The following is a 72,089-nucleotide window of genomic DNA, read 5'->3' as shown; positions in this document are numbered from 1 at the left end:
CTGTTCTGGGACACACATGCCTGGTTTGCAGCCGCTCTCTGCAGCTGAGGGTCACCCTTTAGTAGTTGACAGCTTGATGCTGTCCACTGAGACTTCCCAACAGCAGGGCCAAAGCTGCTTCTTTGACAAGTCCCGGGTGTCCTAGAAGTATTACCTTTTTCAAGAAAATTATCGGCCTCATGTCTGCTACCTAACTTGTCAATGTTCCCTTCTGTTCCTCCTTGAATGTTTATTAATCTGACATTTTCTGTGTGTATGACTTTCACAGTTTAAGACACAATTGGCGCCATGGGTAATGGAAATATCTTCATCTTGTGTTAGGACCTAATGATGAATTTTCTCTTTAATTACTTTTTTTAAATCAATGGACTTTATTTTTAGAGCTCTCTTAGATTTTTGTAAAAGAAAGCAGAAATTTCTCTGGGTTCCCGTATATTCCCTCCCTCCCCCCGCCGCCTAGATTTCCCCTATGTTAACATCTTGCATTGGTGGTGGACATTTTATAAATGATATAAGTCATTATGGATACATTATTATTAACTCTAGTTCCTAGCTGATGTTAGAGTTTTCTCCTTGTATTCCACAATTCTATGGGTTTGCCAAATGCAATGTATGTATCCACCATCCCAGTAACATACAGAATGGTTTCACTACTGTACAAATCCAATTTTTCAATCTATTCATTCCTATTTCCCTATTTAGGAACTCCTGACAACGACTGATTTTTTTTTATTTCCTCTAAAGATTGACCTTTTCCAGAGTGCCAGGCTGTTGTTTTGAGTTATACAGTAACTTTAACTTACTTCTTAAAGATTGGCGTTTTTCACTTGGCAACATGCATTTATGATCACTCCATGTCTGTTTGTGACCTGATAGCTCATTTATTTTTAGTCACTGAATCATATCCCATTGCAGGATTTACCACAGTTTGTTTATCCATTCAAAGTTGAAGGGTGTTTTCTTTCTGTCCATTTTACCAGTTATAAACAAAGCTGCTACAAACAATTATGTGCAGGTTCCTGGGTGAATACATCGTTTCAACTCATTTGGAGGAACACGTAATGTGATTGCTGCATCGTATGGCAAGAGTGTGCATAGCTGTGTCAAAATGTGCCAGGCTGTCTACCAAGCGGCCGGCACCATTTGGCATCCCCACCAACAATGAATGACAGTCACTCAGTGGATAGTTTAGCTCTATTACTAGTTTAGTTTGTGTGTTTAACTGGGTCACTCCTCTGAGGCAGGTTATAACTCAAACATCCTACAAATCTGTTATAAAATTCTTAAGGTCAAATTTAGTTTCTTACTTGCAGTTCTCAATCAATCTAATCCACACACCTCTTTATTTTCTCAGACTGGACAGTGGCTTTGTGATACCGCAAACTTTTATTCAGGGAATTCCCACAGACTCTAAGCACCTGCAGAGATCAGCACAGTAACCTAAACCTCTCCCCGTCCCGACTTCTAGACCAATCCAGTCCTTGTTTTATGAATGACCTCCTGACCTTAATAAAAGGTGATCATGTAATTTGTAATTATGCTTTATTCATTGCAATTTATAGTATTTCACCTGTTATAATTCTCAGCCGAGAAATTATCTTACCATCGAGAATTAAATACCTGGGCATCATTTTGAAGACTTATCACAGCCCTGGGGGAATACTTGGCCCCTTTGCTGGTCTCTTGTCTTGGAGCCAGGGACACAGAGACCCCAAAGTTCCATCCCATTCCTTCTGATGCCTTTGGCTGAGGAACAAGGTCAGGGCGTCTTCCATTAGAAGTCACCCAGGTGTTCACTTCACCTGTGTCCCTCAGTCCAGGACCAATGAGTGTGGCGGGGGAAGTTCCCTCCTGATGGGGAGACTAACACCTCAGGCCACAGAGGACAGTGTCTCAACATGGTGACAGTCCCTGTGGGGTGTCTGTGCCAAATGCATAAACCCTTCTGTGATGGTCCATGAGCCCCACTTCCCAGTGGTCCCCTGGGCAGTGTACTGCGCGATGACAGGCTCCTCCAGCCATGAGGAGCGTGGCCAGCAGGGGGCAATTTGTCACTTCCTTTGTAGATCCCCAGAGATATTCATAATTGTTAGGAATATTCGAGAGATCACATCTACTGTTTAACCAATGTCCCCAGCATGTCTAAGTGAGCAAAATTCTGTGATAGTCAACCTAATATCATCACAAGGTCTAGCGATGATTGCAACCACACAAACTGTCCTAACAACAAGAGATGTGTCTCCTCACTATGCAAAGGTTCAGCTGGTCCAAGATCCCATAAACCCACATTTGGGAGTGGTGATTCTCATTTGGCAGCATCTGCAACTCAATGCCATGTGGTGTGCCCCCCCCCATGAGATGTCACAGGTGGTGACAGAAAGTACAGGGGAGGTTGTGTCTTGTATCCCCATGGACTGTGAGCACCGTGTGAGCAGCACTGAGGCTGTTGTCCCAGAATAAATGCAACAATCAGCCCCGTGTGCTGCCTGGAGCCAGACATGGTCAGGGGGCTGAGCTGCTGACGCCGCAGAGACTCGTCCTGGGATCCTGAGCATCAACTCATCCCAGCACAGCGGGTGTTCAGGGCATTTCCTGGTGGCCCTGATAACGGGACCACATTTACACTCATGTCACTGGTGTTTCCTGCTGAGGGAGACTCTGCTCTGCCTCCTGAGACACTGACCCTGAGGACGGCAGGGTCAGCAGAGGTTAATCTCTGACTTTTGGAGGGACAGAGAAGGTTGTAACCTGCAGATTCGAAAACAGTATACACACAGAGAGAGGAGGGGTGTGTGTGTGTGTGTGTGTGTGTGTGTGTGTGTGTGCGACAGAGACACAGAGAGAGATAACTATTTCCCTATTCCCCATGAACAAGTGGCTCCTGTCCCTCTCATATCCTCTCTGTCCCTTGAGGGTGGTTCTCTATGTAAACTCATCCCAGGGGCTGGTTCTCTGTAAGACCCTTCGGGACCCTGGAGCTAAAGAAGGTCCATGTCTGGAAAGCCACCTCTCTTGGACCAGGATGAAATTTAGGCAGGAAGGAGGAATTTGGTGCAGATTAGCTCTGAAAACAATTTCATTTAATCAGAAATCCAGGTCCTGGGGAGTGAGAGCAATCTGTCCGTTTGCATTCTGCAGGCACACGACCCTCAGCTGTGGGGTCTGCAAGTCTGAGGAGGTACAGGGCAGGGGTGAGAAGACAGCCCCTGCCTTCTGCTCCCAACACCCCAGCCATGTCCAGATGTCCTTGCCATCCCCAGAAGTCTTGGCGGGTGACAAGCAGAGATTTGTTTACTTTTATTTTTGAGAAGGGATGAGACATGGACCTTCAGGGACCTGAGCAAAATGTTTCTGTGACTGAGTTATTATCCTTAAGATTCATGGGAACATGATTCTGGGACAGAAGGAAAATAAAGGATTATCCTGAGAGGTGGAGCCGATCCTGTGACTCACCTTGTGGGACTCACCTTGTGTAGGGCCTCAGTTATTCCTGTGGGAGGCACGTAAATGAATGAATGAATGAATAAATAAATAAATATGTGAGAAAAAGAATAAAAAATCAATAGCTTCTATACTCAAATATCCAAAAAGCTGAGAAAACATCATTTTTAGCAAAAAGCAAGAACTTCATTGTCATATTACAATAGATTACTGAGGTTGTGGGGAGCAGAACCCACCACGAATGGGGATGAGCTTGGGGAAGAGATTATAACGGTGTTTGGAGCTGGTCTAATGTCTGGTCAGCATCCTCCTTATAGATGGAATCCTGGGAATGGAAGCTACAGCCCAAACCTGTCGTTTTCTCTGAAAACCGAATGTGGAGATGGAGTGAAGACCTGAGGATCCAGAGAGAGATCCGGAAGGTGAGGGACGCCACCGCGGAGAAGAGAAGAGGGACGGTGTGAGGGCTTGTCAGTGGGAGTCTGCAGGATCCGGATCCAGTCAGATGTGTAGGCTGGTCCAGCGGGAGAGGAACTGCATCTATGACCAGGGTTTGTGTCAATATATTTGCTGTGGGTGGAAACACAGGGCTTATTTATGGAAAGATCACCAGACTGATTGTGGAGGAACATGGTTGTGAAGGGCTGCATTTTTTTTTAAATTGAAGTTTATTGGGGTGACAATTGTTAGTAAAGTTACATAGATTTCAGGTGTGAAATTCTGTAATACATCATCTATAAATCCCATTGTGTGTTCACCACCCAGAGTCAGTTCTCCTTCCATCACCATATCTTTGATCCCCTTTACCCTCATCTCCCACCCCCCACCCCCCTTACCCTCTGGTAACCACTAAACTATTGTCTGTGTCTATGAGTTTTTGTTTCTCATTTGTTTGTCTTGTTCTTTCGTAGTTTTTGGTGTATGTTTTTTAAAAATAATGTTTAATAGGTTGCTTGTTAGTCTTGGTGTTGTTTTTTTTTTCCTTTTCCCCTCCCCCCAACTCGGAATCAAGCCATTGTTCTCAATCTAGTTGTTGAGAGCGCAGCTCACTGGCCCACGTGACAATCAAACCGGTGACCTCAGTGTCAGGAGCACAGCGCTCCAACAACCTGAGCCACCGGTGGCCCCCACGGGGCTGCATTGTCAGTTGCAGGAAACAGTGTTTACTCCTGTCAGTCTCCTCCGGACCCAGTGGAATCTGCACTTGTGCTCTGTGTCCTCATCCTTCAGTGACATCCTGGTTGCCCTGTGCTGACCCATGTCACACGTAGGGTTTCCAGGCTGGAATTCCCGCCCATTCGCAGGAATTTGTTTCCCATTCCCGAATCCCGAGATACAAACTGTTTTCTGTTCTCCATGATGAATCGTTTCCACAAAGTGACGGCCAATACTACCAACCACCTGGATTCAAGGAACCGATTTTCCCGGTTTCCCGACCAACTTTTGTCGGGATTCAGGAACAGAAAAGCGAAAAAACTTCCCGAGTACGGGCGGCAATTTCCCCTGCCCCTGAGACCCCAGCGATAAACAGAAAAATGTCTAAGAGATACATGTGAGCAGTACGTTTATTTCCCATTGGCGGTATTACTGGGCTCACGGAGCTGATTTTCCTGATTTCCTGACCAACTTTTCTCAGGATTCGGGAATGGGAAAGTAAAAACAATCACGAGAATCGGCGGGAAATCTCATCTGGAAACCGAACACAGGCATATCCTGTGTGTTTCCTTTCCCCTGCTCAAGGAAAGAACTTTCTGCAGAAGAGTCTCGCCTACAGGTATCTCCACGGAAGCTTCTCATTGAATAGAGACTGAGATCAGATCTGTGGGCCCCGGGGTTTTTGTCTCACTTCCTCATCATCTGAGTCACTGTGAGTGACCACTGCCATGAGCTGCCATAAAGCTGCTCCCACTGCCATGAGCTGTAGCACAGTAATAGTCAGCCTCGTCCTCAGGCTGCAGCCCAGCGATGAGCAGAAGCCCTGCATTGGCCGACGTGTCTTTGGATCCAGAAAAGCGGCTGGGGACCCCGGAGCCCTGGTGTTTACTGGAATCTGAGTAGTAGGACAGGAGATACCGGGGAGGGCTCCCTGGCTTCTGCTGGTACCAGTATATCCAGTAGCCCCCAACACTGAAGCCACTGCTCAGGGTGCAGGTGAGTCTGGCTGATGATTCCGGAGATGCAGAGAGGGAGGGCGGCTGAGTCAGCACAGGCTGGGAGAGGGAACCTGCAAACACAGACACAAATGGGTGATGGGGCAGCGACCAGGGTAAGGGTTCTCAGGGACTGAGATAGAGAAACAGGCACAGGCCAGAGGCCTGTCCCTACCTGTGCAGTGACAGAGGAGCACGAGGAGGACAGGAGTCCAGGACATAGTGCACACAGCCCCTGAGCCCACAGTGGGGCTGGGCTGCCCCAGGCCTCCTTTTCTTCTCCACCCTCTGCCAGAGGAGGGGCTGTCCATGCAAATGTGTGTCCATCCAGTGCCTGCCCAGCCCCTCCCTGAGCCCTGGTGCTGGAGCTCAGCTCACACCCCAGACTGAGGAGGATGGAGGTCAGACTCATTCTTGAGAGAGTCCTGGAAGGCAGACAAAGGTCCCTGCTCAGGGGACTCGGCCAGGCATGAGAGGACACAGCTGCTGAGTCCCCATCAGGGAGCACAGGGCTCAGGCCACCAGCCTGTCTCCTTTGAGTGAATGGTCCTCACTGAGCAGCTGTGTGGTGACCACAGGGCAGTCCCACAGCGCCCCCTGCTGGTCACAGGGCACACACCTCCCCATGGCCAAAGCCCTGAGAGCCCAGCTTCTTTGTGCAGCTCACCAGGTCGCTGTCTCTATTCACACATCCATGGTCTGCTTCTCAAATACTGCGATCCTGGTACAGTGCTCATGATTACGTTGTGTCTGTCACTCCTAAGTGGAGTCTCCATCATTGGGAGGGTGCACAAATGTGTGTAAATCCCAAATTAATGTATTTTCACCAACAGAGAATTTATTGCATAAAGTAAATGTAGAGTGAACTTCATGTCAAACTCCCACAGGAGAGTAAAGCTCAGCTGGTTTGTGGGTGCAAAGGGGCTCTACGGGTAAATGGTATAAAAGGGAATTTCCCAGAAAATGAGCTTAGGGCCATGTCCAAAAGGTAGCAATTTAAGAAACATTCAACAAACCATGGAATGCTTTTGTCATTCTGTCAGGGATCAGATATGTTGTGGTTTATGAAAAAGTAATAGCAAGCAACCTAGTATTTACTGTGGAATATTATAACATTTATTTTTTGAAGTGAGCTGTACTTTTCTATTTTTTGGATTGTTTTCCACATATTTGTGTTATGTCTTTGTTATCAGGATTCATTCTAGTTGCCCTAAAATTTTTGTTCTATGAACAGAATTTATTTCCCCTCTGTATTTCCTACCCTCTGTTTTATTTCAGCATGAAGTTAAGTGTGACATTTCAGTGTTGGTTTGTTTTTCAGATGTCTCGGAAGGGGAATGATGAAATCATCATTTCCTCACTGTACCCAACATCCATACTTGTTTTAATTATACAAATGGCCTCTAAATGTCTAGACACACAGAGCCTTGAAATAAATAGCCTGTGACCAGGTACACGTGCTTCCCTCAGACACTGTCTCATCAAGGAATTCAAAGGGATCTTTCTGATTTAGATCAGGCAGCTCACCCCCTGGTTACAAACCCTCCAGAGACTCCTGCCTCCGACTTGAAACCCTGAACCCTGTCCCTTCCGTGGCCTCCGACCAGCTCCTCCTCCGTCTGTTGGCAGGAGATGGGCTTCACTTCAAGATCACGGTGCAAAGAACATTTTGCCAGCTTCAACCATCTGTTTAAATAGGACAGACACATCATCACACATAGGGATGGAAATTGTATTTCACATTTGTTGTTGTGAAATTTTTGAAATTAAAAATTCTAGAGAATAGACTAATGAACTCTTTGTACACTTCGTCAAGTTTCGACCCTCGTCAGTATGATCTGCTTTGTTTAATCTCTCACTCCTCTTTACAGGTAATCCTTCTTCCTCGCTGAATGATTTGAAAATACACCCAAGCATCATGTCACCCCATTGGGATACTCTTTATTATTTATATAAATTTTAATGTTTCAAAACCCGGTGCCTTAAAGCAGTGGATTCCAACAACTGTCATATCAACTGATTTATGTTTTAATTATCCCCAGTAGACTAATTTAATGGTTGTGTTGATTGAAAAAGGGAAGAAAGTGCAGCACATCCTATGTTTTGCAGCTGTGAGGCTCATGCCATGCATATTTGATAGGAATTAAGCCCGTATTATTACAGACATTCTCAATCATTTACGGCCTCTTACATCCACTTCTCCCCTTGCAGGAGCTTCTCTTCTGTAGACACAGAGTTCACTGACCCATCGTTTTTTCCTTCAAGAAATTTCTCATCATGGCCTTTTATGGGATTTTGGGATGACGAGGTGGATATTAGAATTTCATGGATCCTGTGATACTCTGTATTTAACATTGGTTGACAAATGATTATCTTACAGGCCCTTCGTTACATGAGAGACTAGTGGACATGCATTCAACTAACCCACACTAGGCAGTTTATTAGCTCACGGAAGTTATCTTCTGACTTCACAATGTCCTCTGCCGTCTACCTGTCCCTGTTGTTCTTCACTCAGTTCCTGACGACTCATCACAACCTTTTCCACCTTGTCTAATGACCTCATGGAATCTGAGTTCAGCAGGCTGCTCACCTCCCCCAGCTTGTGACCAGCACCTTACATATATGGCTGATTGAGACAGCAAGGATTCTTGAGATTATAATGCTAAGTGAAATAAGTCAGACAGAAAATGTAGAGAACCATATGATTTCACTGATATGTGGTGTATAAACTAAAAACAGCAGAAGAACAAGACAAGCAAACGAGAAACAAAAACTCATAGACACAGACAATAGTTTAGTGGTTACCAGAGGGGAATGGGTGGGAGATGAGGGTAAGGGGGATCAAGTATATGATGATGGAAGGAGAACTGACTCTGGGTGGTGAACACACAATGTGATTTATAGAGGATGTAACCCAGAATCGTACACCTGAAATGTATGTACTTTACTAACACTTGTCACCCCAATAAACTTTAATTTAAAAAAGACAAAAAGAATTCAAGTTTATGGCATTCTCCTGCTTTTTAGACAGTGACGTCAAATTTCTTAACTTTTCCTCTAGAACAAACTCAGAACATCAATCTCAAAATGTCCAGAAATCTTTATGTTCATCTCAGATCTGCTCTTTTCCTGGATTACACACTTAGGTGATCACACATTTTTATTCAGCAAATGTGTGTTGAGTTTGCTGTCAGTGCCAGCCTGTCTTCTAGACTTTATAGATACATTGGTAACAAGACGCAAATAAATAAATATCCCTGTTCTGATGGGAAACACACAGTGAACAGAGTCAGGAACCATAATGAAATGGCTGGCACCACCGCCCGGCCAGTTATTCACCCTCAAAATCTGGAGCCCGTTCCCGACTGCCGAAAGACACATGCCCCTCGGAGGACGAGCACTGATGTTTTCAGTATCTCCTCATACACCACACTGCCCTGTATCTCTCCGGTGGCTCAGTGTATCTTCTCATCTATACTCACCAGGGCCCTGCAGAGACCCCCCAGGCTGGTCTTGTTTGTCATTTGTCCTCACTTTATTTCATTCTTTGCATCATTGTTAGCGTGGTATTTAAAATACATTTACCTGATAAATCACTTATCTGATTAGAAATTGCCCATGCTTTCCTTACCCATCTTGATTACATGAAAATGTTTAGTAAGTCATTCAAAGTATCGCTGGTCCTGTCATCATTTGATCCTCTGTCTCCTGTTCACCTCTCCCACCTGTAAAAAATCACAAATGGATCCTGGCAGCAGAAATGATATTTAACACTGGACCACATTGTTCCTTCCTCATTAAACCCTGCTCATTCTCCCAGCCCCAATTCCTAGCACTCTTTTTACAATCCCTTATCCAATTGCAAGACCCACACAAAGTCTCAGCTTAGACCTGTTGGAGGACAACACTCAGCCATTGGGCCAGGGATGTTAGTCCTGGAAGAAGAATTCATGGCAGGACCCACTACATCCACCATGGTCCGCCTCTTGCTCTGTTTAGAGCCACAGCTTCTGACCTAAGTCCCAGGAGCAGATCATCCAGGAATCTGTTGGGCCTGCTTTCCTGAGTGGTGGTGGGGATTTCCAAAGGTCTTCCGTCGGATGAACCACAGGCTGTGGTGCTGGAGCTGGTCTCAACTTAAAAGCATGTAAATGGTCCTGTTCTTCCACCTCCCACACTGGATGCCCCTCCCCTTTGCAAAGCACCTGGTCCAGGTACTACCTGTTGGGGTGTATCAGAACCTCAGTCTGATGTGTATAAGCTCAACCCCATTTCCTTCTCAGGTTGTGGGCTGCGTTGCTGTAGCTGACACTTACTTTCAAACTGAGCAGAGGAGACCTACCAATGGGTGTCTCATTACACAGTGGAGCTGAGCTTGGAATTAATTTGGACTCTTGCTGTGCCCTCTGGTATAAGTGTCCCCCATCCAGGGCCACAGCCTGCAAACCCACAGACACCAGCACTATAGGGAATAGACACAAAAATTCCCCAAGTAGATCCCCCACAGTGATGGAAAGACTGGCCACTCTTACTTGTACCTCATAGTCCTGGGACCCAGACAATGTTTCAGTTCAGGACAGAGAACCACGTGATAGTCATGAGTGAGGTGTTTATGCTCCGCAGATACGGCTCTCCAGCCTTGCAGGTTATCATGTGGGGTTGCTGCTTCTGCTGCACATGCAGGTGTCCTGGACTTTATACCCTCAGCCCTGTCATGGGGTGTGCACTGCCCCGATGTCTACTTCCTAGGGCTGCTGTTAACAAAGTACCACAGACTGGGTGGCTTACAACGAGGAAAGCTATTCTCTCTCGGTGTGGAGTTAGAAGTCTGAGAACAAGATCCCAGCAGGACTGTGCTCCCATGAAGGCTCTAGGGAAGTTCTTCCCTTGTCTCTTCCAGCTTCTGGTGGCTCCCGGCAATCCTTGGCATTCCTTGGCTTGTGCTTCAGTCTCCGTGTCTGTCATCACATGTTACTCCTGCAGGAAACACGGCACAGTCGTCAGAGTCTGTGTAGGGAACATGCAGGAGGGCGGAGGGGTCAGAGCTGTCCTGCTTTTGTGACTCCGATGCTTCCCTCACACACAGGGAGGGTCACTATCCACTAAACTCATTACGATGGGGGGAAGCCGCCTCATTCCCCAGGGTACAAATAATTGACACAAATTATTACATTAATTATTGTGATTTATAAATTAACCCTGTTCTTTTTGGATATTTTTCCCATTTTATTTTTTTATGCTTTTTGTTTTCATAAATGGTGTGTTACAAATCAAACATTTTATAGCATAGAACAATTGATTTGCCCACATGCTCCGGTGCTGTGGAAAACAAGCCCCCTGAGTCACACAGCCTGGTCGAAGCCCAGTGAACAAAGAAGAGAGACATTAGGAACCGAGGGTGCACCGAGCCTGGGTGTTTTTGTCTCACTTCCCCACCTGCGTCTGTCACTGTGGAAATGGTTGCTGTGCCACAGAGCACAGTAGTACTCAGCCTCGTCCTCGGGCTGGGCCCCCGAGAGGGTCAGGGCAGCTTTGCCACTGATGATGGAGCCTGAGAACCGGGCGGGGGTCCAGGAGAGTTTATTGTTTGTATCATAAATCAGTGTCCTGGGGACTTGGCCAGACTTCTGCTGTACCCAGTGTGCATAGTGACCATTAGTGACTGCTCCCGTGCTGGAGCCACAGGTGAGAGTGACCGTCCCTTCTGGGGACACAGCCAGTGAGGGCTCCTGAGTCACCACAGCCTGAAAACTGGATCCTGAAATGAAAACAGACACGTGTCAGGAATGAAGAATAAAGGCAGAGGGATCCCTCCACAGGCTGGTCTCTGAAATGTCCATGAACCTGGGCAGTGAGTGAGGAGGGCGAGGAGGAGGAGAGGAGTCCAGGTCATGGTGAAGACTTTCCAGTGTCCCCTGGCCTCACGCTGGTGCTGGTCTCTGGGGTGTCCCCTTTATCTCCTCAGCTCCCTGAGTAAAGGGTGTGTTTGGGGGGCATTATGCAAATACGAGCACAGAGCACCATCCAATTCTGCGTCCTCAGCCCAGTTTGTAGCTTGACTCTCAGGAGGAGGCTGTGGTGCTTGTGAGCTCTGAGTCTGTCCCTTGAGAGGAAGCACCTGCTGTCACCTCTAACTCAGGCCGTGAGCATGGGAACACTCAGTTAGAACCATTGAGTTGCTTTCATGCCCTGCAGCTGTGAGAAGATCCACAGCGACCCCTGGTGACACCTATAAAAATGCTCATGGTAGGAATTAATCAGAGCAAATGGGTAGCCCTTTTTTATTAAAGAAATATATTTGGTTTAATCTTTCTTTACATTTTCCACTGTTTCCTACAGTGAAATCTTACACATTGTCTTTCTTTATTTGCAGCATATTCATTGTAATATTTCTTTAGTTGTTTTGAATACCTAGACGGACCCTGAATCTCATTTTAGTGTCACCTGTTCTTGATTTCCTCCAGAAAAGTTTTATTTGTTATTTTCATCTGTTATACTTTTCAGTTCTTTAATTTACATTTGTTGTGTTTTTATGACGTTTTTATATTTTGAGTTTTTTCTACTTTTCCATTTGTATCAACCGTGTCCATACTTATTTGTCAAAGGGACTTTATAATTGCTGGTTTAAAAGTTTGTCACACATTTTAGCACGTAAATCATCTGTGCCAGTGTTTTCTCTCACTCAAGTATTTATTTTCCTGTGATTTTATAGTGACAAGTGTTACTTTTGTACTGGATCTTGGACATTTTATTTTATTTTGTTTTCTCTCAAAAAAACCCCTTTATATTGTGAGGACATTTCAGAAAGTATGTTAGGATATTCTGGGTCCCATTTACTTCCTTTAACCAGGTGACCCTCCCATTGAGATGCAGGCAGGAGGTGTCTGTTCAGCTCCCACTGGCCCCAGAGTGGTGGAGCACTGAGTCCCACTGCTCCATGCTATCACCCTCCTAGGGCACGGAGGGCAGTGCTTGTTACCTGCTGGTCCCCATCCAGTGGGAGCATGAAACAAGCCCCTGCTGGGCCCTGCTGACCTCAGAGAGGGAAGCTCAGGCTGAGTGGAGCTAAGGGCTGTGTCAGAGGGAGTGCTCAGCTCCTTACTGGGCCCTTTGATCTGACTATCACCACGGAGAGGATGGGGCAACTACAGTGATAACTCCCCTACCTCCCACCCATTATTCAGTGCTGTTAATGCCAGGTGGGAGTCACGGCTCAGCTCTCACTGGTCCCCACAGTCACCAGCAGGGGGAGGAGGAGTACAGACTCCCTCTGCCTTATACCACGTCATTCAGTCTCACTGCTGAGCTTGGGGTAAAAAACTCATCTCCCAGGTGGGGTCTGAATCATGGACGGAGTAACGGGAGTGCTAACCAGCCCAGAGTAGCCCTGATGGCTCAGGCTTGTTGAATGTGTGATGGGATGGAAGCTCAGCTTCCCATTGAACCAGGGACACTCCCCCAGGGGGGCCATTGATGCTGCCTCCTTCTGCTGGGAGGGATGGAGAGCAGGTCCCTGCTCAGCAAGGCTGAAACCTCTGGATGAGGGTGCAGTCGGGATTCTGTTCACATGTGAGGGTTGTGGGTGGGTGTTGTCGAAAGAGATTGTCTCTGATTCGACACCTGATTCCCAGATTCTTTGGCTAAGGGGACCTGGTTTTCTTGAAGTCTTCGTTTCTTCCTCTCTCTCTCTCGCTCTCTCTCTCCCTCTCTCTCTCTTTCTCCATCCATCCTCATTTATCTCTCTATCTGTACCTGAGGTATTTCAGGGTTCGATGTTCCTACACCGTCAACCCTGTCTGTAGGGAGGTAACAAGGACCCAAGGAAACGACTACCGTGTTGTCCCTGCAGCCCTGAGTATGTAGGCAGTCTGCCTTTTCTTTTTACCTATAACTATACTTTTTGTTGAATTATGTCCAGGATTCCTTACTGATAAGACAGCAAATCTGGGAAGAATGGGACACTTCATATTGAGCCAAATCGTAAATCCTCCTGGTACGTGTTCTTAATGGTTTAGTCCAGTAATGGGACTGATGAGAGATTGTGCTTATCTGATTCTGGAGGGATGATTTATACGACCAGCTAGCAGGTAAATGTCTGGTACAGATGAATGTTTTCTAAATACTTCTTTCTTTAGAGAACATGCAAATGAAAACACAGCACATGGCTTTGGTTTGAGTTTGAAACTTGCGTCAGCTGCTGTGGTGCCTCATATAGCTCAAAAGTGAGGGCCCTTATCCTCAGGGAAGGGAATGGATAATAGTTTTATTCCCGTGTGTGTGTTAAAAGTTTTAATTTTGTAATAATTTTACATTTACATAAAACTTAAAAAGTTAGTGCAGAAACCTTTTCACCCACATTCTTCTATCATTAAAACCTTGCAAAACCCCAGTCGTAGAACTTGTTCTTGGTATAATAACATTAACTAAACTGCAGGCTTTATTCAGATTTCATAAACATTCTCCACAATATCTGTTTTTTTTTCTCTGTTCCCGGAGCTATTACATGAATCTAACTAAACAATAAATATTAGAGAAAATAAGTATGCACACAAACACATAAATATCCTTAATAGCATATATAGTATATATGTGTATATCTATCTATCTATCTATCTATCTATCTATCTATCTATCTATCTATATAAAATGCTTTTTTCCTTTAAATTTACTTTGTACTGCTTCAACATAAAAAATTTTTTAATCAGACTTTTTATAGAAAAGAAAAATCAAACCAGAACCCATACTCAACTTCTCCCCCTCCCAGCCCAGTGCTGGCCACCTCAGGGGACACTCATACAGTGACAAAAACGTCAGCTCTGCACCTCCTGTCCTGGTGCACAGGAACTCAGCTCAGGGGGTGGTACGAGGGTTTCTGGAAGTGAATTCTAAATAAGATGACCTTTAGTAGCACAAATGCTCCTGTGAACCAGAGAATACATCTTTAGCGAACCGATGCTTGTGGAAAATCCTCTCAACTTCTGCTTGTAGTTTGCAATCAAGGGACAATTTTCAGTGATGGTTTAAGTTTTCAACCTGTTACTGAATGTTCTTGGATTTTGAATGGTAATTTGGGAGAGATTGTGTCCTAGAATGTTAACCTGATAAATTTTTAAACAGCAATTCTCAGGAATAATTTCATAGTAATAGAAGTAGAGGTACTTCTCACTCTTCAATGTTGTAGAAATCTTCTGCAGAGTTTGTTAAAACACAGAATCTTGCACACCAACACATGTTTTTGATTCAGCAGGTCTCGTTTAGGGAGTTGCGTTTCCAGCAAGGTCCCAGTAACGCTCTAATTTCAATAGTAAATGAAATATCCATGCGCTCTAAAGGGTCAAATCAATGAATAAGAGTATATCTGGTATAAAATGGTCTTTGAATAAGATGCATCTTACAGGTGGCAGCGGGGTCTCTGAGTCTCACTGTTGCTTGTCCTATTTGGAGCTGAGCCCCCCCCCCCCATTACAGGCAGAGAGGGAGAGAGGAAGCCCGTCTCTCAGGAGTCACACAGGAGAGACGGACACGCCCGGGGAGAGACTGGAGGAGGCACATGGTGATGAACCACTGGACGGACGGGGCCACGGAGGCCCCTCCCCGTGGTGTGTTGACTGTTTCCACCCTCACTATTTCCTTCTGCCTCTAAGGCTGAGCCATTCTGTGCGTATGAGGATGTCTGGGTTGCCCTTCCCCATGGGTTTGCATCACTGGGTGAATGTCACTACCTGGATCCATCAAACAGTGACCGTCAGCCTCGTCCTCATGCTGGGCCCCGTGATGGTGAGGGCAGCTTTTCTCCTAGAGCGGGATCCAGAGAAGTGGTTACGGACAGAAGCGTGGCTGTTTCTGTTCTAGATGAGCATGCGGGTAGCCCGGCCTGGGGTTTGGTCCCAATCAGGGTGGTTACTGGTAGAGATTGACCTGAGGCTACGGCCACAGGTGAGTGTAACTGTCCTTCCTAGAGACACTGACAGTGATGGCTCCTGGGTCACCACTCTCTGAGAAGGCACACCTAAATCAGACAGGAGAAACACAAGCATCGTTATGGGAGACAAGGGTCACCCTGATACTGAGTTTAGGAGCCTCTACAAGGATGCAGGGTTCCTTCATCTGAGCTGAGCCATAAGCGAGGAGCCAGAGCGGCAGCACCGCCCAGACCCATGGTGAGGATGTGACCTCCATAGGCTCCTGGCTTGAAGTTGGTGTCCTTGGGCCTTTTCATGCCTTCCAGACCCGCGAGGAGGAAAAGGTGCTTCATGCAGATTAGCTTCCTACTCTTCGCGCCCCAGGAGCTTAGCCGTAACTCTTCCGTACAGAAGTGAGTCCCCTGGAAAGGCACAAAGCCCATGTCTGGGGATGGCACACATATGCTATCCTCCGCCCAAATCCTACCTGGGGGTCAAGAGGAGTTTTTCTTGATAAAACGTGGAATCTTTTTCCTCTTGTAGTGAGTCATTTGTACAACTATCAGCTATGATCATTTGGCTTCTCATTTTCAAACCTGACACTGTTCCTGGCAGGTTGTGCTCCACTGATTTGCTCAAACGAGAAAACGAGTTTATGTGACATGCCCTAAGTTTATATATTTTTTAAACAAAGACTTAAACACTGTGGAAGCCGTCCAGCGGCATCTGACTCAAGACCCTGGAAGCAGGGTTAGAAGGTGGCAGAAATTACAGATGACCGACCGCCTGTGCCCAGAGGGTAGGTGCGAAAGGCAGTGCAAGTGCCCCCTCCCTCCATACCTGATTGCTGTCCCCGAAAATAAACTCTCTGTCCAACGAGTGAGGAGGTGAAGAGAGGAATCTGGGCCACGGTGGAGAAGCCCCAGAGCTCTGCTTGCTGAGGCCTAATTGTTGGCCTTGAAACAATCCCATCCCAGGTGTCTCCTAGACAATTCCAAGCTGCACTGTAGTTCAAAATTCTCAATGAAAGTTATTTTTGTTGTGTGATTGTCCATCTAGCTTTGCCTGTAAATGAGGCCTGGGCAATGACTCCATGAGGGGAGGAAGATGAGATATGTGGCAAGTGTGTGTGTGTCAGAGCTGAGTGCTCACGTGCAGGAAAATCATTCATCAGTGAGAACCCTGCCTGCCCAAGTTTGCAAAAGCCAGTGGGGTATTTTCTGAGTTGGCTTAGCCCAGAACCCTGAGCTCCAGAACCATAAGTCAGCGCCCCGTGCTGGTCCCCAAACCCATGTCCTCCAGCCCATTTCACAGCACACAGTGCTCCTGGTGGCCTTCTGATTTTTGCAGGTGGATCCTTCTGATGTCACTACTCGGGCAGTACAATGAGAAAGGCCCTTCTGTTGTGATGCGGTTCTGTCATTAGTTTTCCTAGGTCACTACTGACCTCCAGACAGCTATATGAAAGGTACGTTATCATGTATTTTGGGATTACCTCGTAGTTGAGTTTGCTTCTGCCTTGCCCCTGAGTTCATTACCAACACATGAGCTGCTAGAACCAAGATCCAGGCTACAGGTCCCCAGAGAACTCTGTTAGTTCACACCCGGGAAGAATTCTTCTTGGGTTACCCTTACAGGTTGATGCATTTGCTTGTTGTTGTAAGTATCTCCTGTTAGTTTCCCTTAGAACAGATGATACATGTATCACTGTGAGAATATAACGTTTTCAAAGAAAACTTATCTACATTCTTTATTACTTCGGTGGATTCTCAACTTCCCTCACATATTAATTATCCTGTCAATACTTTTTTTTTTTCTAATCTGATATATTTATAGTATTTTTACTCCAGTTTTGGGCTTTTTCTCATGTGAGTAATAACACAAAAAGAACATCAATATGCGTGGGACTTTCATCCTGTTTTAGAGGTTCTTCTTCCATTGTTGACATAAGTAACCCTCAGGGTCTGCTCCCCACTCTGCACTGGGCCTGATCAAGTTCATTTGTTAAGGACTCCATGGATGTACTGGGCTTGGGTTCATAAGGTCGAGGTATGAAGTACTGATCGCTACCAAATATCATCCCAAACAAAAACTAGACAGGTTTGAAAGGTGTAAGAAGACATGGGGTTAAAGTGTAGAAAGTGAGCAGGTTACAGGTCTGAGAGCCGCGTCCTCCATGGGGAGGGGTCCCCCAGCCCCGGGGACGAGGAGCTCCTCAGAGGGCCATCTCCAGAGAAAGAGAGGAATCTGCCTTTCTTAACACTTCATGGCGGAAGGAATGAGCAGCGAAGCCTGGGCCAGGAGCAGAGCCGTGCAGGACTGGTTCCGGGCCACCTGGGACTCCCAGGTCACAGGAATTCTGCTTTCCTTGCCTTGCACCCAGAAACTTTGAGAGATGTTTGAAACTGGGTATGTGGTGGTTCTGTTTACAGTAGGACATCAGTAAGAAAAGGAAGTGTTTTTGTTGACCCGAAAAGTGTAGTCCAAGGTGAGAATATGAGACGGCCTAGCTTCAATAGCACAAGTGACATAAAAGGTCAAGGCTGAGATGGGATGGGTCACAAGAAGGGACCTTGGAGTGACCGGTCAGACACGGGCGTGAGGGCAGATTTTGCCACATTTCCCCATGGACAGAAACATTTCATAATTCGAAGGCTGTGTTCAGGTGTATAAAAATCGTAATAAGCCTGACCTCAGCCTGGTGTCAATAGATGTTCAAAAAGTTTGGGTACTAAACCTGGATCCAGAGAATCAGGCTCAGAAACCTAGAAGCTCCATCAATGCTGCACTAGATCACAAATGGAGATGCTTTGCCTGGGAACCATTGGGGCCATTACCATGGTAACTACCAATGCATCTGCTGCTCCCTGACAGGAGAAGGTGACCTCAGATCTGGGTCCATTAAAAGCTTAACAGGGGATGAGATACATGCACATATTGTGGAGTTCCTGCTCTTGACCTCATATAGCCCACCCCCTACCCTAGATTGTTGGAACGGTCCAATGGGGTCTCAGAGGAGAGGAGGACACAGTCAGTGCCTGTGGGCTCAGGAAACCCACTCAGGAGTCTGCATGGTCCTGAGTGGTGTCAGCTGGAAGAGCGTCTCATCCCTGAACCCACTTGCCCCACCTTCCTTGGAGCAGGCTCAGTATTTTCCCAGCAACTGTAGAGCGTCCCCCACACTCTTGTGTCCCAAAAAGTGGTTTCATGGCCTCAAGCCTCAAATTTTCCTTTTGACAATCTCTCCTTTCCTGACTTCACAACTGAAGGCTCAGGTACAAGTGAGGGTCCCAGGTCAGCTCTGTGCCTGGAATTCCTCCTGGGCCTGTGTCCCCACCCATCAGCTCACATCTCAGTGCCTCGTCCCTGGGACACAGCGCTCCTTGGCCAGCCCTGAGCTCAGGACCCTGGGAGGGACAGAAGGTCTGTGCTCTGACCCCTGGGAGAGCAGAGTCCGTGCTGTGGAGGATGGTCCACCTGCAGGTCCTTAGCTCTGAACAACAACGACAACAACACACAAACAAACAAACAAACAAACAAACAAAAAACCCCAGAGGAGGTTGTTTTACCTTTCGAAGAGAGACAGAAAAGAAAGCCAGCACAGCAGGCTGTGCTTTTTCAAACTCAGATAAGCAGGCATATATTTTGTACTATCATAAGATTTTGTACCTTCCCCCATCTCCGGGATCCTTAGAAATGTTGATTTGGAAAATGGGAAGCAAAAATTTTAATCTAGAAACTACATCCAAGTACAATTAGTGTATATTTAACTATTTTAAATTGGGGAAGATTCATAGTCCAGGGCCCTGAGCAGGCTGAGTTTTTGTCCCACTTCCCCCTTCATGTGTGTCACTGTGAGGAGCACTATTGTGCCACATCACACAGTAATAGTCAGCCTCGTCCTCAGGCTGGGCCCCCGTGATGGTGAGGGCGGCTTTGTTCCCTGAGATGGATCCAGAGAAGCGACTGGGAACCCCAGAGGGGCGGCTGTTTATGTTATAGATAAGCGTGCGTGGAGCCCGGCCTGGAGTCTGCTGGTACCAGCCGGGGTAGTTACCACTAGAGACTGACCCAGAGCTAAGGCCACAGGTGAGTGTGACTGTCCCTCCTGGAGACACTGACAGTGAGGGCTCCTGGGTCACCACAGTCTGAGAATCCACACCTAGAACAGACAGAAGAGACACAAGTGTTGTTATGGGAGACAAGGGTCTCCCTGAGACTCTGAATTTATGTGCCCCCAAGATGCAGAGTCCCTTCTCATCACCTGAGCCATAAGCGAGGAGCCCAAGCAGAAGCACCGTCCAGGCCATGGTGGGGACACTCACAGGACGTGTGCTCCTCAGACTCCTGGGCTGGAAGGTGGAGTCCTGGGGCCTTTTCATGCCTGCCAGACCCATAAAGAGGTGAAAGTACTTCATGCAAATCAGCTTCCTCTCTCTTCCTGACCGCATGTCACCCTGATGTCCCCTGTGGGAGCCTTGAAAGAGGCAGATGCTGGGACCTCACACAGACCAATGGCTGAATGGTGACTGAGACACTGAGGGAGGGAGGTTGATGCCTGTCACCAAGTCAGCTCTCCCTTGTCTCTGCTGACCTCAGTTCTAAGTTTCTTCTCGGGAATGGCTGAGAGTTGAATGATGAGATGCGTGTTTTCTCCCCATCCTGGCCCCCAGCAATCTAGTTAATCCCAAACTTACCCCAAGCCCATGAACTGTTTCTTCCTTCCCAGTGAAATCCCTTCCTGTCTCATTTGTGGAAACATAGTGGGCACTCCTCCCTCCAACAGTAAACCCAGTGGGAAATCACAGAGTCATAAATGGGTGTTTGAAGGGACAAGGGTCTCCCACTGACTCAGTGCTGGAAACTGTCTCCAGTAGCACCAGTCAGGGGACCAAGGCTGGGGGTGCCCACACATGGAGCTGCACTGCCAGTCTTGGTGTGCCATCTGTGCTTTTTGTTTTTTATGAAACCGTCTACAATCTGGAGTAGCTTCACTTCACCTGCTTTGTTTAACAATAAATGTCATGGTATCACTGTTAAATTGCGAGATTCTTCACAGTATCATTTTTAAAAAATAAGGACATGTGTAATTCATAATCAGAAATAAAAAAGTATACTTTGTCCGAACAAGTTGGTGCAAATCTCATGGAGGATTTAAAACTCCCTTTTCCCCAAATAGTCCTGTCCAGGGCAGAAGGAAAGGGAAGAGCAGAAGACGTGATTATAGCGGGATAGTGGGAAGAGAAAACTTCTTCGTTAATTTTTGAAGTTGACTCACATAATTGCATACTCACAGTGAAATAAAATATGATTTTATATTCATTGTGGAATTACTGATACCTTGCTGTTTCATGAAATGTGCTTATTTATTGTTTTTCTCTCTCATTAGCTGTGTTTGAGAGCTCCAGGTCATCACAAACATTCAGACCAAATTACTTTGTGCCTATCAACCAAAGGATTCTTTGATACATTGGAGGACAAGATGTAATTTTATGTGCATCACATTAGAAGATCAGGGAGCTCTATATCATAAGAGAAACATAATGGACTAGAAAAAAATAATTGAAATAACTCAAAAAGACAAGCTATATCAGCTTGCATAAGTCACTATAAATACAGAAATAAATTACCAATAAGACACTGCTTAGAAATAACAATTAAAATTATGACAGTTTAAAAGCTACTGCGTTTGTTACGTATTCTATCATGAACAAAGAAGAAATCATAGTAATCAGCCAGCATTCCTCACCTCTGCAAGGAGCCCTGAGCTAACAAGCGCACACTATTACTACCGATGTCGGAGCTGCTTCCTGTGCAGGAGATGGTGACACTCTGTCCCGGGGCCCCAGACACGGAGGGCGGCTGAGTCAGCACAGACTGGGCCCAGGATCCTGGAAGAGGGAGAGACACAGAGATGCTGATTCTGGGTCTGGAGACAAGAGGAGGAGGCAGGGCCCCATGTGTCTTCCCAGGGTCCCTTCCCCTGTCCCCGTATCCAGTCACCTGTGCAGTGAGCGATGAGGGTGAGGAGGAGACGGGACCAGGCCATGGTGGAGATGATCACCGAGTCCTGCCTTCTGTGGCCCCACAGCTGGAGCAGAGCTTCCCCCAGATGTCTCCCTTCCCCTCTTCATACTCTGAGAGACGGAGGGTTGTCTCATGCAGATGAGACCCCCAGTTTTCTGATCCCTCACTGGGCCCTGGGTCAGGGCCCTCTGCCTGAGATTGTCAGGAGTGGGCCTGAGTGAGGCCCATGAAGTGGAGAGGCCACAGCTGCGAGGCCTGAACAGAGGGCCTCAGGGAGTGGTAGGTGGCTGGTCCCAGCTCTGATCACAAGAGAACTTCAAGAACAGGCCCTCAGCGCCCCCTGGTGCCCACACACAGACTCACCATTGTGTGACATGGTGACTACAGCCCATCAGAGACAACTCCTGCCTCCCACACCCTGTCCTCCTACCTTAGGGCCACGACATGTGATCCCTCATGTGTTCTCCCCACCACCTCAGGGCGCCGTTATGCACTGATCAGACTCCTCAGGGTGAGTCTGTCCACGGCTCCCTTGGCTGTTCAGTGATCAGGACTGAGGTGGTGTCTCTTATATAAACTCTCTGATCAGCATGAAGTCCAGAGCAGGGACAGTCCCCATGGAGATATTTCTGCTTCTGTGCAAACACAGCCTTTTCCTTGTATGTGAGTCGTCCTTTGTTAGGGGTCGTTTTCCTGGTATCTTGTGACTTCCTTCTTGCTGTTCTCCTGTCATGAGGGTTGTCTAGTAAGACAGTGAGGCTGAACTTGGGTTTATGTGGATGTCACTTGTGTCTTTGGTAGAAGTGTTACCTGTCTAGCCATGATGACATCCAGACACACAAGGTCTAAAATTAGTGGGAATAGAATCCTAAATCCTCCATCTTGCTCACTGGGTGGGATGCTAATAGAGATTGCTCCCACTTGCACCGCATTATACCAATGCCCATGTAACTGTTCAATTCTGGTCATATCGCTACCTACTAGTTATGATTTAGGGCACATAGCACAGTCTTAAATATGGCTTTCCCTTCCTACAAGGTATCGCTTTGTGTTGGCATCTCTGCTGCCCTTGGGACCGACCGGATCTTTATACCCTCGTGGCTCACAGTAAATATGACTGTTCTGGGACACACATGCCAGGTTTGCAGCCGCTCTCTACAGCTGAGGGTCACCCTTTAGTAGCTGACAGCTTGATGCTGTCCACTGAGACTTCCCAACAGCAGGGCCAAAGCTGCTTCTTTGACAAGTCCCGGGTGTCCTAGAAGTATTTACCTTTTTCAAGAAAATTATCGGCTTCATGTCTGCTACCTAACTTGTCAATGTTCCCTTCTGTTCCTCCTTGAATGTTTATTAATCTGACATTTTCTGTGTGTATGACTTTCACAGTTTAAGACACAATTGGCGCCATGGGTAATGGAAATATCTTCATCTTGTGTTAGGACCTAATGAAGAATTTTCTCTTTAATTACTTTTTTTAAATCAATGGACTTTATTTTTAGAGCTCTCTTAGATTTTTGTAAAAAGAAAGCAGAAATTTCTCTGGGTTCCCGTATATTCCCTCCCTCCCCCCGCCGCCTAGATTTCCCCTATGTTAACATCTTGCATTGGTGGTGGACATTTTATAAATGATATAAGTCATAATGGATACATTATTATTAACTCTAGTTCCTAGCTGATGTTAGAGTTTTCTCCTTGTATTCCACAATTCTATGGGTTTGCCAAATGCAATGTATGTATCCACCATCCCAGTAACATACAGAATGGTTTCACTACTGTAGAAATCCAATTTTTCAATCTATTCATTCCTATTTCCCTATTTAGGAACTCCTGACAACCACTGATTTTTTTTTATTTCCTCTAAAGATTGACCTTTTCCAGAGTGCCAGGCTGTTGTTTTGAGTTATACAGTAACTTTAACTTACTTCTTAAAGATTGGCGTTTTTCACTTGGCAACATGCATTTATGATCACTCCATGTCTGTTTGTGACCTGATAGCTCATTTATTTTTAGTCACTGAATCATATCCCATTGCAGGATTTACCACAGTTTGTTTATCCATTCAAAGTTGAAGGGTGTTTTCTTTCTGTCCATTTTACCAGTTATAAACAAAGCTGCTACAAACAATTATGTGCAGGTTCCTGGGTGAATACATCGTTTCAACTCATTTGGAGGAACACGTAATGTGATTGCTGCATCGTATGGCAAGAGTGTGCATAGCTGTGTCAAAATGTGCCAGGCTGTCTACCAAGCGGCCGGCACCATTTGGCATCCCCACCAACAATGAACGACAGTCACTCAGTGGATAGTTTAGCTCTATTACTGGTTTAGTTTGTGTGTTTAACTGGGTCACTCCTCTGAGGCAGGTTATAACTCAAACATCCTACAAATCTGTTATAAAATTCTTAAGGTCAAATTTAGTTTCTTACTTGCAGTTCTCAATCAATCTAATCCACACACCTCTTTATTTTCTCAGACTGGACAGTGGCTTTCTGATACCGCAAACTTTTATTCAGGGAATTCCCACAGACTCTAAGCACCTGCAGAGATCAGCACAGTAACCTAAACCTCTCCCCGTCCCGACTTCTAGACCAATCCAGTCCTTGTTTTATGAATGACCTCCTGACCTTAATAAAAGGTGATCATGTAATTTGTAATTATGCTTTATTCATTGCAATTTATAGTATTTCACCTGTTATAATTCTCAGCCGAGAAATTATCTTACCATCGAGAATTAAATACCTGGGCATCATTTTGAAGACTTATCACAGCCCTGGGTGAATACTTGGCCCCTTTGCTGGTCTCTTGTCTTCGGAGCCAGGGTCACAGAGACCCCAAAGTTCCATCCCATTCCTTCTGATGCCTTTGGCTGAGGAACAAGGTCAGGGCGTCTTCCATTAGAAGTCACCCAGGTGTTCACTTCGCCTGTGTCCCTCAGTCCAGGACCAATGAGTGTGGCGGGGGAAGTTCCCTCCTGTTGGGGAGACTAACACCTCAGGCCACAGAGGACAGTGTCTCAACATGGTGACAGTCCCTGTGGGGTGTCTGTGCCAAATGCATAAACCCTCTGTGATGGTCCATGAGCCCCACTTCCCAGTGGTCCCCTGGGCAGTGTACTGCGCGATGACAGGCTCCTCCAGCCATGAGGAGCGTGGCCAGCAGGGGGCAATTTGTCACTTCCTTTGTAGATCCCCAGAGATATTCATAATTGTTAGGAACATCCGGGAGATCACATCTGCTGTTTAACCAATGTCCCCAGCATGTCTAAGTGAGCAAAATTCTGTGATAGTCAACCTAATATCATCACAAGGTCAAGTGATGATTGCAACCAAACAAACCGTCCCAACAACAAGAGATGCGTCTCCTCATATGCAAAGGCTCAGCTGGTCCAAGATCCCATAAACCCACATTTGGGAGTGGTGATTCTCATTTGGCAGCATCTGCAACTCAATGCCATGTGGTGTGCCCCCCCATGAGATGTCACAGGTGGTGACAGAAAGTATAGGGGAGGTTGTGTCTCGTATCCCCATGGACTGTGAGCACCATGTGAGCAGCACTGAGGCTGTTGTCCCAGAATAAATGCAACAATCAACTTCATGTTCTGCCAGGAGGGAGACATGGTCAGGGGGCTGAGCTGCTGACGCAGCAGAGACTTGTCCTGGGATCCTGAGCATCAACTCATCCAGCACAGCGGGTGTTCAGGGCATTTCCTGGTGGCCCTGATAACGGGACCACATTTACACTCATGTCACTGGTGTTTCCTGCTGAGGGAGACTCTGTCTCCTGAGACGCTGACCCTGAGGACGGCAGGGTCAGCAGAGGTTAATCTCTGTTTTGGAGGGACAGAGAAGGCTGTAAACTGCAGATTCGAAAACAATATACACACAGAGAGAGGAGGTGTGTGTGTGTGTGTGTGTGTGTGTGTGTGTGTGTGTGTGTGTGTGTGTGTGTTTGTGTGTGTGTGAGACAGAGACACAGAGAGAGATAACTATTCCCTTATTCCCCATGAACAAGTGGCTCCTGTTCCTCTCATATCCTCTCTGTCCCTTGAGGGTGGTTCTCTATGTAAACTCATCCCAGGGGCTGGTTCTCTGTAAGACTCTTCGGGACCCTGGAGCCAAAGAAGGTCCATGTCTGGAAAGCCACCTCCCTTGGACCAGGATGAAATTTAGGCAGGAAGGAGGAATTTGGTGCAGATTAGCTCTGAAAACAATTTCATTTAATCAGAAATCCAGGTCCTGGGGAGTGAGAGCAATCTGTCCGTTTGCATCCTGCAGGCACACGACCCTCAGCTGTGGGGTCTGCAAGTCTGAGGAGGTACAGGGCAGGGGTGAGAAGACAGCCCCTGCCTTCTGCTCCCAACACCCCAGCCATGTCCAGATGTCTCTGCCATCCCCAGATGTCTTGGCGTGTGACAAGCAGAGATTCCTTTACTTTTATTTTTGAGAAGGGATGAGACATGGACCTTCAGGGACCTGAGCAAAATGTTTCTGTGACTGAGTTATTATCCTTAAGATTCATGGGAACATGATTCTGGGACAGAAGGAAAATAAAGGATTATCCTGAGAGGTGGAGCCGATCCTGTGACTCACCTTGTGGGACTCACCTTGTGTAGGGCCTCAGTTATTCCTGTGGGAGGCACGTAAATGAATGAATGAATGAATGAATAAATAAATATGTGAGAGAAAGAATAAAAAATCAATAGCTTCTATACTCAAATATCCAAAAAGCTGAGAAAACATCATTTTAAGCGAAAAGCAAGAACTTCATTGTCACGTTACAATAGATTACTGAGGGTGTGGGTAGCAGAACCCACCACGAATGGGGATGAGCTTGGGGATGAGATTATAACGGTGTTTGGCGCTGGTCTAATGTCTGGTCAGCATCCTCCTTATAGATGGAATCCTGGGAATGGAGACTACAGCCAAAACCTGTCGTTTTCTCTGAAAACCTAATGTGGAGATGGAGTGAAGACCTGAGGATCCAGAGAGAGATCCAGAAGGTGAGGGACGCCGCCGCAGAGGAGAGAAGAGGGACGGTGTGAGGGCTTGTCAGTGGGAGTCTGCAGGATCCGGGTCCAGTCAGATGTGTAGGCTGGTCCAGCGGGAGAGGAACTGCATCTATGACCAGGGTTTGTGTCAATATATTTGCTGTGGGTGGAAACACAGGGCTTATTTATGGAAAGATCACCAGACTGATTGTGGAGGAACATGGTTGTGAAGGGCTGCATTTTTTTTTAAATTGAAGTTTATTGGGGTGACAATTGTTAGTAAAGTTACATAGATTTCAGGTGTGAAATTCTGTAATACATCATCTATAAATCCCATTGTGTGTTCACCACCCAGAGTCAGTTCTCCTTCCATCACCATATCTTTGATCCCCTTTACCCTCATCTCCCACCCCCCACCCCCCTTACCCTCTGGTAACCACTAAACTATTGTCTGTGTCTATGAGTTTTTGTTTCTCATTTGTTTGTCTTGTTCTTTCGTAGTTTTTGGTGTATGTTTTTTAAAAATAATGTTTAATAGGTTGCTTGTTAGTCTTGGTGTGTTTTTTTTTCCTTTTCCCCTCTCCCCAACTCGGAATCAAGCCATTGTTCTCAATCTAGTTGTGGAGAGCGCAGCTCACTGGCCCACGTGACAATCAAACCGGTGACCTCAGTGTCAGGAGCACAACGCTCCAACAACCTGAGCCACCCGGTGGCCCCCACGGGGCTGCATTGTCAGTTGCAGGAAACAGTGTTTACTCCTGTCAATTTCCTCCGGACTCAGTGGAATCTGCACTTGTGCTCTGTGTCCTCATCCTTCAGTGACATCCTGGGTGCCCTGTGCTGACCCATGTCACACGTAGGGTTTCCAGGCTGGAATTCCCGCCCATTCGCAGGAATTTGTTTCCCATTCCCGAATCCCGAGATACAAACTGTTTTCTGGTCTCCATGATGAATCGTTTCCACAAAGTGACGGCCAATACTACCAACCTACTGGATTCAAGGAACCGATTTTCCCGGTTTCCTGACCAACTTTTGTCGGGATTCAGGAACAGAAAAGCGAAAAAATTTCCCGAGAACGGGCGGCAATTTCCCCTGGCCCTGAAACCCCAGCAATAAACAGGAAAATGTCTAAGAGATACAGTGTGAGTAGTACGTTTATTTACCATTGGCGGTATTACTGGGCTCACGGAGCTGATTTTCCTGATTTCCTGACCAATTTTTCTCAGGATTCAGGAACGGGAAAGTAAAAAAAATTCATGAGAATCGGCGGGAAATCTCATCTGGAAACTGTAGACAGGCATATCCTGTGTGTTTCCTTTCCCCTGTTCAAGGAAAGAACTTTCTGCAGAAGAGTCTGGCCTACAGGTATCTCCATAGAAGCTTCTCATTGAATAGAGACTCAGAGGTCAGGTTTGTGACCCAGGGGTTTTTGTCTCACTTCCTTGTCATCTGAGTCACTGTGAGTAAGTGTAGCTGCTCCCACTGCCATGAGCTGTAGCACAGTAATAGTCAGCCTCGTCCTCAGGCTGCAGCCCAGAGATGAGCAGAAGCCCTGCATTGGCCGACGCGTCTTTGGATCCAGAGAAGCGGCTGGGGACTCAGGAGCCCTGGTGTTTATCTGAGTCTGATTTAAACCGCAGCAAATACCAGGGAGGGCTCCCTGGCTTCTGCTGGTACCAGACTATCCAGTAGCCCCCAACATTGAAGCCACTGCTCAGGGTGCAGGTGAGTCTGGCTGATGCTCCCAGAGATGCAGAGAAGGAGGGCGGCTGAGTCAGCACAGGCTGGGAGAGGGAACCTGCAAACACAGACATAATGGGGGATGGGGCAGGGACCAGGGTAAAGGTTCTCAGGTGCTGAGACAGAGAGACAGGCACAGGCCAGAGGGCTGCCCTAGTGCCCCAGGCTTGTCCCCACCTGCGCAGTGAGAGAGGAGCACGAGGAGGACAGGAGTCCAGGCCATGGTGCACACAGCCCCTGAGCCCACAGTGGGGCTGGGCTGCCCCAGGCCTCCTTTTCTTCTCCACCCTCTGCCAGAGGAGGGGCTGTCCATGCAAATGTGTGTCCATCCAGTGCCTGCCCAGCCCCTCCCTGCGCCCTGGTGCTGGAGCTCAGCTCACACCCCAGACTGAGGAGAATGGAGGTTGGCTTCACCCCTGGGAGAGCCCTGGGAGGAAGCACCTGCGGAGACCACACAAAGGTCCCTGCTCAGGGGTCTCTGCCAGGCCTGAGAGGACACAGCTGCTGAGTCCCCATCAGGGAGCACAGGGCCCGGCCCCCAGGCCCAGGCTCCTTTGAGTGAATGGTCCTCACTGATCCACTTGGTAGGGTCTACATGGCAGTCCCACAGCGCCCCCTGCTGTCACAGCATACACATGTCCCCATAGCCCAGAATTCTGAGAGCCCAGTTGGTTTGCGCAGCTGACAAGGTGCCTGTCTCTATTCACACACGCGTGGTCTGGTTCCCAGATGCTGTGATTCTGATATACTGTGCTGATATTATAGTTTCTTACTCCCAGCAGTAAGGTCCATGGGACAGGCAAACCTGTACATATATAACTACTTAAAGTGTAAAAGCAATTAGAGTCCATTATAGTAACTGCAAAATGACTCCGGTGAGCATCAGGTCAAGTGTCACAGCTGATGAGACAGTTTATCCAATTTCAAGGGCTTGGAGAGGCTGTTCAGGGAAATGACATAGAAAGGAATTTTCCAGGAATGCACCCAGTGGCATATTCAAAGGCCAACAATTCTGCAAACCTTTCAAATTCATGTGTTGCATGTATAGTTTTCATAGAGATTAGATTTAATTTAGTATTGGTAATAAAAATAATGGCTTTGGTAGGTTTCACATTTACCTGTGGAGAGTGTACATGCTTCTTTATTCTGGGAATTTACTTGACATTCTTATGTTTGTATTACAGTTTTCTGGATATCTGTTTCACATGTTTCTTGTCAGGATTTTTGTCTTTGGTGTCATAAAATTAGTTTACTTTTTTTTTTTAATTTATTGCGGTGACAATTGTTAGTAGACTCTGGATGGTGAACACAAAATTAGTTTACATGTTAAGCAAAAAATTTTCTACCTGCATGTTCTTACTCAGTAGCAAGCTAAATGTGAGAGTGTGATGTGTTTGCAGACATGGAGAAGGTCTGAGAAGTTGAAAGCAGAAAACATCACGTCCTCATTGTGCCGCCTATCAACTCTGCTTTAACTGTGCAGCCGGTCCAATGGTCCCTACACTTCCAGACTCACAGAACTTTTAGTAAATATCTATGACCAGGGTGAGGTGCTTCCCTTAGAAGCTCCCTCCTCCTGGAACTCAGAGGGGGACCTTTCTCATTCAGCTCAGGCTGGTGACTTCCTGCTGAAAACCCTTTGTTCCTCTCTCTGCTGTTTGCACAAACTCCCGCTTCCTCAGCTCCCCTCAGGGGCTTTCATGGCCCAGCCCTGCCTCCTCCACACCCACTTCACAGCCCTTCCCCTTGCTCTGGGTGCTCCATCCTTACTCCTCTGTCCTTGAAGAACTGGAGCTTGGTCCTTTCCATAGCCTCCACATCAATTCTTCTACTGTTTCTTGGGAGGAGACCAAGAACCACAGCTTGGACCACAGCTTGAGGTTATGATGGAAGCATATATTTTGGCAAGTTTGACTATCTGTTAAAACAGGACAGACGCATGTCCTCACAGATGGGGTTGAGATTTTTCTATACACATGTTTTAGTGTGGAAATTGGTGAAGTTACACAAGTCTATGGAGAATAAACTGATGACCCTGCCCCTGTCATACAACTTCCACCCTCATCGGTATGAAATGCCTTGTTTAATCTCTCACTCCTCTTCGTAGCTCATCCTTCTCCCTCATCGAAAGATATTAAACAAATTCAAACGTCATGTCACTTCATTGGGATACTCTTTAGTATTTACATAAAGTGTTATGTTCCAAATTCTTGTACATTAAAGCCGTTAATTCCAACTACTGTCACATACATTGATTTGTGTTTTAATTCCCCCAGTGTCTGCTAATTTGAACGTTGTATTGATTTAAAAAGTGAAGGAAGTGCAACAGGTCCTAGTTTTTTGCAACTGTCAGGTTCATGGCCTGACATATTTGATTGTGAAGGGGTTCAGAAGTCTCCCCCGAGTGTGCCATTTTTGTTTGAAGATTATTTTGAGCTAAAGACAATTGAGGCTCTGAGGACTCAGGAAGAGCTTTTGACCTTCCCCTTAGTGCCTAAAAACGTTAGATAGAGGGTCTGTTTCGGAAAGAACACTAACACCAGACATAACTACGCAGAATAAGGTCTAGGTGTAGAAAGCTGTGGGAGCTCAGCAAGGCCTGTTTGTTCAGTGTCCTCTCTATAACCCAGTGAGTGTCTCTGCATGGCATAAGAAACACTTATTTACCAAAAATTTGCTCTTCCCATCTCCCAGTCTATTGCCTTCTTTGAACTTTGAGGTTCCATACCCCTACCCCCTTCTCTTTAGCTCAGAATAGCATATAAGCCTCAGTTGTCTGACTGCCTCTGGGTCACATGTTCTTATGGAGCCCCTGCACATATACAGAGGGTACCAAAAAAGTACACATTTTACAAAAGGAAAAAAAAAAACCTAAAATTGTAATACTCAATATATACCCATAACAAAAGATGAATACAAGTCATGTTTGCCTTCTGCAATTACAAGAGGTGTTCAAAGTGGTTACCATCAGCGTCCAGACACTTCTGATTACAGCAAACTACTTCTTGAGCAATGTTGACCAAAGTGTCCACTTGTATACATTTTTCTTAGCACCCCGTTATAATTAAATTTCTGTTCTGCTGTTAACCTATGTTAATTTAATTATTAGACTAGCCACATGAACCTATAATGATACAGGCAAACCATGTTCCTCCATGACAACTGGAATTAAGTCCAGCCTGCCATATACTCTCTCAGGCAATCATTTCTGGCTTTTTTCATCTACTCCTTGTGCCAGAGCAGCTCTTCTGTGGACACAGAGTTTATCCGTTATATTTCCTTTAAGAAATTTTCTGTCATGGTCTTTAAGAATGGGATTGGGGGATATGGAGGTCAATATTGTAATTTCATGGATCACGTGGTCCTCTGTATTTAACATTGGCTCAATGGATTGTCTTACAGCCTCTTAGTTATGTGAGACATTGATGGACATTCACCCAACCAACTCATACAACAACACACAGTAGAAGGGCTACAAGGAAGGAAGGAATTAGGATTCAGAAGGAGAAATGTATAGCCAGAGCCAATTCCTTAGAAATCGAGAAAGATATCCTTTGGTTTGTCAGGTCAAGGAGCTGCCTTACTGGTTTATCTTAATGTACAGAGATCACTGGGGCTGGGAGGGAAGGCAAGGAGAAGCCATGTGCCAAAGGATGATGGGGGAAGAGCAGATGCAAAAGTTGACAGAGGGAGAACAGAGTCCAGTTTAGGAAAGACAGATGGGAAGAGTAAGAGCGACAATGATGAAGGTCTACCTGTTTTTCTCTGGACAGTTCTCAAAATGGAATTATGTGAGTTTATAGATTTTATCAAAGAAGAATATAAATACAGAACATACAGGTTTATTACCTTGTGGAAGTTAATCAGTGTATCTCCAACCCACCCCAAAATATTAATTCAAAGGTCATTTCTGACAGGACTCTAAACACTGTTTTTGATATGCTCTTTGACCAAACTTTATGAGTTTACAGGTCTCCTCATTGATATGTGAGTTGATTAAAATATTTCACCGTTGCTCATTTACTCATATATTTGCATGAGAGTCAGATATCTCCCTTTATGAATCAGACTAAATCTGACCCCAACTCTCAGGATACAGAAGAGGTCATGGCGGTAATAAACCACCTGTGACCAGGACCCAGTGAGGTGGGGATGGTCAGCCATGACCTCGAGGTGGCCTGAGAGGGAGCACTGCTTGGGGATGGGAGAAGAACCAACTGGCACGGAGCGTGCAGTCAGAGGCTCACGTGGTCAGAGGCTCTGGGACTGTCCTCCCTGTGTTGGGTGGAGAAGAAGCGCCCAGGTCATGGTGGGCAGTGGCTCTAATGAGATTTCTTGAGACCCTTCACTTCTCTGACTCTGCCAGGGAAGAGGAGTCCGTGAGGAGGATATTTTGCTGCTTTCTACCTCTCCTGAGACTGTAGAACTTCAAGTCGATGCCCACTGATGGGAATGGGTGTGATTTCACTTGCAATCGATCTTCTAGAAGACATTAAAAAGGTCAGGGGGCCAGAAGTGAAGTTTTATGAGCTAGTAGCCTCACAGCCTGTGTCCCCTGCCCCAACAGTACAACACCCAACATGAACTAACAACGAGGGCGGAGGGCAGAGTGACACACATGCTGGGGGTAATTTAAGCAAAATTTTTGTGTTTTTCCTGTCCTATCTGTACCTCAAATCCCCCAGTCATGCTGTTGGCATATGATGGACCCAATTTCCAACTCCAGGGACAGGGCCTGCGTTGTCTAACCCAAATCAAACAATCCGCTCCCTGTTTGCTATGGTGGTGTCAGGGAGACGGTGTGCGTGATCTGGTCCAATCCTCACGAGGCCAGTGTTCCTGATCAAAGGGTCAAAGAGGATGAGTCTCTAATTCTGGAAGGTTTGTTGTGTGGATGTGATGCTTGGGACTGTGGAGGCATTTTGTTACTCAGAGGGAAATCTGCTTGGACACTACATTTTGGCATGTTTGTCTTTTGTTTTTCCCCAGTGTCAGCTTCCTGAGCACGGGGAAACTTCCTGTGTTTTCCACAAAGCATCCTTAATCCCTAGACCCACATCAGGCACATAGTAGGAGTTCAGTAAATGGTGTGGACACACATCATCTGGACAGTCTACTATCTCAAGCCAGACAGCAGGACCCTGTGTTCTGTCCTGACTCTTGATATGCACTGAACTGTGTCCCACAAAAAACTGTGCCCCACCTCAACCCCCAATGTGACTGTCTCTGGAGATAAGACCTGGTGGGTGGTAATTAAGGTACCCGAGGTCATGAGGGTAGTGCCCTAATAAGTAGGGTCGGTGTCTTTATAAGACGAGGAAGAGAAATCAGGGTGAGCGCACACAGAGAACAGGCCATGTGGGGACTCAGGGAGAATGCAGCCGTCTGTAAGCCAAGGAGAGAGGCCTCAGGAGAGCCAACCTGCCAACACCTTGATCTTGGAATTACTGAATCCAGACCAGTAAGAACATACGTTTTTGTTGGTTAATACACCCAGTTTATGTATTATCTTACAGCAAACCTGGCATTAGCACAGCCCTCAGGGACTCTGTTCCCATGGCAGTCTGCCTCTGCATAGAGCATTTGTGCTCAATTTGAGAAAATTAGGCAATGTATCATCACCACGGACAGGCTTTGGAGGACAGATTTAAAGAAGAGGAAGACATGTTCTCTAGACAAAATTTACTGAGGTGGGTCTCAGACCCCAGTTTTGGCCAAACAAAACAGGAAGTAGCTGCCTTGTCAGAAGCCTGGGTCTGCTCAGGGAAGCCCCATTTCAGGAAAGACAGCAAGTGTTTGTCTCACTTCCCCACAGGCCTGAAGCACTGTGCAAGCATTCAAGCTGCTGTCCCACGCTGAGCAGTAATAATCAGCCTCATCCTCAGGCTTGAGCTCAGAGATGCTCAAGGAGGACACGCTGCCTGACCTGGAGCTCGAGAATCTCTCGGACACCCCTGAGGGCCGGTTGTTATTCCTGTAGGTCAGGAGTTTGGGAGCTTGGCCTGGGAGTTGCTGCAGCCAAGCTGCTCCCTGATTGCCAACATTGTTGCTGTTTCCGGTGCAGGTGAGGGTCGCTGTCTGTCGCAGGGACTTGGTCACTGAGGATGGCTGAGTCAGCCCTGCCTGGGCCACAGACACTGTGAGGGTGACAGAGAGGAGTGAGAGCAGGATCGCGGTCACTGTGGAAGAGAGTGGGGCCTGGAGCAGAGCTGGTGGGGAGCCCCCACCCCCAGGTAAGGGCGGCCTCACCTGTGTAGGGAGTGAGGAGGGTGAGGAGGAGAGGAGCCCAGGTCATGGTGGGGATGCAGACTCTGATCCTGAAGCTGGGGTGTGGGTTCTGAGCTGCCCTGAGTCTCTTTATGTCACCCAAGTACACGTGGGGCCGGATGTGGTTCATTCAAACGAGCCCTTGTCATCTGTGTGCCACCTGCCCCGCGTCCTCACAGAGCAGAAGGGGGTGAGTGAACCCAGGGTCAGACGCCTGGCTCGTGATGACTCTGGGACCTGGCAGGGCAGCATAGCGCGGTGCCCGCACTCATGGCTGAAATCCCTGGGGTCCCTGACTGGTGTTCCAGCTCGGAGGGGCCTTCTCAGGATTGTGTCACACTGTCCCACACCGTCCTCAGACCACCACCCCACCTGGCCTCTCTGGCACAGCTGGCACCCAAGTTAGAGACACTGACATATCCTGATCCTGTTTTCTGAAGCTGCTCATGACGTCTGAGAGGATCCAGGGCACCTGAATTCTGGACAATGGGGTGTTGGCTAAAGGATGCTCCTCTCGCTACAAAGGGACCACGGAGAGCTCGTCTTTCAGCTGTGCAGCACAAAACTGACAGAATTTTACTAGAGCATCCATTACAACTCCAAAAATGGAGAGTGTTTTCTGTTCAGTATTTCATGAACCTAGTGGCCCAAAACTTCATACACATTTTTCTTAACGGTCTCATCACCAGTCCTGAAGATGCATGTGAGGCCTGAAGCTGCTGTGTCCACTCAGCTGCAATTTCTCAGTCCTTCTTGTTTCTGACATGGTTGCAGTCTGCTGTCCTCTGTCCCCACTTGTCTTTCTGGAGAGATCCTGTGCCCTGGACAAGGAGCTCCTGCCTGTGTGGACATCCAGGCACAACGTGTGTCATGGGGAATGGCTCAGTCTACAGAGTGGATGGGATCAGAGGAGGGGACTTTCTCGGATCCACAGACCCATAGAAAGGCCTCAGACCCACACGTGCTGGTGACCCTAGTGGCAGCAATTACAGGGGAGTCAGGGGCTAGTCAGGGTCCCAGGAGGCAGTTTTAATCTCACTTCCTCATGGGCGCCCAGCACTGTATGTATGTTGATCTCTCTGTCATCTATGTGACAGGTATAATTACCTCAACCTCAGGTTGGAGCCTAGAGATGGTCATGGGGCCACATTTCCTGACTTAGATACAGAGAATCATCTGGAAAGACAGAGAGCCTTGTCCTTCCAAGAGTCAATGTTTGGGGACAGTAACTAAGAGTGGGGACCCACGCACATTATAGGATCCAATGTTGCTACTGTACCGAGAGCAGGACATGTGACCGGCTCCAGACACACCCACACCAAGGATGACCAGGTCAGCAATGATGGGGCCCAAGACCCTGAAATGAAGGACATGGTCACAGAGATGGAGTCAGGGTCCCTGCCCACAACCAGGGTCAGGATCAAGGAGAAAGAAAAGCCCATGTGTCCTCCTAGAGACTCTCCCCTCACCCAAGATCCAAATCACCTATGCAGGGAGGGAGGTTGAGGAGAAGGAGAAGGGAATGAACGTGGAGGAGACTCCCCAGAGCTCTCTCCCTGTCTACCTGCTGAGAGACGTACCCAAACCTCTCTTGTCACTTCCCTCACTCTGATGGGAGCAGGAGCCCTTCAGCCAAATTATTCCCCACCCCTGAATGTCCCTGTCTGTCTATGAACCAGGATTCAATCCCCACTGCCTTGGAGTTTGTGTTTGGAGGGTGTGGAGCTGGTGAATGTCTGATGTGGGCTCATCTGGGGCCCTGGGAGGAGGGAGCAGTGAGCACAGGGTGAGAACCCGTCTTCTCACCACAACTGTCCTGGATGGTTCTGGATCTGGAGCCCTGGGACCTAAGGGGAGGGGTCTCCATGAAGAGGGCAGGGGTGTCAGGATGGAGCTGAGACCTTGGTTGGGGGAGAAACTGAAGGGGAGGGGACAGAAATGTAGCCAGCTATGTAGCCAGGTGCTGAGGTCACATCTGCAGTCTCACCACAAGGGGCTGAGACACGTGCCCACAGCGCCCCCTGCTGGCTATGCTGCACTTAGCTCCATGTGTGAAAGTCAATGTCAGCATCCTGCCTGAGGGAGGAACAGACCCTACCTAAGCATTAGTCTTTCCACTGCCCCCTCTTCACAAAGGGAAGAGTCCCTCATTCAGGGCCCCCTTACTCACCTGCACTCTCCTTACTCACCCCTCAGGTCCACAGCATGGCCTCCTCAGAGGGTGGCCTCACTGATGCTCCTTCAGGTGTTCACACAGTGGAGGTGGGAACCCTGAGAACTAGCCCCTGAGGACAATGTGTCCTGCTTTCAGCTCAGCGAAGCACAAAGGCCCTGAGACCAGCTATACCTCATAGGGACGGGGCAGGACCTTCACCGCACTCTAACCCCCCTTCCAGTGAGGCACGTTCAAGCACTGGACCCACCTCCGTTATCCCTCTTCCGTCAACCTCTGGGGAGGAATGCAGTGGGTCCATCAAGAAGAAACCCAGGAGGGAGGCATTGAGAAGAGGCTGTCCTTCATCATCAAAAAGACAGGTCAGCTGCTCGGGAACCCGTCTTCTCACCACAACTGTCCCGGATGGTTCTGGATCTGGAGCCCTGGGACCTAAGGGGAGGGGTCTCCATGAAGAGGGCAGGGGTGTCAGGATGGAGCTGAGACCTTGGTTGGGGGAGAAACTGAAGGGGAGGGGACAGAAATCAGTCTTTCAGGAGACAACAAAAGTAAGATCTGAGAGACTGAACCGTTGCTGAGTGACAACCGAAGAGAGGTTTCCAGACCATCCTCCGGCCCTTTGTGGTACCTTTACACAGATGATGACAAAGGATCACACATTACAGTGATAAATCTCTTTGATGGGCTGTTTCAAAGATGGGCCATGTTTGCGGTCTGGGAGACTTGCCAGAAACCTGTAGAGCCGCACATAGCACTTCAAGAAAAACATTCAACAAAGTGTCTGCTCCTTCCCTCTCTCTCCATATCTATTTATTTATCTGCATTCGATCTATTCATTTCAGATGTGAGAAGAAATTTAGAGTGAATCAGCTATGATGGACATTTGTACTGTAACTCTTAATAACTCGTAAACCACGTACTGTGTTAAACTTTCAGCTCTCTCATTCTTGTTCTCAATTTTTCACTCTTCCATGAATTTTGTATAAGGCCACTTCTATTTTTAATGGTGTTTTTCATGAACAGATCACAAGGAAGTGTGTGACTGGGTGTTCATTTAATAATGAGAAGGCACATTTAAACTTCATTTTGGTTATCTGAAATAACCCACATAGAAAAGTTATATATAGAGAGATGTATTTATATTAATATATAAAAAATGCCCTGAACCATTTGTTGTGGAGAAGTCTGTTGTTTAATCTCCAAATATTTGGACATTTCCAGCCATCTTTCTACAGTTGGTTTCTAGAACAATAGTGGCCTCAGCACATTCTCTTATTTTAAATGTATTCAGGTGTGTTTTATCGTCCAGAATGTGGTCTGTCTTGATGAGTGTTCCATGTGAATTTGAGAAGAATGTGTATCCGACTGTCGTTCTACGAAGTCTTCTATGAATGCCTGTTGGATCTGAAATGAGCGGCCAACTGAGCGGGGCTCCTCCTGCCTGCACCACTCAGCCAATAGACTGGCACAGGAGTTGGGCTATAGAATAAGTGTTTATTACCAGGGCACAGGTGGTCTGAGAAGGTAGTGGGTTAACACCTCCAAAAACGGCCTTAACATTCTCAGACTGGTTGGGGAATTTAAGAAAACCCTGGACTTCCTCCAGAGGCTATGTGAGGGCTCCAGGGATCTGCGTGGAAACTTCCCTCTGGCAATGTGATTCTCTGATGGAGTCAGCAACCCAGGAACAGTGATGGGAGTAGCCTGGAAAGAATGCTGCACCATAGAGATTGTGATCAACAAGCCTAAGGTGACTAATCACACATTTCAGGGTAATTTTCTACAACGTGGACTGGGTGGGACAGGGGACCTTCAGAGCTCAAGCTGCAGGGGGATAACCTATTGTTAAACTATAGTTCAAGGAAAGGTGAGGCCAGAGATGTTTTGAGGGGTCCGAACCGAGCCCTTCTTCAGATACAGTTGACCGATGGTGCATGTGTTCAGAATCTCTCCCACCCCAGAACTTGCTGCTGTTGTTTGCTTGTTAGTGACTTTTCTAAACAAAAACTCTAACCTTTGAATTCTTTGTCATGTCTGGATATTGGAGCCCCTGCTCATTTCCCTGCGTGGTTATCTTTGACTAGACAGCGATTTCATGAGCAGCCTAGGATCAGTAGGTCTCTCAGGCTCTGCCGAAAGTCTCTGAGGGCATGTTGGGCTGTGCTGTCAACACTCAGTCAGCGCCTTCCAGAACCTTCTCATTCTGTTCCTGCACAACATCAAGTTCAGCCAGAAGTCAGGCCTCAGGGCCCTCTGGGGTCTTTCCTGGGCATCTGACAGCCCCAAATATGCACACAACCCTGCATTTGGACATGACCACATAGCCTTCTAAATACTCAGGGATGTGACAGTTTCAAAGTCCTGTGAGTATCTCATTCGCCTTTAAGATTTGTTTTTTTGTTTGTTTGTTTGTTTTGTTTTGTTTTCCTCTATTTATTGCTCCAGTCCCATCTATCACTTCAGGCAACTGTGAAAAATACAATTGTTCATTACTGTTTTGACGAATGTGCCCAGGGAAAAAGTATTTTTGTCTTGACAAGCTCCAAGTCAGGTCAAAAGAGGTGTCCAAGCAAATGAGGTCTTCCATAGATTGTGTAGCCACATCAAATAATAATTATCTAGAAATAGCACGTTGGGGTAACTCAAGGCTGGTCTCATTCCCTCATGTGGCTGTGAGGTGCTGATGTTCAGTGTGAATATTGGCTCTTAGTTTTCATGGTCCCCATGGAATGCAGAGCAGGGGATGGCACTGAGGAAAGGGGACAATACACTGAGCTGACCATCCTTACTGAGATTCACCTTCTTTTCCTGAATCCAGGGCCCCTGAACTGTGTCAGGGCTTTGTTTCCCAGTCTTCCTCCAAAGGTTTTGGGTATTTTGTTTGACCCAACTCTTACACCTTTTGTCTGAGGGAATATAAGTATTTGCCCTTAAATATTACCCAGAGAGCAGCCTGAGCACCGGGAGAGATCTGGGGATATGAAGAAAGGTAAATCCTTCAGCTGGTCCTCCAAGGCACCACCAGACAGACAGGACAGCATGGCACACGCACACACAATCCTTAGAGAATCAGGTCCTTTCTGCTCCCGACAGTAGCAGTTACCTGTTCCAGAGTGTGGTCTGTTTTCTTCAAGGTGCCACTAAGCTGCAGATAGGGGATGGGCCCTAGTGATGACACCTTCTGACATTCAATTATTTTTCTCTTGATTAATTTTTTTGTGTTTGCTGTGAGCTTTTGATTAGCTTCAAGAGCTCAGAAATATTTGAATCTGACCATTCTGAGTTCATTGCTTTGTGGTGGGAGGACCCTTATTTTCTCCCACTTTCCAATTTTCTCTGGCATCACTTTGCTCTTTAAATCTCACCTGGTGTAAATCACACCTACTGGGAAGGACCTTCCCTACTGTCCATGCTGTCGTCCTCCTGGGGGGTACTTTGGTGTTTCCTGACTCAGTGTGGCTCTGTCTCCTTGGCAGTAGGTCGATCCAGTGCCCTGTGCCCGCTTGCCTCTTCTCTTAGTCAGTGTTTCTCAGTCTGCTGGTGCTCGTCACAGAGCCTGATGGGGTGGAAGGAGCATGAGGTACTTGGGCTGGATTTGTCATGATTGTCACAGTTCAGCACGATCCACCTTGAAAATACAGCCAAGGTGTGGCGGTGCTGTAAATTAGTTTTCCCTTTTGTGTGTGTGTGATCTTAATATGGTCACAATATTGGAAGACACACATCTTTGGAAATGGTCACTTCTCTTCCTATAGCTATTTCTTGTATAAAGATGAAAAGAATCCATGTGAGTAGGTTTTACTTTATGAGGAAGATCTTACATTTTTAGGCTTATATTGTGTGGATTATCTGAAATTATTCATTGACAAGATCTTTAATTACACGTTAATACAGGAATCCCCCAATTTTCATAAGACCTACATTAAGCCACTGGCTTTTATAAAAGACCTGCCTCACTCCCTGTTTTTGCTCCCCGAAAAATGCAAAAGTCACTTTTGATTTTAAGAAAAAAGGAGAAAGCAATAATAATGTTCAGCATGTGTTTTGCAGGTCCTATGACACAGGCAGTGTCACCCCGAGCAGAGAGAGTGGCCCTGCCAAACTCTGACCCTGGGAACCACACTCAGCATCTCAGCATCAATCCAGCCTAACTTTGATCTGTGCCTGTGACCATCTGTACTTTAGCTCCATCGATTCTGAGCATCTGTTAGCAAGGTGTGCTCAGAGGTAATTGCTTCTTTGCTTTACATCATCAGCTTAGGTTAGGTGACCTAGGAACGCTCGAGATTCAGAGAGTGGGGACACCTATAAATGTAGATGAGGAGAGGACTTCTTAAAAAAAGAGGATTTCTAAAAACAACTTTAAGAGGGTTTCTTAAAACTGAAATTGTGTTCATGCTCTTTATAGTAATACACCCACTACAGAATGCATTTGACTTTATTGGTCCATGAAATGTTGGTTGGCGCAGAAATGGCAGGAATGTGTGGTGATGGTGCTTCAAGTCAATAATGAAAGTTTAGTTTTTTCTCAATGTGTCTACTTTGTTTCCTTAACCTTGACATTCTGACTATTGATTTTAATGGAAGTAAATCGTTTCGCCTTATAGATCCTGCATTCAAGACAGAGACTGATAATGTGTGGACCTGACAGTCAGTGTTTGAAGCAAATCATTAGCTCTGAAAAGCAGCAGCCAGACCTCAGGTGTGGATTATGCGTTCACACGGAGTGTGCTGTAATGCTCTGTCACAATGGCTCTGTGCTGATATGAATCCTGTCCCTGGTGCGAACTGCCACTCTCTGTGCTGAGACTAAAAGCACCCTAGAGATTTGTGACTGAAATGGGAAACAGACTTTTCACTAGCAGAGGTAAGTTCACGTGGGCCCACCAAATACTGTCCTTCAAATGGGCTAGCTAATATTTCTCAAAATACGTTCTCATCATGTTCATTTTCTTCTTAGCATTTGTCATGTAGATTGTAGATCTGTCATTTCCTGTCACATTCGGCTCTCCTCATGCCCCACATAAATATCCATTGGGAAAATATGGAATGCACATTCAGTGCCATTTTTACTTGTCTAAACTCATTAAAATTATTAATTTCAGAAATCTGAAGTAAATCCAGAATTGTGGAGATGTGTAGGGAGGCCTTTCACATAATGAAGGGAACCTAGCGTTGCTTTTTTTGTTTTTTATTAAAATTTATTGGGGGTGACAATTGTTAGTAACGTTACATAGGTTTCAGGTCTTGAAATAAGTGAAATAAGTCAGAAATAAAAAGTAGAGAACCATATGATTCCATCGATATATGTATGTAAAACTGAAAAAACTGAAGAACAAGACAAAAAAGTGAAGAAACAAAAACTCATAGATGTGGACATATTTTAGTGTAGAAACGGCTAGAATTGCTTTGAATGTGTCTTCTCTTTTTCATCCTGATATATTTAGTGCACTCAGCATATTTCTGAGGGCATGTTGCTTTCGCTCATATAGCAAACTTTCATAATCCTATCATTTAAATGTGTGTCTAAGTGTCAGTTTGTGAAGTGAAACATAACTTGTATACCTTCCGAACTGTCAAAAAATTTCATTTTACAGAGACATCCTTTTTATGTTATCACACAACCCATTCACATTGCCAGAGGAGAGAACGGTGAAAATGTAGTGCCTTTTTTTTTTTTTCCGCTTAACTACCATATGAATGGCCAGTCTTAAAACATTCAATGATAGATGGATAAATAGGCTAATGAATTGATGGGGACAAATAGAATCTCAAGTACATTGACAGTTACATATAGAGAAAAATAGGTAGTGTACACAGGTGAGTAAAGAAATAAAAATGAATAGAGAACTATCTACTTTTTCATATAGAGTTGTAGCTTTAACAAAGATAGGGTCTCAATTAATGATGTTTTAATGTAATTCACGAATGATTCAGTTCTGACCTTCATCTAGAGCTCTTTTCACGACTAGGCACCTGTCTCATTTTTGAGGCAATTATATTTATAAGGAAGAAATAATGTGACATGCTATTGATTCACCAGTTTGAGAACACAAGACTTTGGAATAGATAATTCTCCCTCTCCAGAAAGCTAGTGTTCATCTTATTTGCACACCTAGCTGTTGACCATGAGTTAGGCAACAGGGTCTTACTGGAGAACAACCCTACAACTTATCTGAGGAGTGGCCTCTGAGTTTGGACTCAGGCAGGCCACAACAGCATTTGGACACCTTTATCTGATTCCTTAAAACTGGGTTGAGATTCAGTAAGGTGCCGGTTTATGAGCAAAGCAGATGTATGTCATAGAACAATGGACTGGGAATTTGGCATCCTGGTTGCAGTGCATGTCTGAGGTTTTCTAAGTTGTGAGATTAAAGTCCATACATACATATCACCAATAACTAACTTTCCTTAGTGTTTACAACACATACTCTACTGACACTGTATACTTTGATGCTTACAAAAGGACGTATGTCTTGTTTTGATTACCATCTGCATTTCCTGGGAGTAGAAATAGAGGCACAGAGAAGAATATGCCCAAGCTCTTGAGTAGAACACCCAAGATAGTCCGAGTAGAACACCCAAGATAGTCCCCAGGCATGAGGTCACAAAGCCAATGCTCTGGACAATTGACTCCCCCTTATCTATCAGCCATGGCCTCCTTAGTCACCATGCAAGGGGTTTCCAGCATCCACATATATGCCTGGGATTCCTTGAGTCTAAAGAGATCCTAAACACTGTCCACATTAGAGGGCAGCCTCAGTGGTCATATAGCCGAGGAATGTATCTGTGAACAACATCACACATTTTGTCATAGATGTTGGTAAGAAAAGCACATAGGAAGCTCAAGTGCTTTTGGTTGATTCACAAATCCTAAGGTATTGGTGACCGTCACTTGGGACAAATGAACAAATTCAGTCAGTTCTCTGTCACTCTTTAGCATGTATCCCCAATCTGATAAAGATGGGGTAGATTCTTCATGTCCTATCACTCTGTGGGTATCTGGTTTAAACATAGACAGCCACCCCCAAAATTAATACCAATGCATGGCAGGAAAAGGAAGACTAAGGAAAATTACCTAATGATTTTTACTGGTTCTTTATAAAGGTATGAATATTTTCTAGAAGTGATGAATTTTATAGCAAAGGATTATAAATTAGCACAGTGAAATGATATGCATGATATCGAATCTATTTCTCTAGTAAAAGTTTGCATGTACTAAGAGTTCACCTAAGGACTGAAGAGGGCAAATAGATCCCAAATATTGTGGTGACATCTGTGGATGAAATAGGTCATATTTCTGTCAGAATTCACATAGTGTGTCTGTTATGATTGTCTACTTAGCATTGCTATTTTTCCTAGGTTGCTCTTGTAAGATCTCTGGCGAAAGGGGGGAAATACTTGGATACCCAATACAATATTGAGAGATTGTGACAGGTCTATGATTATAAAACAATGAAGGCTTTGGTTGAGACCTGAATGACCTAATTACTGAAGAATGTTTGGGGTGCTGTGAAGGGTATTAGTATTTCTGACAATAGGGAAGTAATTCTGCCCTGAATAATCCTGGGACACTTTCAAAGCAGGACTCTTCTCTCTAAGTCACATGGGGGACTCTGAGACATGCACATGGGGTCTCCCAGCAAAGGGTGTGGTTTGCCTCTGCAGGATTGCAGTCTCTCTGGGAGCAGGCTGGGCTTCACAGAAGGATGTGGGCTTTCTGACAGAGAAAATCCAGCAGATCTCCACATAGCAAATCCTAAATCAGAGACCCCCCAGCAAGTTGAGCAGGACAAGCATATGGAAATAAACTCAGCGTCACTCGTGATCAGGAAAATGCACATGGAACTACATGTCACTCCTACCCCCACCAGAACCGTCACATTTTCAGGGTGGTCAGTACCCAGGGCTGGCAAGGACGTGGAGGAATGGGACACACACGCGCTGCTGTGGGAATGGACATCGCTTCGGACACTTTGCTCATCAGCTCTCCACTGCGCGTCACAGCTCTCTGTACCTAAGTCCCCGCAATCCCACTCCTGCCACTTAGGTCCAAGGCACACGAATGGAATGAGACAGGATGCTGATGTCCTCCTGGAAGCTGTACAGAGTCCCTCCTGGCATCATCTTCCTGTGTAACCAGCATGGGAAACGCACCAGTGCGTGTAAATGTAGAGGGAGTGAACTTACTGTCACACACTCACAGTGAGATAACCTGACACCACAATGCAACTCACAATTTTATGTTCACAGGTCACACAGGGAACAGTCACGTGATATTCAGTATTAGTACCCACTGAGACACAAGACTTTACTCTGGATATTTGCATGTATGTGACATGGAGAACAGAGAAATCTTCAACGTGGTGGTCACGGTCAGAACAGTGGGGCCTTATTGGGGCTCTGGACTGAGTGGTAGGAATGGAGAGACTGCCAGGCTGCTGCAGACAGTGTGGGAATTGATGGGGATGTTGGCAACGCTTGTGTTTATGTTTATAAGGAGCCCCCAAACTGTGCACTTTAAAAAGAATCAAGTTACCGTTACAAAGAATAATCAAAACACAAGAAATGCCAAAATAATACATTATTTCACAAAAGAAATGTTGGGCTGAGTCGCCCTCCTCTCATTTCTATTACACGTTTAAAACGGAAATGAGACCACTTGTGCATAAAGGTCCAGACAACAGACAGAAAGTGAGCACACCCTGAATTGCCCGTCACATCAGGAGAGTCTCGATACCAGCCAAGCAACGGTTATTTAAAACAGTGATAACATGGGCCAAACTCTACTGAGCCTAGATGCACAATCCGAAACCAAACACCAGCGATCAGGATCCAGGCCCTGTTAGGAGAGGATGTGGGGTTTCATGGCGGGGTTTCCATAGCGTTCACGCAGAGAGGACCACTGGCTGGGTGAGTGTTGCCTGGGAGAATGGAGAGAACAGATGTCCCCATCTGGCTAGTGGGACGGACGTTTGTGGAGAGGGGTGGAGGCCTTGTGGGGGGTCCTCGGGGGGGGGACCTGGGGTAGGAGTCATAGGTTGTAGCTATTGAGAGGTCCTTCCAAGAGGAGATGGGACTCTGTCCCCTGACCCTCTGGAGTTCACAGAAGGATGTGCATCCGTAGAATAGAAATTAAACTTTGATGTGGGTGGGATTAGCGGGGAGGTGCACACATTCAGGTGGCATTCAGCCGCTGCCCACTCACTGCCAGGCCTCCCTCCAGGCAGAGCAGGGAACCGCTCAGATCACTATTCAGGGAGACAGGAGAGGTGGCAGCTTTAATCCATTTAACTCCCAAAGCATCAGCCCGGACGGTTGCTCCCTCAGTTGTTTTATCTACTTGCTTATTCTGTCAGTTACACGACAGCAGGTTGTGTCAGTTACAGGGGAATTGGTTCTTGCATGACCATCATGTGACGGTAGGTTTTGAATGTTTTGGCTCTGAATCACCTGAAAAATGAGACCTGTGGTCACTTAGTGTTGTCGCCTCATTTTCATAAATACCAGCAGGCAGGTGAGTTTGCAGAGATACGGGGTAAGAGAAGTCATCCTGTTCCCTCCCCAAGGGCCTTCACAGAGGCTTCTGTGGTAGGAGATGCTTTTGTCTAAGGCATCTCCTTTAGGGCATCAACGGTGTCCTCCTATAACCTTGGGGGACGAGAAACTGAGGAAGAGAGTGCGGGGACATGCTCTATAGGTCACAGTAGTTCAGAGGTAACTGTCCGCAGAGGGAAAAAAAAATATTTTCTTTTTTTTAATGAAAGCTTATCATTTTGTTTTATTTTATATTTATTTATTTATTTATTTATTTGTCTACTTTTAAGGAGGGCGCAGCTCACAGTTACCCATGTGGGGATCAAACCGGCAACCTTGGTGTTATTAGCACCACACTCTAACCCCCTGAGCTAACTAGTCACCCCCCCAAAAAAATAAAACATGAAGACATCTTCTATCACAGATTAATCTCAAATGTATATTATGACCCTGGGAAGTCACTAAACCTGCCCAAAGGTCAATGCCTTCAACATAATGCTGGGCTACAGGCCAGCTCTGCCCACCCCACGGGGCTGAGGTGGGATCACAGGAGGTGGTACCAGGTCTCCCCATGCGCTGCATGTAGAGCATCACACTCCTGTGAGGGAGGAAGGGAAGCGTCCGTCCTCCGCAGGCCTGGAGCATCCCGGCACGTCTCAGTGTTCACCCATCACCAAGTCCCCAGCTCGTTCTTCCAGCTATTAAGTGATTAAACACTTATAGATCACAGATAACGGACTACTCCTCCATGCTATTTACTGTATTTCATCATTTTAGCCTCATAACAAAACATAATAAATTGGCTTTATTAAAATTTGAATGCAGTGTAGAGCATTGAGGACAAGGGCCAACATGACTTTTCCACTTTCTTGTGGTTTCTATGTGGGATTTGAACCCAGGTAGTCAGACCCCAGCACCCATGGGCTCACTCACTGTGCTCTGCTGCCTTTATAGAGTCCCATCTAAATTAAGGTATTTATCACATCATCAATCTGATAGGAGTTTTAGGTGCACACGCAACTCTGAGGTCTTCCTGAAGCCCAACTTTGACTCAGAGGGCACTTTTAAGAAACCAGTCAGTAATGAGATCAAAATATTGAACTGAGAATAAATGATTCCTAGTTTTCTCCTGGTCTGTTACCTCAAGATGCAAATAGTTCTCTCTGTTGTGAATGCATTTCTCACGATCTTTCTTGATGCGTTTTCATACAGTAACACCATTAGGCCATGAGAAGAAGCATCGCTGGAGGGGAGCCTCCGGCAGGAAAAACAGGGTCCATCCAGCAGATGATCCCGTTGAAGGTAACGTGGACATTCTCTCATTCGTTTGATTCAAGTTTAATAACTGAAGCTTAGTCAGTGTCCCGCACGTAAGAGAAAAGGATGAAGCCCACTGGTCTCCTCCCTTCCTGCTGTTCTTCTTTGCCTTCTTTTATCCTCCCAGTAGGATGCCTCATCCATACCTGTGAACCCTCCACCCTCATACACTCTAGCCCTTTGTCCACATCAAGCAAAGCTTCCTGAAGAATCCAGGATCACAACCAGCAATGTACTGACGGTTGTTGTGTGTCTTCCTAGTTCCATCTGAGACTCCGGTGGAGGAAGCTACTCAAGTCATAAGACCTGCTGGTCAGGTAAGACCCCCTTTATTTACGTTATAGAGAAATGTGGCTTTTATGGTTTCTTTCTTTACAATCAAGTGCAGATATGAGAATCTGACATTGTACAATATGCATGACATACACAGTGCCCTTGAGGCTGTGGGTTAGTGTTGTTTGGAAGTCTTTCATCAGTTGGTACCTGATAGAAGAGGACATTTTGAAATGACAGCATCTGTGGTGTAAAGTACAGCAGAGGGTATATGCTCGATAATGTTGTAAAACTACATATGGTGTCAGTTGGGGACTAGACTTACCTGGGCAATCATTTCATAAAGTATATTAATATCTAATCATTGTGTTGTACACCTGAAACTAATATTATATTGTATGTCAACTGTAGTTGAAGTTTTTAAACACACTGTTTTTAAGTATAAGGTTTGGCTAATGGGCAAGGAGTTTGGGGGATGTAACCCAGGACGTTCAGTTCTGTGTTAGGATTTCCATTGGTTATTTCATTGACTTGAGCAGAGTGTAACCTCATGAGCTTCATTTTAACCAATCCTCTTCTCACACGAGGAAGCTGAGGCTCAGAAATGATAAGATTTGGATAATGGCACAAATACATGCATACACTGTGTCAGTTTGGAATGATGAGAAGTTCTGGGGATGAATGGCGGTGACGCTCACACAACCTTTGAATGTGCCTAGTGCCCCTGAGCTGTACACTCTCAAGTGGTTACAGTGAAACCCCACACCCATCATCAGCAACTCCTGTTTGGGGCATAGAATTTCAGGTGTGCAAGCTGAAACGTGCCGGAGCTCTGCTTCCACAACATGAACGTACTTTGTAACACTGCGGTACAACTGAAAACAGTAATGATAGCAAATTCCATACGTGTGTTTTGTTGTTTTTTTCCATAGCTTTTCAAAATCTGTTTATTATTATTATTAGTTTCAGGTGTACAAAACAATGTAATAGTTAGACATTTCTACCCTTCACAAAGTGATAACCCTCCTCCCTAATCTAGTACTCCTCTGACATCGCACACAGCCATCACATTTCCACTGTCTATTCCTAATGCTGCGCTCCACTTCCTGTGAATATATATATACACATACATATGTATATATAATTATATATATATAAAATTTTATATATTTATAATTTTATTGTATATATTATATATTTATAATTATATATATATAAAATAATAGTTGACAGCCATTATTATTCCGCTTCGGGTTCACGTGTACACTATCAATGAAATGGTCTCCCTAATAACACACAGTTAAAATGGTGAATTTTATGTTATGCATATCCTACCATAATTTGTAAAAATATTTTTGTGCTGCAATCCAGGCTGGAAGTAGACGAGTGGTTGGTTGTCTGTGGTTGGGAGAATGAGGGGGTAATGGGCAGGGACCGCCAGTGGGTGCTGGGTTGACTTTGGGGTGATGGGAAGTTCTCTACTGGATTGTGGTGATGGTTGAGCAACTCTGTGAATGTGCTAAAAACCATTAAATCATACACTTTAAATGGGTAAATTTTAACATACGTAAGTTATATATGAAGAGAGTTGTTCGGTTTTCTTTTTCCCCCAACAAACAAATGAAAAGAAATTACAGCACCCATTATAAACTGGGTGGTGGGGTTTTCACTCAGGACCAGGTTCCATCCTTGGATTAAGAAATTGGTAATTGACAACCCAATGTACCCGAGAGGCACATACTCCTGGAAAACCTCCTGTCTTTTGACAGATGTCCTTTGCCCTCGCTTTTGGGGTCATTGACCTTCGCTCAGCTCCTATTCCCCATCTGTTATCTTAAACTCATCAAGAGAAAAACAAACCTGTGTAAAATTTCACAGCTTGATCTGACCCTCATAATTTTTGTTGTCTAAAATTACAGATTCCACCAAGCACTAGGGATAGTGATATATATTTTGGAACGACTGCTTTGCTGGATTAAAGAAAAAGAAAATGTGTTGACTTTGGATTGTAGAGCCACCCTTATTCTGGGTCCTGACACGCGCATGGGAGTGTGGTGACAGAAAACGTTCTGCCACATGTAGTCCTATGGCAGTGAGTCTTAAGAAAGGCCTATGAATCTAGAGGAAAGAGCAGGGTGATTTCCTGAGAGCCATCACGACCTCACTGGTATTGGGAGGAGAGGGTGGGCGCCTCTCTCCCTAACTTTCTTCCTGATGTACATGTTTCTACAGAGTGGATTTTGGAGCGCGTTAGTGTTAGTGATGATGAAATCTGAGTTGGCAGGTGGAAAATTCCAGGTATGACCAATGGGAGGGGGTTTCTAGGAGCCACAATAATACGCCTGCTACTTTGGAGATGAAGGGAGTGGGTATGGAACCAGAGAGAACAACAAAATCTGTGGGGATGTTTGATTTTCATTTCCTATTTTAATGACTTAATAGAAACATGTATTGTAGCTCTGGGCTTTGAGTGTCTTATGTTCGTTATCATCTTTTCCTGTTTTGGTATTTTAATATTATCTTTCCCAAAGGAAATGACTTTCCTGCACCTGTCACAATAACTTTCAAAGACTTTGGTTTGATTCACGAGTTCTGGGCCTGGGCTTCATCTTCCCCAGTTCATTCATTTTCAGGGAGCCAACACTTCCTCTTCTTAGCAGCACCCCCGCCTTGGCCCCGGCCCTTTGGGGGCTGGCAATGCCCAGCCACCATCCAGGTGGGAACAGGTCTCTGCACCCAGACTCGGTTCAGAGGCTTTGGAGTCCCGGTCCCTGGGTGTACCCGCAGCAAGGACAGTTGAAGAGTGGCGACCTCTAAATTGGCCACACCCCCCACTGGGCAGGCCCGGTCTCTGCTGCCTGTCTCCGTTGGGCTGGGTGGTTGTCCAGGGTCCAGCCACCCCTGGAGGGACACTTGGCCCAGACCCTTAGCGCCTCCCGGGATCTCTGGGTCTTTGCCCCACGACTAATCCGGTGGTCGCGATATCCCCACCCCTGTCTGGGGCCCATCGCCCCACTTTGCCGGTCCAGCTGTTGTCCCCACCAGCCAAACCGGGGTTGGGGCCATGGGTACCCCCATGGGGTTTGGGACCCAATATCCTCCAAAATGAGTCCTGCTGGTGGGCATCTGAGTTTTTGTAAGTTTTGGGCATCACACGTGATGCTGCCTTGAGCATATCCAGCTCCGTTTCTTGGTTCACATGGTCCTTGGTCTTGTTGACTAGTTTGCTAATAGTGTGCTTCTTTTTCATTTTCATTCATGAGGCCTAACTTTTTTCCAAAATCTTTGACCCAATTCATGCTTCTTTTCCAGCATTTCTGCAAATCTTTGTCAACTTTTGAAATTATCTGTCTTTTAAATTCAGCCATCTGATTAGTATTTTTGAGGGCAAATCATTACTTCGAAACTTAAAAAGAACTTCCATTTGGTTTCGTTGTGCTTCATTTTCATTATCAAATTCAGTAAACTGTCAGGTACTGTGAACACATGATACACTTGTGCTACCTTTTTTCTTTGATAGCTGAATACTTTTTACACTTAAAGCTTTAATAGATATCATCCTTTTTCAATTTTAATCTTCCTGCAATGCTTCATTTAGAACATTCTTGAAGAGAGGATGCTAAGCTTTTGAATTATACCTATAATATAAAACAGAGTTCACTGAGGTTTACAAAAGTACATAAGTCATGTTCCCTGGATCCCAAAAACCTCTAGTTTTTTAAACCAGTATTTTAACCAATTCTTTTTTCCTGACAGACTTGTTAAGTAACAAAATGGATAAACTAGTATTTTCTGTCAATTCCCTCAGCATTCTTGGATAAAGGCTCCTTTCATACTAATGCAAGCAACCTGGAATAAATACATGATTGAAGACTGGTTTCCTTATGAGAGCAATCATTATGTATTAATAGAAATAGTGTGACATTTATTTCTAATTGATATATTATGTATATTGCACAGATAGGTAATAAACTGCTTACATGCAATGACCTTTGTAATGGGATGTTTGATCACAAAAATAAAATGTTGCAGTTTATTAAGACAAACATTTGATTTATGGGCATTTTATTAACTGATATGCATGACCCATGGCGTGGGTTCATGTAAGGCCACCAAGGTTGATTTTGTTTGAGAACACGAAGAATGGCCTTGAGAAGGAGTAGAAACTACAATAGAGATGCTAATTTTAAAATTATTTAAATCATTTCGTTTTCCTCACAGGTCATTTCTGATCCTCACCTGAGAGAGAATTCTGAAAATTGTGGAGAGAATTCTGAAAAAAGGCCAAACTTCCTTTACATGGGATTCGTTTGTGCCTGCAGCTGGGAGGGCTATGGTTGCGTTACTGTGGACCGTCTTCTGATTAAGGGGGAATGAACAGGTAAATGGAAATGGGAAAATATCGTCCCTGCTAAGTGAGAAACAGGAATGTCTATCTCACTAGCGTAGAAAGTGCATCTTTTTCCCCCATTACAACAACAAATCCATCTCAGTTTTCGTTACGGTCAGCGATAATTTTGATTCAATTTAAAGTGTGCAAATATATAGTGCACCCTCATATGACTTGTATATTTTCATAAAATATTACGTTTGCACCTCGCACAGTGCTGAGGAATACAGAGTTTGGAGTCAGACTATCAAGATCCAATTCCATCTCTGCCACTTAATAGAGTCATAGCCATAAGCTTATTACTAGACTCACAATAAAATGAGAACAATACGGGTATCTACCTTATGGGTCCATGGTAAGGATTAAATCAGATAATAGAAGTGAAGTGCTTTGAAGAAGGTCTAGCACACTAGTAAGTATTCAAAGTATGTTAATCGCTGCTGTGATATGTGCATATCACCATGAGAATTGTGGGCCACGTGGATTTAATCCTTAATTGCTCCTAGGCGGTTGCCTGTTGTGATGATTTCCTATGAGGAATATGTGTGGTGAGTTTATTATCTCTGTTCCTTTTGCATGTTACTTACTATTAGTAAAGAGGTAATTAGGATTCAGACTCTTCCTCCACGCAAAGCCCATTCTTCATGTCTACACAATATTGTTTAATTTAAACAGACTCTCTTGATGAGGAAACACAGGGTACAAGATTCCACTTCCGCCAATTTCTCAGAAAAATAAGGGTTTGAACATTTCCTCAGAAGCTTAATGAAATACTCAAAATTATGTAATATGAGATCTGTCTGTTGTGCACCGGAAATAACAGTCTGTTTATCCTGCATGATTAAATAGCATGTTTAGAAATCTACATATCAAATATAATTCGTGGAAAAGTTCAGCCGTCCTCAGGGTAGACAGTCGTGTCCTGGAAAGGAGAATGAGTAGTGAAATGCTATTTCAGCACCATGGAGAGCAAGCGTTACCCCTGCACCCCCACTCACCCCTGTCTTGAACACACAGGTATTTGCTACTCTCCCTGCTTTGGTAATGTTGACCTCAAGGTTAGGCATTTGTTTTTGTCTTTATCAACAATGCAGGAAGAATGATAATGAAGTCTTAGTGGAGTGAATTTCTCACCTCTTCTAAGACTCTGCTTTCATTTTCTCTTTTGCAGGGGGCCTTGGTGATCTAACACTGGGCTGTGGTTGGCTTTATGCATATGATCTCAGAGTTCATGTGTGAAATAGGAAATTGCCTGGCTGCCAGTGACTGTCCTGAGATTGTCTGTGGAGGGCACTATCTGCACTTGGTCAACATTCCATTTTGGTGTCTCTCCTGGCTGTCGTGGGAAGTTCCCGGCCACCAAACCCTTTCCTGTTTTACATGTGAGTAGTGAGTAATGGATGTTTTATTTATTTATTTATTTATTTTTGAAATAAAGATTCTTTCCCTGATGCTATGTAACTAGTGTGCAAAACCAGGGGTAATGGTTTTCTTGCAAAACTAGAGGTACAAGACATCGTATCTAATGTATGTTTATGTGTCTTAATTCACTGTGAAATGTAAACTTAGATATTGAATAAAATAGCAATAATTATTTCAGAAAATCTCTTGATACCAGTGTAGACCTAACCTAGCATTACAGGAAATAACCAGCTGAGAATGAAAGCATTTAGGCAGGACTAGACTGTAACTGTCCTAAGTGAGGATGGAAATTCAAGAAGCCCCAGTAAGAGATTTCATAGCATGGTGTATGTAATATAAGAAATGCTATGATTGAGCATCTTAAGGAACTATGACTAAGAATCTTAGTGACAAACAAAAAGGATATGTTGGTTATGGCAATAATGCATTAATAAGCTAATTATAATTTCTAGTTAAAGAAATCTGTACAAAAATACATAAACCAGCTATCGGGCCAATTAAAATGAGGCATGAGTTAGAGCATAGATTATAAAGTTAAAAACCCACTGACACCAGATGTCAATATTTTTAAATCAATACACAGGCAAAAGCATGGACATTTTAAGTATATTTACAAAAATAAATTTATAAAACATTTACAACTTTAAACCATGGCTGGGAAAAGAGACATTCACGGTAATAATTTCTGAGACCCTCATGTACAGCACATCAAAGTATCTAAATATGACGGGTCTAGAAATAGAGCTTACAAGAAATCAGGAGACGTCTACAGAGATCGAAAGTGTAATCGCTAGGTGAACTGAAACTGATAATGATGAAGCGAATAACAATTGCGCAGTAGAGGCAATGAACAAGGTCAGTGAATACCAAGTTAACTCTTCAACTGATAGGAAATCATGAATCCGGAAGTAGGAGGTTTTCTCATAGAGTTTTGATTAATTGTCAGAAAGATGAACAACGAAAAAATAATTAAAATATTTAGTGTGTTTCACAGAGGGGCTCTGATAGAAATCTATTGTCTGTGATCTGTACTGTCTTATGGTGTTGATTTTTTTAAAACCGTGCAATAAAAAAGGTACCATTGTATTCTCTGCCCATCACTCTCGTACTTTCTATGGCCTTAGATTACCTGTACCACTTGGGCTGTGTTCTTCAGAACAATAGGGAGAACCAATCTATGTAGATGCCGAAGTGAAAACACAGGAAGAATTTGATGATGGTGTTGAAAAGGTGATATCTGGTTCACATTTGTTTCTTACCTAGGAGCTTTGTGTAACTGCTTTGATTTAGTCTACTTAAGTCTCACCAAATTCAGTTTCTGAAAAGCAATCAGATTTATGGCACTCTGAAATTTTAATATCTTACCTTTTCAACAGCCTACACAATTTATTGCATATGACATACACACACTTATCTGTCTGCCCATCTGTCTATTTGTCCATCCATCATCTGTCCGTGGAACTAACTGTCGGCTGCTGAATTGACAAGCAATTCCAAACTTCCCTGTTCCCAGTCGCATAGTAACTGTGACACAAGCCAACCCTGGCTGTGATGAAGCATCTCGCTCCAACTGCTACCCCAACCTTATTGCTCACTGGCCTCCCCAGTCCACATTCCATTCCATCCACGGACATCTCCTCACATTTCCCCTCATGTACCAAGTCCTAGACCAATTTCACCTCCTTTCCAAGACCCTCTCCAAACATAAAACAAAGACTAATATTAACACATAGCTCTAATCTCCTTCTGTCATGAAAATTTCTCTCAATAGCTGCTCGATGCCTCTTTGTATACCTAACACTTTCTATAAACCACTGGCAAAGTTTAGCATGTCAGGATATGTTGTTTTGAACCGAATTCCATTTTTTAACTGTTTATTCATGTCTCCAGCATGTTCGCAGGGAGTGCTGGTAGTTGTTTATATTTACTTTTTCAGAGACTTGTTATATATTGAGTACATTAAATCCTTTGTGATGTAATACACACATGATGTTTCCAGCTTATCAATTTTTAATTTTATTGATCTGAATGCCATATAGAAGTTTTCATTTTTATATAATAAAATGTATCTATGTGCCTTGGGGTTTTTCTGACACTGAGAATGGATTGTGACCACTCCTTACTGTGATCTACTACATTGACCAGAAACAGCCATAGTCAGTTGAAATAAGAGTTCATGTCTTATTGATACTTTGATACCGTGTTTAGTGATACTTTGGTTATTTGTATTTATTTGTTTCAGATGGTCCTGAGGAACCTCCTGGATGTCCTAGGATTGCTTATGATTTATTCTGCGGTTTGCAGAAGGAGGATCAGAAGCCGACGGAGAAGGGGCTGCAGCTCTGAAGACCCTCTGAGGGACCATCTGTGAAGCCCTAGAGGACACAGTGACCCCCAACCCACCCTCCTCCTCCTGGGGGACTTCTCCCAGGGCTCTCCTGCCCGGACGCTCAGCTGACCACTGAGCACATTTACCTACCAAGTGACAGACGAGTAACTCTTTTGAGTCTTACTTATATAGGATTATTCTCCCCTTTCTGTTGCAAAGATGAGTGTTGACAATTTTATCTGAGATGACTGTACACCACAATTTTTTCTTTTATTATTCCTCTATGTAAATAAAGAGTTGATTGTTTTAAAAGGCAATGAAATGACACTATATGTATATGTAAACTCACAGGTTTCAGTCGAATTTTTCATCGTTAGCTCTTCAGGAAGACCATCTTGCCTTAAACTTGCTTTTGGCATTTCAGGAGATTTCCATTTGAAAGGAATCCCTCTCTGAACTCTGCCTCATCTAAGGACCTCTTCACCTGTAAAACAGTGATTGATTGATTGACTGATTTATTCATTTTGAGTCACAATGTCTCTTCACTGATTTCAAGCTGTAGAATATAATATAGAAGATTTTCCTAATGGGAGTGGGAGGGAGAGTAATGGAAGTCCCTGTTTTAATATTTGTTACTGAATCTAATGAATAATTTTAGCTGATGTTTTAAATAAAGCCACCAGTTACTTAATACTGGAATACCTAACCATTCATGTTTTAACCGTATCATTGAGATACAATTTTTATACCATGATATTCACTTTTGAACACTGTATTTTATTCAGTTTTCTAATATGTTCATAGACTTGTACCACCATTACCACAACTTAATTTTAGATGTTTACATTATTTATTGGTCTGCTTATATGTAAGTTAATAAATTACACAAGGAACACATATCTCGTTTATTGTTATCAAAATTAAAATAATGCTTTGGTCTATAAAATTAAATAGTCACTGACAACACACCTCTCTCATCCACACCCACGAATTTCCTGAAGAAATAACTGTTAACAGATTAAAGTGTATGCTACAATAACATGAATACATATACAAATATATAGTGTACAGAAACCTATAACTGTACCAATCAACTGATAGATTTTTTTAAACAGGATGCATCTTGCTTTGTGTGATACTCCATGACGGGCTCTTCCAGATAAAACACAATAAGTGACCTTTCATGTCCCAGGGACTGTTTTAGGTGTTGGAATAACAGCAGGGCAAACAAACAAGAGAAATGCTCCCCTCCTGGAGCCCCCATTCTAAAGATGGAAGACAAATTAATCATCCAATGTCACAGCACTTTAGAAGGAGAAAAGTAAATTACGGAAGGTGGTAGGGACGGAGGAAAGGGCTCCAGGTTGAACAGCCCTCATGTACTGGGAAGGTGACAGTTACACAGGCCTGGAAGGACGTGAGGACATGAGCTGCATGAGAATACACTTCTGGATCGGGGGAAGGCAAGAATAGTCATTTTCTCTCACAAAACTTGTTTACGAAAGTAGAATAATGCACTGATATTACATTTTGAAACAAAACTCCTCTCACATGAGCGATTTTTACATGTAAAAGGGTTTTATTTTTCCATACTAGAAACACAATTTTCTAGATAACAGCAGTTGGGCCCCATGAGGTCATATTCTGAAAATTCCATGATGACAGTTGACAGAACTATGCGATGTCATCGTCCTGAGGTCTTATCACCTGAGTCCACTGGCCTTGCTGGACCTTATTCCAAGTTATTATTTAAATTTCCTTCTGGAAAGATTTTGCTGAGAGTGTGGGACAAGGAGCTCACGAAACCCATGTCTTTCTCCCTCATCATGTGTGGAAGCTGGTCCAGGCCACCTGAGGAGGGGAGAGACCATCCTTCTCCCTCCTCAGTCAGCAGCCTCTTGACTGAATTAGGGCCCAGGATTGACAAGGACAGCCTAGAGCCTTCCGCTGCACCTGCAGACAGCGATAACTGGATGTCTCTAACTCATGATTTATGAGTCCAGGTGGGAACATAAGTATAAATTCTCAGACACGCAACCAAGCATTTGCACATTTTCCTATGCTCTTTATCACACTGATTTATTTTCATGATGTATGGGTGAGAGTTATGGGTCAGACACGGGAGTGCAGGGCTGATGATACCACATGTCCCCATGAACAGGAGCTCTCTGTGGCATTAGGGTTGTGTTCTGCTCTATAAGCGTGATCACCAGCCACATCCTCAGGCTGGAACCCAGATGCGGTCAAAGAGGTTCTGGTAACAAACCTACATCTGCAGAATCAGGCTTGAACCCCTGGGAGGTCTCTCACTGCTGTCCTAGGTCACAAAGGTAGGTGCTCTTCCTGGGAGCATTGGGACACTTGCCTAGGCCACTCCCAAAGTGTCTGTTGCTCCCTGTGCAGAAGAAGGTGACCTCAGATCTGGGCCCATCAAAGACCTTCTTTGGGGGAGTGACACAGGCACATATGGGGGGGTGTACTAATGCTCCTGATGTCCCACAGCTCACCCCACACCCCGGATTGTTGGAAAGCTCCAGTGGGGTCTGAGAGGAGAGGAGGACACAGTCAGTACCTGTGCTCTCAGGAAACCCACTCAGGAGTCCGCTCGGTCCTGAGTGGGGTCAGCTGTAAGAGCGTCTCATCCATGGACACACTTCACCCCGTTCCCTGGAGCAGGCTCAGCATTTCCCAGCAACTGTGGAGTGTCCCTACCCTGTTCTGTCCCATAATGAGGGTCCCTGTCCCCAGCCCCCAAATTTCCCCTTTAACTAACCCCTCCCCGATTTTACACCAGATGTCGACATGCTGGCCCCTGTCTGGGAGCTGGTGGTGCCAGGACCCATTGCACACCGAGGCCTGCTGCTCCTTCCGGGGCAAGAGAAGCTGACATTACTACCAGATGAGGGGACGTCAAGTCAGCACAGATCGTGCACAGTACCCTGGAAGGGGACATGTGGCACGTCACTGCTGCAGAGCCCCACACTGACAGACACAGTGGTTCTGTGTGTTGTCAGTAACTGGCATTTTCCACTTCTGATGCCTCCTTCTGACAATGAGGGATCTGGACTGTCACCTCTGCTTACACCCACCCACTCTCCTTCTCAAGGGAAAACATGAATAAATAAGTAATGACAAATAATAACAGTGCTTACATAACATACACTCAGTGCTGAAATGTGTACTCAGTGTTTTCATGTAAGAAAATATTACACTACTTGGTCAGATGTTATTTTCCATTGCTTGTTGAATTTTGTCATTGTTCTCATGCAGATATAGTCCAGGTTTACAATTTGTTTATAATGGGACCAGAATAACACATATTTGGAACTACTTTTAAAATTATATTCTAATTTTATTAATTGTGAACTTGATAATTGTGTATTCATTCTAATGAATTTTCAGTTCATTCTCTACTCCTGTATGAACATAATGGCAGTTTCATTATTTAAAAACTAAATATATTCCTCATTTTAAATATTTTCTTTCTTTTCACATGTATTATTTATTTGACACAAATTCCAGGTTCAAATATTTCATAGTAGCTGTGACAGCAGCCATCATTCATGTTCCAAGATTAAAATAGAAACAATTCTAATATTTCACCTTTAGGAACAAAGCTTCTCTGTTTTTTAAAGACACACACTCATAAAGACATCACAGGAGTATCCTTTATTTCCTCACTGCTACATTTATTTTTATAAAGCCAGGAATAGAGATGGTATGTAATTGGGAGCTTCTTAAGCCTTTCTGCAAATGCCATGTGTGTTTTTCTATTTAAATCTTTTGCAATGAGAAAGCAGCCCAAAAAGGTAGTTTTGAAACAGATTCACCTGTTTCACCCTCATGACTGATCCCCACTTCTATGTCTCTCTGCTTCATCATAAAGCTTTACTTTCACTCATTCTCAAGTTTGATTCCCAATGCTTGCTATGGAGCCTTCACCTTCCATTTCCAGAGTATTCCAGGGAACTGACAGACCTAGGGCCGGTGTCTTACCTGAGTGATAAAATAATGAGGACGCTGGTCCCCTTTTTGCTCCCATGAGCTGTCACAGATGTCCCCTGCTCTGGATAAAAACCAGGTGTTACAATCCTGATATGGTCGTGAGATCAGGGACAGAGACAGTCCTAAGGACATGGGGCCACCTTTCCATCCAGCACTGTGACTCTCCTTTCCCTCCAGCACAGTGACTCTCAGGGCAGCCTCCATATTTCCTGTTCCTGCAGGAAGGTCAGGCTTTACAAGGGAGCCTGGTGTCTGAGGGCAGGGAGCTGACAGGCAGCACGTTTGCCCAGGGCTGAGGGTCATGCCCAGGAGACCCTGAGGGAAGGTGACTGCTTGGGGATTCAGGAGGACAGGAAGAGGGCCACCAGGCAGGGCTTTGGTGCAGACAAGGAAAGGTACTCATCGCTGTTTGTTCCTGACAAAGTCCTGAGATCAAATTACATGGGTTCCTTGTGGTCAAGTTCTGGCAGGTCCTTAACTCCTGGGCTGGGTACTTTGGCATCAGCTTCCTGCTGACCCTTCCGTTAATTACCATGAAGGAATCTGTTTCCTGAGGATAAAGTTTCTGCCTGTGGAGAGGTGACCAGGGCGAGAACATGCAATTGTAAATATTTCAGCCGTTCTCATAGCCACGGAACCTTGGAAAGTCTTCAGCTCCTCAGGGGATTGTAGCAGATTTAACAGCAAGGGTCACCCCTGATGTGACATTAGATGCAGGGAGTGACTAGTGAGGGGCGGGCCCACAGGGAAGGGGCCAGTTTGTGTCAGGTCATCCTGGTCCTAATGATCTGATTCTTTAGCACAGGATCTAAGAGACCCTGAGGAAGGATTCCTTGCCACCCTGACCAGAGGTCCGTCTCGGATGGCTCTGAGGCAGAACTCCCAGGTCCACGTTTCTAGGGCTCCTGCCTGGAGGCTTTCGTTGTCCAGCCACAGTGTTCCCCTCTGTGGAGCTGCTTTTCTGCTACAGATGTTATTCCTGAGACTGGACCCTAACACTGTGGGTGGATGTGTCAGCACGGCCTGGAAGCAGGAACCTAAGAGATCTAAAAGGTAGAGAGGGAGGTGAAATTTGGGGTTTCTGCTCACTTTGTTCACTTGATTTCAGAGCACAAAGTTTGGGACTGTCTGCGAGGTTGGTACGTGAGAGAAATTGCAAAACGGAGAGTGAGCAAGTGCGGGATCCCCAGAATCTGCATATGAACTGAGAAGACAGCCCTGGCTGTCGCTGTGTGAGTTGTTGGTGGGAAGATTCTAAGGAGATGAGCTACAAGCTAATTTCTCACGTCCTCACTTGACCATCTGAGGAAACACTCCGAGGAGGAAAGAACCAATAATCCGTCTGAAACAGGCATTGCTGGAGGGATGACCGTGGCTCCGGGTGCTCTCGGGGGGGAATCTCATCTCCTGGGCCTGGCGCTCGGGAGGAGACGGGACCTCGGCTGTGCTGGTCAGTGATGTTCCGCTTCATCCTCAAGTGGGAAACAAGAGCTTCTGCCGCTGGTGACACGGTGACAACACAGAGAACCCGCAGTCTGAGGGGATGTGGTCGTTTCAGTGGGCCCATAGTGTTGGTGAGACAGGCCTGGTGCTGATGGCTCAGAATCGCCCCATTCCAGCGCCTGTCTTTGCTTCTCCCAGGACAGTCGGTACTGCTTTCTGTCCGTGGTCCCAGTGCCTGGAGAGGCTGGACCAGCAGGGAGAGATGCAGGCACCTGTGAGCACAGGGCAGGGTCCACACAGCAGGCAGTGGGGCAGAGTCGGGAGGGATGAACACGAGTGTCCGGATCCGTTCCCGGCTTCATGTCAGGGGCGCTGAGGACAACGGGAGTCCAGGACGTGATGCAGACAATCCATGCCCTGTTCCTTAGGCCCAGAGCGAAGGCCCAGCCGCCTCCCTTCTCTTCCTCTGCTCCATGCCCACATCGTCCTCTCTGTCTTCTGGTCCCTTCTGGGGTCCTGTTCTGTGGGACAACCTGTGCTAAGTACCGGAGGATGGGAATTCTGTGCCCTGGGTGCTATCAAGGCCCCGAGGGTCTGAGTCTCACGGACGTGTAGGTCAGGGGACAAGCCTCCCCCAGGAGGCACGACTTCCCACTAGAGCCACACCCGCAGGACCAGACATCCAACACCGCACGTGTGGCTGGGACACACCCACGCTTTCTGTGACAGAGTGAGGCAGGTTTGGAGGGGATCCATTTTGTGAGAAGGGTCTTCAGATTGTCTTCCCAGGAATTATAGATACAGGTTCCATTTCGAAGCCCTGGAAATAGAGTGAGAGTCAGAGTCTCCGAAATCACATGCTGCCTTCTTCAATACAGAGCCTTTAGGGTCCTGATTCTCCTCTAGCTGGGGACAGGACACAGGGACCTGTATGGGGGGAGGTGACAATCACAAACATGTCACGGCAGATGCACATTTCAGGTCCAGCACAGGCTCAGCGCCCAGTGACACCCAGCCCAGGCCTCCTGCACCCACACTCTGCCCGTCAGCCCGCAGGGCAGCGTCTCCCCACCTGGTCTGTGCCTCTTCCGGGGCTGACGCTGCTGTCTCTGCCTCACCTGATTTGGTTCCCGTGACTTCACATCTGCTTCCTCCCCTTGTGGCCGACCAGCAGCCACGAATCAACGAAGAACCTGAAAGGGGGAGTGGGAATTAAATAAAGACACTCACAATTATGATGATGCGGCCGGTCTTCAGTGATGCTGAAGCACTGAGTTTATTTACTACCACCGTTTATATACCCTAAGAATACGTGCAGTTTTAACAGTCAGCAGATAAAGGAATGCATTACATCACAGAAAGTTATCTTTTACCTAAAACACAGAAAAGCAGAAACTACTAAACAAGCCTCAATGCTATTATCTCATCAAGAGCAAATTTATAACTTTTACATACAGATACAAAATCCTTGAAACTTTTCCAAAGTCATTATCTCATGACAAAGCCCACCAATTATCCTGCTAGTCTTCAGTCCTCAGTGTCCGAGAACCGGTCACTCCCACCTACTTTCTCAGCAGTTCGCAAGCACCCTCCAGGAACAGGCAGAGATAATGCCTTAGAAGCTGAAACAAGTTAATCACAAACTGAGCCAGTCTGCAAGGCTTTTAGAATAACAAGAAATCATGGCTCCCCACATCCCCTCCCCTCCCCCAGGTGCAAGCAGGTCTCATGGATCTAGAGAAGGATCGTTCAGAGGCCCTTGTTTCATTTAGGGGTTTCCTTCCAGTTTCCATTTCTTTGCTGAAATCGCCGACCTCATCCTTCATTGCAAGGACATTTTACCCAAATACCTTGCAGTGAGTTTGTCATTCAGTTTGGGAAAAATCGTTGTCTTAACCTCACTGCGTATTCAACCCACAAACTAGTTATATCCATGTGAGTTTCATTTAATTCCCTCATAATGTTTTTTTTTGTTTGTTTGTTTTTTTTTTCCCTCATAATGTTTTGTACGTTTTAGTGTAGAAGACTTTCATTTTTCTCAGATTTAGCTTTAACTATTTCATGCTGATGTTTTTAAAAAAGATATAGCTTTTTATGTGGCGTTTTTTGTTTGTTTGTTTCTTTGTTGTTGTTTTCTCGAGGCTGCATCTCACAGTGGAGCAAGTGTGGATCGAATTGGCAACCTTGGTGTTATTAGCACCACGCTCTAACCAACTGAGCTAAACAGTTACCCCATAAACGATGTTGTTTTTATTTTTTACATTTGGATACTTCATTGCGGGTATATAGAATACACTTCATTTCAGCGTGTTGGTTTGTATCACAGAACTCAGATTGTAACGCTCAGACCTGAAGCTTATCTGAGTCACTCCTCCACCCTGAGCTGGACAGGGCCTGAATCAACCTGATTTGACCTCCTCAAGTGTCGACATTGGGAGATTTTTTTCATCTCTGAGCAGGGAAGATCGGCTGTGAAAACGTCAGCACAGTGAGACTATGTGAGCAATAAATCAATCTAACATTGAACTGAAGAGAAGGATGTGACATGGTAACAAGTACTGGCTCAGGAAAAGCAGGTGCTGGATGAAGATCTGACCACACAAGTCACAGCTGAGCCTGACTTGGTCAGAGCCACCAGCAGGGTGACTGCACCAGGCCTGGAGGGCAGAGAGGAGGTTTCTGTCTCACTTCCTTGTGGGTCTGGAACACTGTGTAAGTCTTAGAGTTGCCATCCCATGTAGCACAGTAATAGTCAGCCTCGTCCTCAGGCTGGAGCCCAGTGATGAGCAGAGGCCATGTATTGGCCCAGGTGTCTTTGGATCCAGAGAAGCGGCTGGGGACCCCAGATACCAAATTTGTACTGCTGGAGTAGTACAGGAGATACCGGGGAGGGCTTCCTGGCTTCTGCTGGAACCAGTGTATCCAGTAGCCACCAACACTGTAGCCACTGCTCAGGGTGCAGGTGAGTCTGGCTGATGCTCCCGGAGATGCAGAGAGGGAGGGCGGCTGAGTCAGCACAGGCTGGGAGAGGGTACCTGCAACACAGACATAATGGGAGATGGGTCAGGGATCAGGGTAAAGTTTCTCAGGGAATTACACAGAGACAGAGGCACAGCCAGAGGGCTGCCCTAGTCCCCGAGACCTGTCCCCACCTGTGCAGTGAGAGAGGAGCACGAGGAGGACAGGAGTCCAGGCCATGGTGCTCACAGCCTCTGAGCCCACAGTGGGGCTTGGCTGCCCCAGGCCTCCTTTTCTTCTCCACGCTCTGCCAGAGGAGGGGCTGTCCATGCAAATGTGTGTCTATCCAGTGACTGCCCAGCCCCTCCCTGAGCCCTGGTGCCGGAGCTCAGCTCACACCCCAGACAGAGGAAGATGGAGGTTGGCTTCGCCCCTGGGAGAGCCCGGGGAGGAGGCACCTGCTGAGACCACCCATAGGTCCCTGCTCAGGGGACTCTGCCAGGCATGAGAGGACACAGCTGCTGAGTCCCCATCAGGGAGCTCAGGGCCCAGCCCCCAGGCCCAGACTTGTGAGTGAATGGTCCTCACTGAGCAGCTGTGTAGTGGCCACAGGACAGTCCCACAGCGCCCCCTTCTGACCACAGGGCACACACCTCCCCTTGGCCCAAAGACAGGGAGCCCGGCTGGTTTCTGCAGCTCACTAGGTCACTGTCTAGCCACACATCCAGGGTCTGATTTCTAAAAATAAACCCACCGTATGCCTGAGCAATTCCACTTTTGGGCATTTAACTAAAGAAAGGAAAATACCAACTGAAAAAGATATACCTACCCACAGATTTATGACAACATTATTTACTAGAGCGAAGATACTGAAACAACCTAAGTGTTCATCAGTAGTTGAATGGATAAAGAAGGTGTCGTATATAAACGCATATATGTAATTCAGCCATAGAAAAATGAATAGATTTTGAGGTCAATCTGTTAAGTGAAATAAGTCAGACAGAGGAAGGCAAATAATGTGTGATCTCACTTATAGGTGGAATTAAAATAAAACCAACAAAACAAAACAAAAATGTGCAAAAAGCAAACCAAAAAACCAGCTCATAGATAGAGAGAAGAGATTGCTGTTCCCCAGAGGTGGGGTGTGGGGGGTGGGAGAAACGGATGAAGGGCGTCAAAAGATACAAACTTTCACTTATGAGAGAAATAACTCATGGTTATGTGATGTACAGCATAATGACTACAGTTCATAATATACTGTATTGCATATTTGAAATTCGCCGAGATAGTAAATCTGAAAAGTTGTCATTACAAAAGACAAATAATTATGCCTATGTAAGGTGACAGATATTAAGGAGATTCATTGTTATCATTTCTCAGTGTATACAAATATCACATCATTATGTTGTACATCTAAAATAATATAATGGTATATGTTAATCATACATCAATAAAAACTATACCTCAATAGAACTGGAAAATTATTTGAGTTACGTTTGTGTGTTGGATTGCTTAGAAAGACATATTATATTTTTTAGAAATTTATAATCTACTATATATGCATGGGAGTGGAATTAAAAAAATCAAGATTGCTCATATATTTATAATTCTTATAATTAGATCATGGATACAGTTGTTCACTTTTATTCTCTAATTTTTGTATGTTTTTGAATTTTTCCTTATTATAAACTTTTATTTATAAATTACAAAACTAGCAGCTTACAAAAACTAAATTAACTGAGTTAAAAGGAAGCATTTCAAAAGGGAGCATTCTGGTCTCTCACAAAATGAAGTTAGATAGTAATAATAATAATAATAATATATTAATAATGACGATGATTACGATGATGATAATATATATGCATCGTTGAGTTGAATTAATTCTGGAGCAGAGTCTTTGCTTCTCTGTCCTCTGACCCCCTCTTCCCGTGGAGTGTCTGCTCTCACTTGCCAAATCTCTGCCACCTCACTCCACACGTCTGGGGTGGGCGTGGGGAGTGTTTCCCTTAATAAAATATGGACACAACATAGTCTTGGCACTCAGAACACCTCCACTCAATAGGTGCTTTTTGGAGCTGCCCCATTTCATGTCCAATTTAGAACAAATTGTGTAACTCTCTGCCTCCCTCTCCCAGCTCACCTGCTCCCACTTTCTCCATCAACCTTGCTTTGCCTCAACTGCGTCAGAGTCTTCCAGCTTCAGAAACTCTGCACATGCTGTTCCCTAGCCTGCAATGCTGTTCCCTTGGCACCCATATGGCACCTTCAACACTCACATTGATGTTCTGTGGGCAAAAATCAGTGTCCTTACAATGAATGTCCTTTTTACTTAAGTTTGGTTGGGTACTTTTGTTTCCAAAGACACCATAATAAAAATTCACGATACAATCTCTTCTAGGAGGCTCCCATCTCTTTTTCATTGATTCTCAGTGCAAACACTACGTCACTTTAGGAGTCTTTAAAATTAAGAAAATTCACTACAATTTGAATAACTTTTTCAAAATTATGCTCCAGAGATCTAATGATCTTTAAAAAGATATGGAACAAAAATATCGAGTCTAACCAGGTTTCCTGTCCTTTGATTTGATTGAATGTATGCGTATATTTATGTATGTGTGTATGTGTGTGTATATGTTTTTGTGTATGTGTGTGCATGCATTGTCTATGTGTATGTATGTACTGCATGCAGGTGATTATATGCATATATTATGTGTGTTTGCTGTGTGTATGTGTGTACTGCATGCATATATTTAGGTTTCTTTGTTGAATCCATCTCTGGTTTTCTCGTACATAAGCCAACACTATAATATATTTTGTATCTTACTTACTTTACAAAAACTGTAGCTTCTGTACACAATTTGTGTATGATGGTTTTCTCATAACCATACATTTAGAGATCTTTCCGTAAATGACTTCCACACGTTGTTTTTAACACTGTAAAATATCCCATTGATGAGGTGTGCCGTCCCCATGTGAAGGACACTGAGATCTGAGATGTCAGCTCTTTGGCTCTATTTCAGATGTCAGATAGTTTTCTTCACATGAGCTTGTTAATCCTGATGTTTATAATGTATTATTTTCTTCAATAATTATCTAAAATATGTAATATTTTTATTTTCATATAAAAATGAGGTTCAAAGACTATTAAGAATAAAGTCTAAAACAAAGAAAATTAATTGAACACCCACTGAGAAAACAGAGCTGGCTAAAAACCATGTAAAATACTAACCTTTATTAGAGCAGACAATGGAAGACAATTTTCCTTCCGCTGAGTGGGGAGCTTAGCCCCGACATTAGGTCATTCACCCTGGAAACAGCGGGCTGACGGGAGCGTTCCTGTGCACAGGTGTCGGGAATGGGAAACGGAACGAAGCAGACGAGTCACGTTCAACTACGACAGGGGGAATCACTCGTCCTGTTTACGCTGGACGCTCCTGATTTCAGCGCTGCAAGTCCCACATTCCAGGGCACCCTCGGTCCTGAGCAATGCAGGGTACATGGTCCCTCATGTTGAACTTCCAGTTGTTGAATGTAACCCAAGTGTATTAGCTTTGAAAAGATTTTATGTATGCAAGGTGATAATCAAACTTTACTCATACAAATTATATTTTTTTAAATGCTATACAAATGCAGTAGTACTTATATTCAAAACTAAGATTATGCGGTCATTCCAGTATATATTGACATAAATTTTAAGAAACATTAAATAGCATATAATTGTTTTTAAAACAATTGCATGGGACTAATGATACAATTATAATAAGCATGTGTCATAATGAGATTTACAGAGACAATAGAGAAAAAGATGGAATCCAGACCAGGTCCACACTTGAGCTACATCAGGAGACCCATTTCCATGTCTGCCTTTGGGCTTGGTGCTCAATGGGAAGCTGCTGCAACTCCGGCACCTAAGTCAACTCACGCCGGAAACGGAGAAACGCTGGTGTACAAGTGATTTCAGTCCAGCCAGACACCAAGCTGAAAGGTTGTGCTGGCTGCAGCTGAAAGATCAAGGACCAGTATCTTCTAAAGGCACTGGACAAATACTGGCATGAAGACTTACTGAAGTGTACCTGCTGTGACTGTCATTTGGGAGAGGTCACCTTTCTGTCATTGGGACTCCCTGGAAAGCTGAGGATTCTGCTCACGTGCGCTTCCGCCCAGGAGCTGATTCATAGACCAGGCTGGGCCAAAGGCAGGTTCATGTCCTGGTTTCCTATCAGAATCTGCCTCTGTGCTGAGCTCCACTGTACACCAGCCAGCAGTAGTACTCAGCCTCGTCCTCGGGCTGGGCCCCCGAGTGGTTGAGGGCACTTTTGCTCCCTAGGATGGAGCCTGAGAACCTGCAGGTATCCATGTGTTTCTCTTGTGTATGTCAGAAACCAGTGTTGTGGGGACTTGTCCAGACTTCTGCTGGAACCAGGATGGACAGTGATCATTGGTGACTGCTCCAGTGCTGGAGCCACAGGGGAGAGTGACTGTCCCTCCTGAGGACACGGTCAGTGAGAGCTCCTGAGTCACCACAGCCTGAAGTGAGAAGAGACACATGTCAGGAATGAGGAAGGAAGGCATAGGGATCCCTCCAAAAGCTGGTCTCTGAAATGTCCATGAAGCCGGGCAGTGAGTGAGGAGAGGAGGAGGAGAGGCATCCAAGCCGCGGTGCAGACGTTTCACTGTGGCCCCGCAGCTGACACTGGACTCTCTGATGGCTTTTATCTCCAGCAGCTCCCTGGGGAAGGGTTTGTGTTTGGGTCAGTGACACTTCATGTAAATCTGACCCTTTAGGTCCCACCCCTGCCCCCAATTACTGTGTGTCCTCAGCCCAGGACTTGCTCCAACGTCAGGAGAAGGGATGGGGTGCCTGTGAGCTCTGAGCCTGTCCCTTGGGAGGAAGCAACTGCTGTAAATGGTAACTGAGGCCAGTGAGCGCCATTCAGAGCCCACTGCACCTGAACTTGCTGCCGGCCTTGCTCACCTCAAGCGGATCCACAGCGCCCCCTGGTGGGTAGTTACAGTCCTCAAGAGGGTAGTTACAGTGGTGGGAAATAATTCAGAGCAGGGGGCACCTTTTCTTTCAAATATATTTTAATCTTTTTAAAATTCCACTTTATTATGAAGGTAACAGCAGACTCATTGTTTTTCTGTCTTTGCTAATCTTTGTTTGTAATTGTCTTTCTATAGGTGCATTAATTTTCTCTCAATACCTGAAATTCCATCAAAGTGTCACCCTGTTCCTCAGTCCATCTACTGATGGGCATAGTCCATCTGCTGCCGTTTTCATTTCTATAATTCACCTCCAGTTGGTATAATTTATATATTGTATAATTTATATATAAGTTTTATACTTTATATTTCATTTCTGAGTTTTTCTCCTGCTCATTTGTTTCAAGAGTACCCATGCTTGTTCGTCAAGGTTACTTCATGATTTCTGCTTTAAAATTTGTGTCCTATATTTCCCACATCTCAGTCATCTCAGTGTTGGTATGTGTTGATTACTTTTCTCACTGAAGTGAGCATTTTCTTGTTACTGGGTATGAGAACTGATTTTAGTTTCTGTGTATCCTGCACATTTGAGACATTATAACATGAGACTCTGATTCACATTTAGTTTTCCTTTCATCAGGAAGTCTTCCTGCTGAGGTGCAGACCAGGGCAGGGGCATTTAACCCCCCTCTGCCCACTGGTTCAGGAAGTAGGAGCACTGGCTCCCGTGCTCTTGTTGCAGCTGACGCCTCCTGGGGAACGTGGAGCCGTGGTTCGTCCCGACTCCCTGCCTCCAAGTGGGTGTAAGACCCTGTGCTCAGCTCTGCGTGACCTGCATCACTCCCATCGAGGCCACTGTGCTCATGAGCCCTGTGGACAATGGCAGGAGAGGCTGGGAAAGACCCCGACTGGTGTAGGAACTTGGGGGCCCAGGTTAAGCATTTCATGTCCACGAAGGCCCAGGGTCAAGTGAAAGCTGTTTCTCAAAGGAGAGTGGTTATCCTAAAAGGAGGGCAAGGCCTTGCTCCAAAATCCTAGGGAACTGCTCTGTGATTCACTCGCAGGGGCCTCCCATGAGCTCCACACAGAAACTCTCTGGCATTGAAACCTCAAGCACCGCTGGGTCTGATGGGTCACGTGGCCCATGTGACAGAACAGCTTGCATGACAGCCCGGGCCTGTCTCATAGTCTTCTCTTTACCTGGGCACCACTGAAACTGTCACCTGGATGGGTCACGAGGAGAATGGGCTGGGTTAGCACATTATAACAGATATGGTACCTAAAATCCAATGCTTTCTACCAGGCATTGTGTTTGTTCTTGGTTTGTAGGAGGGGCCACATGCAACAAACGGTCCTTCGCATTAGAGGCGACATCTTTATGTGCCCAAACCACAGGGCTTCTAAAAATTCCACCGAAGTAGGTGGCACCTGAATTTTGGTGGATTCATCTCCAACCATTTGACATACACAGCTGTCTTACCAAACAGGAACAAGGTTACATGTCAATCTGTGCAGGCAAAGATACAAGCAAACAAACAAACAAATAAACAAACAAACACATGCAGCACAGTAGCTGAAATTGGACTCACCACCTGGTTCGCTTCAGGATGACCCGCAGTTATTTTCCTCCAAGGGCATCTGTGTCCTGCACAATCCAGACAGGCAAGTGAACTGGGGACATGTGGGGTCACTGCTGTCACATTGTCCAAGTCCTTGATGGTGGCACTAACCTCTGCAGTCCCTCCAGAAATGTGGTGTTGCTGTTTTGTTTATTATTTTCACAGATAGGGGCAGTTCTAGTGGTTTACTATTGGCTTTTTCTTCTTAACTCTCCCCATTGCAGAGGTCAGGAAAACTGTGCATTGTGCTAGTAACTTGAGTCTGTCTACTCCAATTAGGTAATCGGGAACCAGGAAAAAAACCACAGGATGGCTTCAGAGATGATGGGAACCACAGTGAGACCGACCTGAGCCCAAACTCCACTGATCCCCTGACCTCCCTAAGCCCCGGTGACCCCAGAGGCCTGTCTCTGAAATCTCCATGAACCTGGGAAGGGACTGAGTGGGAGAGGAGAGGAGTCCAAACTATGGCTGAGACATTCCAAGGGCTCCCTGGTCCACGGCTACTGGATTCTATATTGTTTTTCTCTTCCCTGACTGATGGGTGTGTGTTTGTGTGGTCTATTAGGCAAAATGAACCCATTTACACTCCACACCTTCAAAATATTTCTGTGTCCTCAGTGCTGGGTTCAGCTCCACTGTCAGGATAAGGATGGAGATGTCTGGGAGCCCTAGGTCTGCCCTGTGGGAGGAAGCAGCTGCTGTACCGTCAGCTCAAGGTTGTGTGGAAGTGCGGAGGCCATGAGAACCTCACCCCTGAGGGCTTCTCCCCACTCACCTCTGAGAGCTCCCCGTTAGTCCCTTGGGGATGGGAACAGTGGTTTATGGGCCCCATTTATGTCCACAGGTTATAAATGTAGCAATATTAACCTGATCACGTGTGATTGCTGTCTCCATACTCCATTCATTTTCAAGGCTCTCTGTTTCCTGTGTTAAGGTGACGGTATAGCACCATTGACTTTGGAAAGTCATCACTATATTAAAACTGCCTTCTTGAGAGGGTATCCCAACACCCCAAAAAAGTAAAGAGCTACATTTTAAATGTAGTAATTCAGACTTTGAAATTTATTATGCAACCTAATCAATTGCCTAACATTTCACCCATATTATAGCTAAATGTCATCAA

The sequence above is a fragment of the Rhinolophus ferrumequinum genome, chromosome 25 (genome assembly GCF_004115265.2).
Source record: "Rhinolophus ferrumequinum isolate MPI-CBG mRhiFer1 chromosome 25, mRhiFer1_v1.p, whole genome shotgun sequence".
In the NCBI taxonomy this organism is placed as follows: domain Eukaryota; kingdom Metazoa; phylum Chordata; class Mammalia; order Chiroptera; family Rhinolophidae; genus Rhinolophus; species Rhinolophus ferrumequinum.
This window is presented reverse-complemented; position numbering follows the sequence as displayed.